Source organism: Oryctolagus cuniculus, chromosome 9 (assembly GCF_964237555.1).
Source record: "Oryctolagus cuniculus chromosome 9, mOryCun1.1, whole genome shotgun sequence".
In the NCBI taxonomy this organism is placed as follows: Eukaryota; Metazoa; Chordata; class Mammalia; order Lagomorpha; family Leporidae; genus Oryctolagus; species Oryctolagus cuniculus.
Genome location: NC_091440.1, coordinates 104505867 through 104566814, shown reverse-complemented (window position 1 = coordinate 104566814; position 60948 = coordinate 104505867). Strand labels below are relative to the sequence as shown.

General features: G+C 46.9%; 1 protein-coding gene and 1 long non-coding RNA gene across 4 annotated transcripts; one reads left to right on the top strand and one right to left on the bottom strand.

Moving 5' to 3' along the window:
- Nucleotides 1-363: 363 nt before the first annotated feature.
- Nucleotides 364-21241, bottom strand: LOC138843861 (uncharacterized). The gene is made up of 3 exons (XR_011378984.1): nucleotides 20877-21241; nucleotides 12244-12387; nucleotides 364-10823 (listed from the first exon to the last, which is right to left on the bottom strand). It is a non-coding gene; the product is annotated as an uncharacterized lncRNA (long non-coding RNA).
- Nucleotides 21242-21385: 144 nt separating this feature from the next.
- Nucleotides 21386-48009, top strand: KCNA1 (potassium voltage-gated channel subfamily A member 1). 3 transcript variants are annotated; one of them, XM_070048308.1, is made up of 3 exons: nucleotides 21386-21661; nucleotides 22227-22785; nucleotides 23182-48009. In XM_070048308.1, the coding sequence occupies exon 3, from the start codon at nucleotides 23798-23800 to the stop codon at nucleotides 25283-25285; it is 1488 nt and encodes a 495-aa protein (XP_069904409.1). In that variant the 5' UTR covers nucleotides 21386-21661; nucleotides 22227-22785; nucleotides 23182-23797; the 3' UTR covers nucleotides 25286-48009. The 3 variants fall into 3 exon arrangements, with proteins under 3 accessions (XP_069904409.1, XP_017198736.1, NP_001185911.1); XM_017343247.3 differs by lacking the exon at nucleotides 21386-21661 and having other exon boundaries at nucleotides 21764-22785; NM_001198982.1 differs by lacking the exons at nucleotides 21386-21661; nucleotides 22227-22785 and having other exon boundaries at nucleotides 23798-25285.
- Nucleotides 48010-60948: the final 12939 nt, after the last annotated feature.

Here is a 60948-nt window from a genome sequence, read left to right as displayed (position 1 = left end):
CAGAGAGCTGGCCTGGAAGAGGAGCAACCGGGACAGAATCCGGCGCCCCGACCGGGACTAGAACCCAGTGTGCCGGCGCCGCAAGGTGGGGGATTAGCCTATTGAGCCACGGCGCCGGCAATTTTTTTATTTTTTTATTTTTTTTATTTTTAACTTTTATTTAATGAATATAAATGTCCAAAGTACAGCTTATGGATTACAGTGGCTTCCCCCCCATAACGCCCCTCCCACCTGCAACTATCCCCTTTCCCACTCCCTCTCCCCTTCCATTCACATCAAGATTCATTTTCGATTCTCATTATATACAGAAGATCAGTTTAGCATACATTAAGTAAAGATTTCAACAGTTTTCTCCCACACAGAAACATAAAGTGAAAAATACTGTTTGAGTACTAGTTATAGCATTAAATTTCAATGTACAGCACACTAAGGACAGAGATCCTACATGAGGAGTAAGTGCACAGTGACTCCTGTTGTTGACTTAACAAATTGACACTCTTGTTTATGGCATCAGTAATCATCCGAGGCTCTTGTCATGAGCTGCCAAGGCTATGGAAGCCCCCTGAGTTCACCGACTCTGATCATATTTAGACAAGGCCATGGTCAAAGTGGAAGTTCTCTCCTCCCTTCAGAGAAAGGTACCTCCTTCTTTGATGACCCGTTCTTTCCACTGGGATCTCACTTGCAGAGATCTAATAAAGTACAATTTTATAAACTCTAGTCCTCAGGTTGTATGTTAGCCCTCTAGACCTGCTAATCTTACATCTTTTTTTTTTTTTTTAATCATGGCATGTTGTTCAATTTTCTTTTTCTTTTTTTAAGATTTATTTTATTTTATTTTATTTGAAAGACAGAGTTACAGAGAGAGGTAGAGTAGAGAGAAAGGTCTTCCATCTGCTGGCTCACTCCCCAGATGGCTGCAATGGCTGGAGTGGTGCCAATCTGAAGCCAGGAGCCATGAGCTTCTTCCATGTCTCCCACATGGGTGCAGGGGCCCAAGGACTTGGGCCATCTCCTACTGCTTTCCCAGGCCACAGCAGAGAGTTGGGTGGGAAGAGGAGCAGCCAGGACTAGAACCGGTGCCCATATGGAATGCCGGCACTTCAGGCCAGGGCTTTAACCTGCTGTGCCATAGTGCCAGCTCCACATCTGTTGTTTTGTAGCCTTTGATACATTTTCCGTTTGCTCCCCCCACCTCAACCTTCATCCACCACTGCTTTATTTTCCATCCTGAGATATTCTTAATCCAGAAAAAGATTTGCTCAGAACTCCTTTGGAAACATGAACCTGACTGTGGTAAGCTGACTAGGAGGCAGGGACACCTGCACAGATGTTAAGATCCTAAAGGAGGTCTCAAGGTCTTTGGATGAACATGAATTTCAAGGTGCATTAAAAATGTCTCCTGCCATAGATCTTTGAAGCCTATTTGGAGCATAGAATTATAATGTACTGATAGTAAAGTGTTCATGCCTACAGAGAAGATGCATTCTACATGTCCAAAAACACCTTGACCAATCATGGCCCCTTTACAGAAGGAACTCATTGATCAAAGCCAAAATCCTTTCCACCAGCAACTGCAGACAGGAGCAGTGATGGATGAAGAAGGTATTGCCAAAAGAATATGCCAGCAAAAATATGCAAAGGAGACACTGTGTATTATACTAAATTAACCCAAAGACCCAAGGAGATCTGAGAATCTCAGATAGGCATAGATTTTAATATTCTTGAAGTGTCATTTTGGAGAGCAGCTTTAGGGATGATGAAATTTAAGTTGATGATGATGTCAGGAGTTCATTCTGTTTTCCATGGCTATTAAAACAATGTCATGGCTGGTGCCATGGCTCACTAGGCTAATCCTCTGCCTGCGGCGCTGGAACTCCAGGTTCTAGTCCCGGTTGGGGCGCTGGTTCTGTCCCAGTTGCTCCTCTTCCAGTCCAGCTCTCTGCTGTGGCCTGGGAAGGCAGTGGAGGATGGCCAAAGTCCTTGGGCCCTGCACCCATGTAGGAGACCAGGAGAAGCACCTGGCTCCTGGCTTTGGATTGGTGCTGTGCGCTGGCTGTAGTGGCCATTTGGGGGGTGAACCAACAGAAGGAAGACCTTTATCTATGTCTCTCTCTCTCACTGTCTAACTCTGCCTGTCAAAAACAAAACAAAACAAAACAAAACAAAACAAAACAAAACAAAACAAAAAAACAATTTCACGACCTCTTAGGAAGATTCCCTCTTGACTCAAATTAAGACCTAAGCATTAGAACCATTAGGCTGGAATGAAACACTAGGGGTGCCTTGTCTATTTTCAGTCTTGCTGCAGAACACTGAGAAGGAGAGAGAGAGGGAGAGAGGGAGAGAGAGAGGGAAGAGAGAGAGGAAGAACACAGAATCATGGAAAAGTTTAAATGTTGTATGTGAAGGAGATTCCACCAAATGTTTTGGTTTCCTTTCTTCATTGGTTTCTTTTGTTTTTCTTTCATTCCTTCTTCCTTTGTCCCCTGTCATTGACACCTGTCAATCACAGATTTTTTTTAAGTACTTTCTGTCTTAGTAACTTCTTACTTGGTGCTTTTTGATTTTTTTAAAAGATTTATTAATTTATTTGAAAGGCAGAGACAGAGAGAGAGAGAGAAAAAGAGAGAGAGGTCTTCCATCTGCTGGTTCACTCTCCGGATGGGCGCAACAGCTGGAGCTGCACCTATCTGAAGCCAGGGGCCAGGATTTTCTTCTGGGTCTCCCACGCAGGTGTAGCGGCCCAAGGACTTGGGCCATCTTCTACTGCTTTCCCAGGCCATAGCAGAGAGCTTGGTGGGAAGTGGAGCAGCCAGGACTTGAACTAGTGTCCATTAGGGATGCCAGCACTGCAGGCAGCGGCTTTACTCGCTATGCAACAGTGCCAGCCCCAGTCATATGGGTATTAATAAGGACAAGTTCAAAATCAGAGATTTTCTAACCTAGCTCTTTTTACTTTTCCTAATTCCTCTTTTAAGACATTTATTTTCTCTTGTATTCTCTAGAATCAATTTTTAGAGCAATAATCTTTCTGAAGGGACATCTAAGAAATCTGTCAATTCTGTTCTTTGAGCATGGTGAGAAAAGACATGGAAGTTAAATGCAATATTTATGGCATGCTAGATTATGTGAATTGTGCTTCCTTTATATACAATGAAAAATTTGGCTATAATTTAAAAAAGTGTTCTGAAAGTCCATAATTTCTGACATGATAGTAATAAGCATCAGGAAACAATCTAAGGGAAAGAGAAATAGATAAGCAGAGTTCCAAAGTTGCCTTGAGTGTTCTTGGTCCTAGGCAATTGGACTTCACTTTTGGCTTCCATGAGGGGGAAAGGGGATGGAAGTCTAGGCTTGGTGTCTCTCAAGGTGGAAAGTCTACCAGGAAGCCCTCCCTTCCTTGAGCCAGGACCTAAAATGATTCACCATTGGAAGAGGAAGACTGAGAAGCCAACCTAGCCCCAAGTTCAAATTCCAGGGAGAGTTGTGCTGATGCTGAAGAAGGCAGAGGAAAAAAGGCAGGAGAAATGCCCATTCTTAGGAGGTTTTGGACATTGATCACCCTATCAGAAATCTGCCTGTATGACTGATATTATCTATGTGGTCCAAGGAACCTGCTTGAAATTGATCTAAAAGGATAGTGCTTCTGCGGCCCAGGAAATAACACATAAAAATGCTTTCTGGATGAAGATAACTTTTATCCAAGGCTTCAAAGAACCCTCCATAAACAGAGTGGTAAGCAGCACACGGTAGAACACAAGAGTAAAAAAGGAATCTCCACAAGATGATTGGAAAAGTTATATGTGAATTATTAGACACAATATTATAGATATGGGAATTATCAGACACAAGTTATAAGGAACTATGGATCAACATATAAAACATATATGTGGATCAACATATAAAAGCATGAAATTGTCTATAAGAAATGAAAATTTTAAAAACTGATGTATCAGATTGAAAAGGACTATTTCTAGAATTAAAAACCACAACAACTAGAAATGAAATGGAATGGATAGGGGATTTGTGAGTCAGAGAATAGATGAAAAGAAGTTATCTAAAACATAACACAGTGGAACAAACATATGGAAACGTTAGAAGAGAACTAAAGAAATGTGAATGTTGTAGTTCCAGAATAGGCAGGGAGAGAGGGAGGCAGAGACAACATCTGGAGAGAAAAGTCCAATTAAGGACATCAGCCTGATATTCAAAATTCCCAAAGCCTTCTGCAGGATGAGTCACCTAATTAAACCACACCTTGATTCATCAGAGGAAATCTGCAAAGAACTAAGGACAACTACAGAATTTGAAATGCATCAAAAGAAAAAAAAAAGACAAATTACCTTTAAATGAGCAATAATAAAACTAACATTAGATTTTCCAATAGGCAGAATGGAAGCCAAAAGAAAAATAACTGCTTACCTAGAATTTTATACAACACCAGAACACATTCAAGAACAGGAGGTATGGGTAGGTGTTGTAGCACAAGGGTTTAAACCAGCACCTGGAATGCCCCTGCATTCCATACTGAAGTGGCTGGGATTGAGCCCCACCTCTGCTTCTGATCCATATTTCTGCTAATGTGCATCAGTAGATGAGAGCTCAGGGACCTGGGCCTCTGCCATCCATGTGGGAGACCTGGATGGAGCTCCTAGATCTGGGCTTTGGCTTGTCCCAGTCCTGGCTGTTGTGAGCATTTGAGGATTGAACCAGCAGATGGAAGATCTCTGTCTCTCCATCTCTCTGTGTCACTCTGCCTTTCAAATAAATCATAAAAAAGGACAAAGGTAATGATAGTTTCAAAAAGGATAAAGAGTAATATTTTCAAACAAAAATATTAAGTTCAATTCCAGAAGATCTGTTCTAAATACTGGTTTTAGAAAGAAGGAAAAATGACTTCTACTGGAAAGTAGAATATTCAAGAAGGAATGGAGGGCAAAAATAAACAAAATAAAAAGAATCTACATAGTGAACTGGTTTAACAAATACAAAACCTATTCTCTGAAAAGTCTGACAAAATTGCTGATCTGATGGACAACCAAGAAGTGAAGGTGCAGATAAACAGCATTTGGAAGTAAAAGAAGGGGATTATAATTACAATTGCTACCTGGGGCATAGAGGTTAAAAGCCACTGCCTGCAGTGCCAGCATCCCTTATGGGTGCAGGGTTGAGTTCTGGCTGCTCCACTTCCCATCCAGCTCTCTGCTATGGCCTGGGAAAGCAGTAGAAGATGGCCCAAGTCCTTGGGCCCCTGCACCCAGGTGGGAGACCCAGAAGAAGCTCCTGACTCCTGGCTTCATAACGGCACAGCTCTGGCTGTTGCGGCCAATTGGATAGTGAACCGGTGGATGGAAGACCTCTCTCTCTGTGTAACTCTGACTTTAGAATAAATAAATAAACCTTTAAAAGAATTACAGTTGCTATAGGGTTAAAAAGATAAAACCATTAGCAACTCTAATTCAAGAAATTGGAAATCTAGACTTCTTAGGGAATCCATAGCATTCCACTTCTATTCAAAAAAGAAATAGATAACTTTCATTAAGCACACTGCTTTTAGCTAATAGTCAAACTGATAGTTAACAATCTTCCAATTAAGAAACCATCAGGGAGATGGGCATTTAGCCTGGAGGGCAAGCTGTCAGTTAGCATGCCTGCCTTCCGAGTCAGCCGAATGGGTTTTGACTTCCGATTGTGGCATTTGATCCAGCTTCCTGCTATTGCAAACCCTCCTCTACATGATTCCAGAATATTTTGTATCATAATTAACTTAATTAAATTTTTTCACTAATGCTTTGAAGCCCCAACCCTTTTAAAAATTTATTTATTTGAGAGACAGAGTTATGGACAGAGAGAGGGAGAGACAGTGAGAGAAAGGTCTTCCACTTGCTTGTTCACTCCCCAAATGGCAACAATAGCTGGAGCTGCACCGATCCGAAGGCAGGAGCCAGGAGCTCCTTTCAGGTCTCTCACATGGGTGCAGGGGCCCAAGGACTTGGGCCATCTTCTACCGCTTTCCCAAGCCATAGCAGAGAGCTAGATCAGAAGTGGAGCAGCCAGGTCTTGAACTGGCGCCCATATGGGATGCTGGTACTGGAGGCAGAGGCTTAACATGCTACACCGCCATGCTGGCCCCAGAAGTTTATTTGTATGTATTTGAGAAGAAGAGAGAGAAAGAGGAAATCCCTGTCTTTGGTTCACTCCCCAGTTTTCCACAACAACTAGGTATGGGTCAGGTCAAAGCTGGGAGCCAGGAATTCCATCTGTATCTCCCACAAGCATGGCAGGAATCCAACTACTTGAGCACTTGCTGCTGCCTCCCAGGGTCTGCATTGTTGGAAAAGTGGATTCAGGAGCCAGAGCCTGGATTTGAACCGAGACACTCGGGTATGCAACACGTGTGTCTTAACTGCAAGGCTAAGCCCCTGCTCCAAGGTGGTCAGTATTACCTTCCTGGTTATTCCTGAGGTCTGAGATATTTCTGCCCTCTGAGATCTGAAAGCACCATGGGTCAAAGGCTGCAGGGAGGGATGAAAGCGAGCTGGGTAGGGTAAGTGTTGGCATTGGTCGAGGAAGTGTTGATGAGGGGACCCTTAGGAATTGGGTCATGGTCTAAAGTGCCATTGCTCTGGGTTGGGGAGGCAGCTGGCCGTCCATTGCTCAGACAGTAAAGGCAGGAAAGAGCCTCAGCAGCTTGGAAGGAACAAACACATATGGCTCAATAAGTTAATTACTGAACAAGATGAGTTGCATAATCTATCAGGCAGCCAAGAGAAAAGCTTTATTCCTAAGAACAATAGGTAAGACTGTTCCCAACAGTGCTGAGAAGGTGCGAAGATTTTGGAGAATTACAGCGGTTACTTGGGAATCAATCAAATGTTTATGCCCCACACATAAGCTTCTCCGCAGTGGCTTTGGAGATAGAATTCATTTGTCCAAGAAAAAGTATTTAATTCTGCTGTGCTGCAGTCTATAAAATATTTACATTGCTATTCTACATATACACAATTGCTTACATGCACACGCATTCTTCTCTGATGCACTTCAAATAAGATTTGGACTCCTGACAGTGCCATCCAAGTCAACACTCAGGGCAATGAATCACGGAATCCCTGCAGCTCACAGAACCCCTGAGACATCAGTTCATCTAGTCCGTTGTCTCCAGGCAGGGAGAACCCAAACCAGCCCAATCAGAGTGGTCTGTCTCCAAGGATGCGAGATCCAGGAAGGCAGAACGGGCAATCTTTCTCAATTTCCACGTGTCCCCCTCAAAATCAGAAAACTGTGAAGAATCCACTTTCCTGCTCTTGTAATTTATGTGGTTGTTAAAATGCGATATTCCAAGAGAAAATCCCCATGTCACCCACACTGGACTCTGAGTTCTACATGTGTGAAAATGAGGTGGGGCCATTGCCCCGGCTCAATAGGCTAATCCTCCACCTGCGGCGCCAGCACCCCCGGTTCTAGTCCCATTTGGGGCGCTGCATTCTGTCCTGGTTGCTCCTCTTCCAGGCCAGCTCTCTGCTGTGGCCCGGGAGTGCAGTGGAGGGTGGCCCAAGTCGTTGGGCCCTGCACCCGCATGGGAGACCAGGAAAAACACCTGACTCCTGGCTTCGGATCAGCAAGGTGCGCCGGCTGCAGCGTGCCACTGGAGCGGCCATTGGAGGGTGAACCAACGGCAAAGGAAGACCTTTCTCTCTGTCTCTCTCTCTCACTGTCCACTCTGCCTGTCAAAAAAGAAAGGAAGGAAGGAAGGAAGGAAGGAAGGAAGGAAGGAAGGAAGGAAGGAAGGAAGGAAGGAAGAAAGAAAGAAAGAAAGAAAGAAAGAAAGAAAGAAAGAAAGAGGAAAGGAAAGGAAAGGAAAGGAAAGGAAAGGAAAGGAAAGGAAAGGAAAGGAAAGGAAAGGAAAGGAAAGGAAAGGAAAGGAAAGGATGTGGAGCAACTCAAAGCTGTGTGCTGCAAAGGGGTAAAAACATTGAATGAGGGAGAAGTCAGGGTGTGTGGTCGCTGCCTGGCTCCACCACTGTCTGTGTGAATCTGGGTGAGCGAAGGACTTGTCAATCTTAACAAATGCCTGCAGCATTTGAGGGCGATAAATGCTTGTTTCCCTTACATCCAGGGGTTTATCCGAAGATTAAACCGTTATACATAGGGGTTTTTGAAAAGTACAAAATGTGGCGCATCAGTCAAGCCTTAACAGCTCATTCCCATGTGTTGGGTGGTGACTGCCGTCAGGAGCTTGCCTTATTTTACTTCATCACTGGAAACTGACTACAAATTGGCTCTTACTTTTCCATCTGGTATCCTATGGGTAATGCTTCCCTGCTCAAGGATGGATTCCTGAATGTGAAGGGTTTCACAGTTCCTCCCTCCATCTCCCATCTCCCTCCCACCTGGTTCTGTCATTTCACTGCTCATTAGCAGCTCCACTTGAGTGCACTTGCACAGAACACTGACCTGCTCCCTGCCCCCTGGAAGATCTGGCGATCTCCGTGTCTGCAACATTGCTCCCCTTTGCCTTTGCTCCCTTGTGAACTGTCTGCCCTTCTCTGCCCCTCTGCAGGTCCTCGGAAGATCCTGACTCCTGCAAAGCTGCCCCTGCAGGGCCATCCTGGGGCAACACCTGCCCTTCCCTGTCCCCATTGTCTACTGGGACAGGATAGAGTGCATCACTGCTCATTGCTCTGCCTTTGCTGGCCACTATTTTAGGCTCATATGGGTCCTGGTTCCTCAATAAAGACTCAAAATTTATTAAGGAAATGGGCAATGATTTTTCTTTATCTTTTCCACAATAAAAATGCAGTTGCCTTCTAAATACTAAGACATTTAAAGAGTATAAAGGAAGAAAAAATTAAGACATTAATTTTGTGAAAGAATGACCAATATTGGTTTAGAAATTATTTTTTTAAAGATTTGCTTATTTATTTGAAAGGAATTGTTACACGTGTGTGCGCCCCCCCCCCCACAGGATGGGGGGAGGAGGTAAAGAGGGGGGGAAGAAGAGAGAGAGAGAGAGAGAGTTTCCATCTGCTGGTTCATGCTCCAAATGGCCACACTGGACAGAGCTGTGCCTGGCTGAAGCCAGGAGCCCAGAACTCCATTTGGATCACCCATGTGGGTGGCAGGAGCCAAAGTACTTGGGCCGTCTTCCGCTGCTTTCTCAGCTGCATTTCACAGCAGGCTGCTGGATTGGACGTGGAACAGCTGGGACTTCAACGGGCATTCGTATGGGATAACTGTTGCAGGCAATGGCTTAACCCAGTGAACCACAATGCTGGCTCCCAGAAATTCTATGAACTGAATTCTATTTAATTTTTCTGTGATATCTCTTGCTAATCCTGTTGGATGATGAAGCATAGTATTTATTTGTCACTTAATACATTGTGTGAGTAAAACGTGTGTTGAGAAGTCAGAGAAGTAGCATTTTGCTTCTCAAAGGCTGAGATTAAAGATAACTATGATATTAATATAGGCATATTGCAACCACCCCAGTGTAGGTCAGACCTTGCTCCAAACATGCAATGATTCTATTTATTTATATTTTGCTTTTATGTCAGGAAGGATTTCTGAAGTTTAAAAATTTACCTCTGAAAACACTTGGGTCTGCTGCAACACAGAAAATATCAGGCAATAAAACCCTCAAAACTCAATGTCATTGGGTTGATGGGCTCCCAAGGGGTGTATTTTTAGCTACAAATTACAATCTTTGTTCTGGTGCTCCAGTCTATTTTGAATCTTATAGACATACATGTCTTTTTACCAACTTTTAAAAACCAGTACTGTCAATCTCATTTTCTATTTAACATCTGAGGTGCTGAAATTTTTTGGAGGAAAAAAATCACACAAATATGCAAACTACATTTCTTCAAATCTCAGGTTTCTGATCTGAATTATGCCTTCAACATTTTCTTGTGATCCTCCTGTGTGTGCCCTTTGCTGCCCTTCATTCTCCCCAGCATGACTTCTGATGGAGAGAGAACCTTTCTCAGAATCACACATTTGGTTGCTACAGTGAGAGGCAATCAACATCAGCAAGAATGAAGTGGGCTTTTCTTCCAGGGGTCCTTTCCAAGGGTCCTATCATTGCCCGACTGGGACAATCACAATAATCCTGTCCTCCAGGATCAGACATAGCAACAATGAAGGGGTTCTCCAGTCCGCTGTAGGGAAGGGCAGGATAGAGGTGGGACCATGAAAGGAGGGCAGAGGAGTGGACCACAAATAATAGGGATGACCAGGGAAGAAAACGCTACTGAGCTTCCACCTGGGGTTGTCTGAGTGGGTGGGAAGGTCATCTAATGGACAACAGTCAAGAAGTACATAGTGCTAGACATTGGACTTTGATTAACATGAGATTGAGTATGAGTAGGAAGAGTAGGTCTTCATGGTAATAGACTACATGCCTTCTACATGATGCAGGGCAAGATGGCAAGCTTTCGTGTTCCTAATCCCCTTTCTCTGCTGTTCTTCCTAGGGACTATCTCACCTTTCGTGGTCCCCTTTCATTTGAACATCTGCAGATAACATCCACCTCACTGAGAAACTAGAAGCCATCTGTGAACTCTCCCTGTTTCTTGAATTCACTTTCCCATTGCAGATGCAGTAATATGTTCCCACCAGTCCTTGCTTCTTTCCATTCCATCACAGGGACAAAAGGACCGTGTTCTTCTGCAGGCTTAATTATTTAGCTTGATTTCTCTACTCATTATTCCTAGTAAACTTGCTCCATTATATATCCTCCATCTCTCTTACACCTTCAGCCTTGTTCTTCCTCATGTTCTCCCACTTATCCTCTTCAGCAGGTGGGCATGCTCCAATGTCTCCTACTCAAAAAAGAAAAATATCCCCTTGATATTATAGACCTCTTTAAATATTACCTCTGTCTCTCTCCTGCCTCTGGCCCTGAGTTTGTTCAAAGGATGCTAACTTGCCCTAACACCACTTGCTTTCCCCAGTCATTGCTTTACCTTTGTGATCTGGCGTCTGTTCCCACTGCTTCAGTGAAATCATTGTTTCCAAGCAAGACAACCAAATGACTACTTGGGAGCTGCATCTCATATTTTTCATACCTTAACTGATCACCTTCTCTCTATGCATTTTTCCTTGATCCACTTCAGCCAGAGATCTGGGAGCCATTTTTTTTTTTTTGACAGGCAGAGTGGACAGTGAGAAAGAGAGACAGAGAGAAAGGTCTTCCTTTGCCGTTGGTTCACCCTCCAATGGCCGCCACGGCAGGTGCGCTGTGGCTGGCGCACCACGCTGATCCAATGGCACGAGCCAGGTACTTATCCTGGTCTCCCATGGGGTGCAGGGCCCAAGCACTTGGGCCATCCTCCACTGCACTCCCTGGCCACAGCAGAGAGCTGGCCTGGAAGAGGGGGAACCGGGACAGAATCCGGTGCTCCGACCGGGACTAGAACACGGTGTGCAGGTGCCGCAAGGCGGAGGATTAGCCTAGTGAGCCATGGCGCCGGCCTGGGAGCCATTCTTAACCCTCGCTCTATCACCTGCTGTTCTAGACACAGGCACTTGCATAAATAATTTCTTCTAGTATTATCCATTACAATATTTCACAAGTCTGTGTAAATTTTTTAGTGAGAGGTTCTTTAAGGAAATTTAATGAGCAAGCTCAACTCTAACTTAACAGTGAGGAAATCTACTGAATTTCCCAACAGGAAGTTCCATGGCAAGAAGGTTTCAGCAGCTCAATGATGTCATCAGATTCTAGGTTTTCTTTCCCTCTCTCCAGTGACTTCTTTGGAATTGGCTTAATCATTTGGGTTGGTAACAGGATGGATACAGCAATGACTCATCCAGCTGTGACATCTAGGGAATGATCAGAAAATGCATTTTCTGTGGCTTTCTTCCGTCAATGAGGAAAGCTCTCCAGCAGATGTCCCCTTACTCTCTTTGGCTAGAATTAGCTCAGGGCTCAGAGCCTTGAGCAGTGGGATTTTCTCCAGGCACTTAGCTATGTAGAAGGGAGTTCTGTTAGGAAGCCTGAGAGGAAGCCAGTGGTGTCTGCTACTGTGACCAGCAGGGGGCTTCATGACCTAGCTCCTGTCAACTCCAGTCTTCTTTTATCACTCACCTTCTGGTACTCAACCCTCCAGCTCTGCTGACCTAAGTTCTGCTTCTTCTGAGCATGCTGCACACTCAACTGCACATCTAGTTCCTTAAAGGGCACTTCCACCTTTGTTCTCCATGCCCATTCTGTCCATGCACTTTTAGGGTTCACCTTACCTGTCACCTTGTTAATTCCCTTGAGACCATAGGCCACTTGTTTGGGTTCCTTGCACATCTCCATGGATCTGTGTCATTAAAGCATCCATCATGTTGCACTGTAACTTCCTGTTTGCTGCTTGGCTTCCACAACTGGAAAATGACCTTGAGGGAAGGAATTTCTGTCTTGGTCTCTGGTATTACACAATGATCAAGGCAGAGTAGTGCTCAGTAATCATGTTTTTAGTAAATTTCTAAATGTTACCCTTCTCCAAGCTCTGAGCCTTCCCAAATAGTCCTAGTAAGGTAGACCGTTCCTCCAGGTTTTCATATATTCATATAACTGTATTAATACTACATGTACTAATCAGCCTTTAGTTACTACAACCAAATCCTGGAGGTAATACACTTTATACAGAAAGAAGGTACATTTCAGCTCACAGCTTTAGAAGGTCACAGTCCAGCTGTGTCACATTGGTTCAGCCACTGGTAATGGTGTTCTTCCTGGAAGAGCCCCTGGACAGCACAGGACAGCACTGGGAAGGAGGGAGTGTGCCTGTCCTGTCCATGTCTATTTGGTCCCTTATAAAGTCAGTAGGATTCAATGGGGTGGGTGTTCCACCCTAATAACCCCATCTAGTCCAATCACCTCCCAAAGCTCTACCTCCAAGCACAATAATTGGATCAATTTCCACATCCTTAGTCCCATTAACACAACACTTTGGGGAACAAATCTTGAACACATGAACTGGGTGGGGGGAGGGTGGGAATCCAACATCCAAATGGATATCCAAACCATAGTAGGACATCGATTCTTCCTTCCAAGGTCAACTAAGAGCAATTCCTTTAGGAAAACTGCACAGGTTAAACTCTGAAAAATACTCAAGTTTCTAAACTTCTTTTGTCAGCTCAAGGTGTTCTTTTTGACAAGGTAATTTTTAAAATAAGTTTTATTTAGGTGAAAATTACATGCAATGAAATGTACCCATTTAAAATTCACCATTCTGGTGCTTCAGCTAAATTAGACAGCCATGGAACCATCACCACCATCAAGACACAGAACCTTCACAATCCCCTCAGGCCCCTTGGCGGTCAACCTCCCTATCCCTGGCACCAGTAAGCCACTGGTCTATGTTGGCTTATTTTAGAATTTCATATGAATGGAATCACATAGTTTACATTCATTTGTGAAATGCTTATCCAAATCTTTGGGCCATTTTAAATTTCATTGTTGGGGCCAGCTCCATGGCACAGTAGGTTAATCCTCCTCCTGCGGCACTGGCATCCCATTTGGGCACAGGTTCTAACCCTGGCTGCCCTTCTTCCAATCCAGCTCTTTGCTATGGCTTGGGAAAGCAGTGCAAGATGGCCCAAGTGCTTGGGCCCCTGCACCTGCATGGGAGACTGGGAAGAAGCACCTGGCTCCTGGCTTCGGATCGGCGCAGCTCTGGCCATTGTGGCCATCTGGGGAGTGAATCAGTGGAGGGAAGACCTCTCTCTCTGTCTCTCCCTCTCACTGTCTGTAACTCTACCTCTCAAATAAATAAAGAAAATCTTTAAAAAAAAAACAAATAAATTGTATTGTTTTTCTTATTACTGAATTGCAAGATTGTTTTATGTGTATGAATATGAGCCCTTTCTAACACTGTGAACATTTCCTCCCAGTGTATAGCTTGCCTCTTCATTTCCTTTTTAAAAAACAATAATTTATGTATTTAATTTCATTTTTTTTGAAAGAGAAAGAGAGAAAGACAAGGACAGAGGTACATTTTCCATCCACTTGTCCACTCCCTAAACGACCACAACAGCTAGGGATAGGCCAGGCTGAGGCCAGGAGTCCAGAACTCCAGAGGGGTGTCCCTGATGAGTGGTGGGGACCCAAGTACTGGGGCCATCATCTGCTGCCTCCTAGTGTGCCCATTAGCAAGAATCTGCATCAGAAGTGGAGTACTTGCTCCAAATCAGGCACTGCAGTGTGGGATGCATTTTAACTGCTGCATCACTCACACTCCTCTCATTTTCTGAACAGTGTCTTTTGAAGAGCAGAAATTTCAAATTTTTAGGATGTTCAATGTCTCAACTTTTTCTTTTATGGTTTGTGTTCTATGAGATACACATTTTGTTCTGTGTTATCTTCTAGAAGGCACATAGCTTTAGATTTTAGATCTAGGTCTCTGGTACATGCTGAGTACTTTTTGTGCATGGTGTGAGATAAATGTTTATGGACATCCAGTTGCAGGTCCAGTTGTCAAGATTGTTTTTTATCCATTGGATTATTTGGGCACCTTTGTGAAAAATCAACTGCCCATATATGTGTGTGTCTATTTCTGGACTCTCTAGTCTGATTTATGCATCTGTATGCCTCTCCTTGTACTGATATCACACGGTCTTGATTATGGTAGCTTTACAGTAAGAATTAAAATGGGGATGAGTAAGTCCTACAACTTAGCTCTTTTTAAAACTTCTTTCAGTTTGAGTCCTTCGTGTTTTCGTAAGTTTTTCAAAAAAGATTTATTTATATATTTATTTGAAAGGCAGAGTTACAGAGACAGAGAGAGGGAGGGGGGAGAGAGAGAAAGGGAGAGGGAGTAAGAGGGGGAAAGAGGGGAGAGAGAGATAGAGAGAGAGAGAGAGATCCATCTTTCATCTTCTGGTTCACTCCCCAAATGGCTACAATAGTCAAGTCTGGGCCAGGCTGAAGTTGGAAGCCTGGAATTCCATGTTGGAGGGTGGCAGGAGCCCAAGCACTCAGGCCATCTTCCACTGCTAGCCTAGGTGCATTAGCAGGGAGCTGGATAGGAAGTAGAGCAGCTAAGACACCAACTGGCTCTCCCATATTAGGGTTGATGGTGTCACAGCTGGCTGCCTAACCCACTGTGCCACAATGCTGGCCCCATTATGTAAGTTTTAGAATTGGCTTGATTTGAAAATTGATTCCTATAAAATAAACACTGCTGGTGTTTTGATTGAGGTGATATTGAAGTTTTAGATCAGTTTAGGTAGAATTGATATTCCAGTGATATTATCTTCCAATGCATAATTATAGTGTAACTTTCCATTTGTTTAGATCTTCTCTAATTTTTTCAGCAGTGTTCTGTGGGTTTCCATGTATAGATCTTATGGTTTTTTACCTTAATCTAACTATTTTGCTTGTTAATGGTATTGTAAATGGCCTTCAGTCCTGTAGATCTCACTTGATCTATATAATAGCTTTCTTGTATATTTTTAGGGGTTTCCACATACACAATCGTGTTATGAATAAGGACAGTTTTACGGCTTCCTTTCCAATCCTTGTGCATCTTATTTTTTGTTATTGCTTTATTGCACTGTCTAGAGCCTCTGGTGCCATGCCAAATGGAAGTGATAAGAGTGCACTTCCTTGCCATGTTCCGGATCCTGGGAGGGAAGTGTTCAGCCTTCTCACACTAGGGGCAAAGGATTCCCTGTGATGTTTGCTGTAGGGCTTTTTGTAGCTTCATTAATCACATTGAAGCAGTTTCTTCTATTCCTAGCGTGCTGAAAGGTTCGTTGTGTTTCCATGATGAATGGGGTATTGAGTTTTGTCCAACAGCTTTTCTGAATCTACTGAGAATCCCCCATGATTCTCTATTCTAATAGAGTGAATTGTATGGACTGATTTTTGCATTATCAAACCAACTGAGCCTCACAGAGTTTGAGCTACCCACGTGCAGTTTCGTGTTCAACAACAAACTCAAGGGGCCCCTGTGAGGATTTCTCATGGCTTTTGTATGCGTGGCTCCTTCCCCTCCAGTGTTTTGCCTCATGTCTTCCAGTTATCTCAGCACCACCTGACTGCCAATTCCCGGCCCAGGAGGTCTCTGGACTCTGCTCAGGCTGCTCCTCACTGCAGATCTTCTGAGAAGTACTTCCAAGCAAAAAGCCAGGGTGACCATGAGGCCCACTTCCCTCATTCCCGTCTTGAGGAAGGTCATTTTTCTAATCTGCTTCTGTGCAGGTGCTGCCTCAGGTATCCACTCCTGTCTTAGATGGCAGTGGAAAGGTTCAATACCAATTATTCTGATGTGGTTGAATGCTGACGCTACCGGTCAAGATTCTGGATGACAGGGATGGCATTTATTCTTTTCTTTGAATCTTGAGCTTCTAGCAACTCTTTTGTCTCAGTGTATGTTTATTAAATATCTGTCTATAATGGAATGGATCCTGATTTTATTTTTGAAGCTAATACTTTATTGAAGATTAATTCCATGCCAGTATTTGATTTGTGTTATAGTCTCTAAGCAGCCTATTATACAAGTAATACATTTTATACATGCAAAGTTTCATCTCCTTATTCCTGAATGAATATGTAAAGTGAGGAGGGAACCTATCTAAGATCTGAGTGATTGAATTACAATTCATCTCTGAAGTAAGAGCTTAGGATTTTAGCTCCTCCACAATAATCTCCCTTTAAGATTTTATTCATATCACTTAGGGATCCTGTTCTCAGAAATGGTATAATAGGGTTGGTGCTGTGGCATAGCAGGTTAAGCCAATGCCTGCAACAATCTTATATGGGCACCAGTTGGATTCCTGGCTGTTCTGCTTCCAATCCAGATCCCTCCTAATGTGCCTGGGAAAGAAGTGGAAGATGGCCCAAGAACTTGGGCCCCTGTACCTACATGGGAGACCTGGAAGAAGTTCTTGGTTCCTGGCTTCTCTCTGTCCTGCTCCAGCTGTTGTGGCTGTTTGGGGAGTAAACCAGTGGATTAAAGATTTCTCTCTCTCTCTCTCTCTCTCTCTCTCTCTCTCTCTCTCTCTTTCCCTCTCACTCTGTCTTTCTAATAAAATAAATACTTTTCTAAAAAGGAAGAAAAGGAAATAGCATAATAGGTACGTAAAAACAAAAATGTGCATAGGAGTGAGCATTTAGCCTAGCAGCTGAGACGCTCTGTCTCACATCAGAGTGCCTGCATTTGAGTCGCAGCTCCAGCTCCTGACTCAAGCTTTCTACTAATGCAGACCCTGGCAGGTAACAGTGATGGGTCAAGTAATTAACTTCTTGCCATCCACACAGGGCATCTGGGTTGTGTTCCTGGCTTCTGGCTCTGGCCCCATCCACCCCCGGCCATTGAAGGCAGTTGGGAAATGAACCAGTGGATGGGAACTCTTCCTGTCTGTGTCTTTCTCTCTGCCTCTCAAATAAATTTTAAAAGTACAAAATACTCACTACAAAGTATATGTATAATTTTACAAGGTCTACAGACCCCTAGAGTCCTTCCATGGATGAACCCAATCACACAAGCCAGCAAGAGGGACCCTGATTAACACAATCATCCATTCTACTCACTGTCATCTTAAATCCCTGGTAACTTCTGTGCTTTCCTTCTTAACTCCTAGTGCTTCTGTGTTACCTGTTGCAATAATACCTCAAGCCTTGTAAGCCTTGCATTCCCCTTTTGTGATACAGCTATGAGCAGGCTCAGAGGTGAGTCCACATCCCTGCCTGCATGTATCCCATGCATCTCTTGCCTTTCAACTACATAACACTTAAGAGACCGATCCCAAGAAAAATGCTATATTTAGAACTAGTTACACATATTTCCATAAAAGATCATCAGGGCTAATTCCATTATGACTCACTTCCAAGCGTATCTCAAACAACCAGGGCCTGACTGCTCAAATGCGTGATCCTTACCACTGGTGAGTCCTTGGTGCTACCAGGCAACTCTGCTCTACTCTCTCATCCACTCACTTTCCTATTCTACTTTCCAGGTTTCCACTGCAATGTTCATGCCTTTCTTCCCCATTCCATCTTTCAGTTGATGACTTTGCTTCCATTTTTATTGAGAAAATTTCTTCTTATTGCATTAGTGAATGTCCACACAAATTCCCCACAACCACTTCTACTCAACTAGCGTCTGAGCTCTCTTCCCCTCTCTTTTCTTCCTCTCCTTCTCCTCTCTCCCTCTTTTTAGAGATTAACTGTCCTTTTTCAAGGCCAATACATTTTTCTTTTGCCTTCTCAAGAACACTGCTCTAATTTTTCTTTCTCCTGCATCAACAATTTTCCCTTTCTACTGAATCATCCCCATTAGCATACAAAGATATTGTAATAGCTTTCATCTTTTCAAAGAAAGAAATCCCATCACCCTTCATCTTCCTGAAGCTACTACTCCATTCTTCAATTCCACTTGACCCTGAAATTCCAAGAGTTTTGTTAGCCAGCACCATCAGTTCTCCCCCAATCTCTTCTCAGCTCAGTTGTTGCAAATCTGATGGTTGGTCCTGAATTCCTCCTTCTATGCAGCCAATGAGCACCATTCAGCAAAGCTGTGCTTTTCTTCCTTTCTGAAACACTGTTTCCAGAGGTATCATAGACCTACACTCTCTTGGTTTGCTTGGATCACCAATCTTTCTTCCCCTGTTCCTTTCGCTGGCCCTTTCTTCTTTTACTAGCCTCTAAACATTAGACTGTCTTGAAACAATCTCTGACTGTTTCCTCTTTTCTACCATCATGTTTAAGAGCTCTAATCCAGTACCCTGGCTTTAACCACCATCTATACCAGTGCTTCTCAGCTGAGGGTGACTCTAATAATGTCTGGAGACATTTTTGGTTGTCATAATGGGAAAAGTAAGGGGCAGGTGCTACTGGCCTCACCAGGGATGCTGGTGAATACCCTACAATATCCAGGACAGCCCACTACAACAAAAAGCATCCAGCTCAATTGTCAACAGGGTTGAGGTGGAGAAACCTTGATGTACCCAGACTTCAGTTCTGAGCCCTAGGTATATATGTCCAACTTCCTATGCACATAGTTATTTGGATGCATAATAGGTATCTCAAACTTCACATGTTGAAGCTTCGATCGCCTCTGCTCCAGCTCGGGTTCTACCTGAGGCAGGACTCATGTGCTAGTGCTTTCATGCAGGGTGGAAACCTAGGGCAGTGACAGTAAGAGGAAAGGGGAGGCATACAGCAAAGGCCTGGGTGCAGATACAAGGAGATATGCTATACAACTGGCCACTTCTCCATGAGCCACACACAGACACAGCCCCATCACCAGACCACGTGATTGCTTGACCATGAGAAGAACACAGATAGTAGAGATTAATCTATGAGTGCTATTCTAGCTTCTGTCTCCCACTGCATGCGTGCCTCTCAGTCTATTGAGCCAACAAGCACCTCCTTATAGCATTGCAGCTTAAGGAATCCAGTTTCCACTCATTGTGGTGCGGTCAATCTCAGGAGGCAGAACTCTGCTGCCCACACAGAGTTGGTTTTTCCAGCAGCATAAGTGGTAGGGCAATGCAGGGCAAGTGACCACAGGGCAAGAAGAGTGGAAAGAACCTGGGGAGAGGCCTACAGTGCCCAACAACAGGCATGACTGAGACACCCAAGGTTCCAGAATTCATTCTGGCAGGAGAGAAGCTGTATTCCTCCAGCAAATAAAGCCACCATCCATCTAGTGTCTAAGGTCACAAGCCTAGGACCTGTCCTTGAAACTTCTTTTTTTTTTTTTTTTTCATATCCCGAACCCTGCCATCTCTTCAATGGAATGCAATTCTATTCCACCACTCTTCACAAGCTTACCAGTATCTCCCTAGTCAAAGCATCTTTCTTACCTGTGCTACTCAATGACCTCCAAATCCATGGTTTGTTTCTAGCATCCAGAGGCATCTCTGCAATGTGCAAGTGATGTTACCTAAATATTGGTGCAAGTCTTCCAGTATCTCCCCATCACACTCAGAATTAAACAAATCGTCTCCCTGTGGCTCAAGAGGCCCCCGCATGATCTGGCTCCTGCCTGCCTTTCTGACCCTCCTCTGGGGACATCCCTCCTTGGTCACTACACTGGCCCTCTTTTGTCTCTGAGGATGCTGCTAAGCGTGTCCTTGCTGTAGGTCCTGGACATTTGCTCTCACAGCTAGCAGACTTCTGGTCTACCGGAAGAGGCTATCTCCTCTTGAAGTGCTGGAATCAAATGTGACCTCTGCAGACAGGCCCCCCTGTTGGCAAATCTGCATTTGTTATACCCCAACCCCCCTTTTTTCTTCACCTAACATCATAGCACATGGCTTATTTGCTACTGTCTCCAATTCCCACTGGAATGTGAGCTGCACTAGGGCTGCGATGTTGTATCTGGTGCTAGAATGGTTGAGTACATAGTTGTTGAATGGATAAGTATCTTCAGACCCCTCCCAACCCAGTCCTGTTCCAAACACCTGTTTTAGGGACTTGATGACACCTCTTACACCTCCTAAAGAAACTCTGAGTTCCAGAACTTAGAATCCCATGGAGCCTGTGAATCTTTTAGCAAGGCAAATGCTGAATCTGAGCAGGTGCAAGCACATGAAGCCAGGACGATGACACTCTTAGGAGTATCTAAAGGAAGTACAGAGGTCATAGGAAAAGAGAGGCTCAGGAGCAGGGAAACTAGGGGAGCCCAGCATTGCTAGGACGTGCTCGGAAGACGTTGATTCAGTCTCGCAGGGTTATCTCCGACAGGACTTTGATAGCGGCGGCGGCGGCGGCAGCAACGAAATCCAAGGGAGTCGCCAGTAGTGCAGCACAATTTCACAGTCGTGAACGGGAGGGAGCCAGAGCGAGCTGTTACAGCAAAGCAGCAGTGCCAGAAGGGAGTTGCTGGGACTGCAGGACAGGCGAGTGGAGAGGGGGAAAGGACAGAGCTTACCCTGGGAAGGAGGAGTGTTAGAGGACCGTCTGTTCACAGGAGAGAGGCCGGGGTTTGGATCCGGAGGAGGAGAGGGAACACTTTGATTTGTCGGAAAGGAACGCCAGGGACTGAGTCTGGAGGAGGGACTTAACCAGCTCCATACCCAGGCTTGCTGCTGCGCCTGGGCAGCCCCGCAGAGGCCCCCGCCTTTCACTAGCCACAATAGAGCCGGGAGGGTGCAATCATTGGCTTTGATTAAAGAGGTGGGTGGTGTAGGCGGGAGGCAACGCAAGCCGCGGTGGCGCGAAGGGGCGGGCCCAAGGTCGCTGCGGAGCCAATCAGCGGCGACTCCGGGCTCTTGCAGCCTCCTCCGAGACTCCACCGCAGCTCAAGTGCGGGAGCTGCCGGCCGCCTGCTCGCGAGCTGCAGGCGCCAGCGCGCAGAGCCCCCCCCCCCCACTCCCCCCCGGCGGGGGGCCGCAGCCCAAGCAGCACTCGTGGGGGCGCCGCGCACGCCCCCTTCCAATCCCCCGGCTCGAGCAGCCACGCGTCTTGCTGGGGGACCTTGTCCGTATAAGTGACAAGCCGTATAAGTGGCCCGGCGGAGGCACGGGGCCGGGGAAGGATGCTGCGGGAGGAGGGGCAGAGAGTGGGAGGCGAGTAGGCGACTTGCTTCTCAGATGCGTCCCAATTAGCACCAAGTTGGCAGACAACCCCACAAACCCACGAAACCTTCCGTCCCCCACAAGTCACACTCCCCGCATTTCAGAGCAATCTGCTCGCGAGGAAACTTCAACTCCCGCGGTAAGTCAAAGGGAGGGACAGGCTCTCAGCACCGCCACATAGACCCCAGCCTAGCGACCCTCGGCCGCAGGGCTGCACCCAAAGCCTGCGTGTCTGCCGCTGGCTGCGCTCCGCAGGGCGCCCCCCCCCCCCCTTCTCCCTGCCGGAGTAGGGGCGGGTTGGCGCGCAGAGCACTGTGTTCCAAGGGGATCCTTGCGGGACTGCACAAACGCAACCCTGTGCGCGGAGTTCTGCCAGGAACATCACAGCCTGCATTGCGTCGGACCTGACTCTTCCCAATGTGAAATTCGCGGGGAAGGTCGCGCGCGGTCAGGGCCCGGGCGTGGGCTGGGCTGTGGGCTACGAGGGAAGTTGGGTTGGTGGTCGGCGTTTCTGGCACGAGAGGAAAAAGCCGTGCTGGCAAGGGTGGGAACCGAACGCCAACCCCCGCCTGCCAAACCACCCCCTGCTATTTTCCATCTACCTCCTCGAGGCTGCCCTCCCCCGCCCTCCCAACCCACGCCCGGGTGGGCCAATCGCTGCTCCGCATCCCAGGCGCTTTCTCATGTTTCTGCTGATCTTGCAGCGCCCAGAAATGGACCGAGCGGACCCGCTGCCGCACGCGCCCTGCCCCACTCCGCGCTGCTGAAGGCTCCCGGCGCGCGGCGCAGCCTCGGGCCAGCTCCACGCTGGGAGTGCGCAGAGCCATGTAGACCCCAGCCGCAGCCCGCCCGCCTCCTCGGGACCGAGTCAAGGGCTCCCACGGGGTTGGGAGGCGGCGAGAGTGTTGGCGATCGTCTTTTGCCTCCCAGCTTCGGGAGAGGGTGGCATTTGGCATTTCCGCCCCGCATCCTCCGGAGCTCCCTGCACTGGCGAGAGAACGGCGTCTCCAGGTTGCCGGCGCCCGGGGAGCATGGGGGCAGGGAGCCGAGGTCTCCGCCGCAGCTGCTCGCTGAAGCGATAGTCCGACTGAGAGCCGCACAGGACGAGCGGACGGACCAGGACGGCTGGGGTGCCGGGTGCCTCTCGGCTGCTGCGGCGGCGGCGCGGAGACTCGCGTCCGGCTGCAGCTAAGACGACCTGCCGCACCCCGACCCGGGCTCCCGGCAGACTCCGCACCGCCCTGCGCCAAGCCAGCAGTCCAGGTAGGGGGCTCCGCAGCCCGGGGCTGCGGGACCCGGGTGTTGGGGTGACGGGGTGGGGACGGCGGGTGTGTGTACGTTGGGGGGAGGGTTGCAGAGACGCTGCTCGGGATCCGGAGCTCCCCCTCCTGGGGTCTCTTGGCGCTTTAGCGATCTCCAGTGTAGCGGAGTTGTAAACAGCTCGGCCGTTGGGCACCGGGGAAAGTGGGACGGAAGAGCCCCAAACTTGGATTTCGGGGTGTCTGCGTGTGTGTCTGTCTGCGTGTGTGTGCTGTCCTTGGTCCGAGTCCAGTGCGTTCCCCACAAGCTGCACGTCCGTGCTCTTCGGTGTCTGTCGGTCCGTCCCATCGGAACGCTTCTGATTCTCTGCCCCCCGTATCACTTTCTATTTCTCTGCAGCGTGCATCGATCGCCCTTGGTGGGAGCTTAGAAGGCGGCAGGCGAAGAGGGCTAGGAGGGGGGCGAGCCGAGGAGCAGCGGAGGGGGTGGCAGGCGTGGGGCTCCGCTGAGCTGGCAGCGCCCCGCGGTCCAGGGAGGGCTGGCGGCGGGGCGGGGAGGCCGGGGCGCGCCCCGAAGCCATGGCCCGATCCACTGGAGCGGCTCTGCGTTAAGGCACCGCGGGGCAGGAAGGAATACAAAATAAAAGAAAAAGAAAAAAATAAACAACTTTTAGAACAAAACAAAACGAAACAAGCACATCCTCCAAACTCGGCCGTCGGCACAAAATCCTGGTCCGCGCCGACGAGGGGGATTCCCATTCCAGAAACAGACAAGGTGCAGGGCCAGGCAACCGGGAGCCAAATCGCAGGTCCGCTCACCTGCTCGCTCGGAAGCCCAGCCCCCTGAGCGCTGGGGAGACCCGCACGCGGGTGGCGGTGGTGGTGGCTGCGGCGGCGCGGTGGCTGCGCCTGGGTCCCCCCAGCCCCTCCGCGCTCACGCTTCCCCAGCCCCAGGCTCCTCGCCACCCTCACCCCCACCCCAGGCCTCCCACCCTTAAGCCCGGCCGGCTTCCATCATGACGGTGGTGTCAGGGGAGAACGTGGACGAGGCCTCGGCCGCCCCGGGCCACCCCCAGGAGGGCGGCTACCCGCGGCCGGCCGAGCACGACGAGCACGAGTGCTGTGAGCGCGTGGTGATCAACATCTCAGGGCTGCGCTTCGAGACGCAGCTCAAGACCCTGGCGCAGTTCCCCAACACGCTGCTGGGCAACCCGAAGAAGCGCATGCGCTACTTCGACCCGCTGAGGAACGAGTACTTCTTCGACCGCAACCGGCCAAGCTTCGACGCCATCCTGTACTACTACCAGTCCGGGGGCCGCCTGCGCCGGCCGGTCAACGTGCCCCTGGACATGTTCTCCGAGGAAATTAAGTTCTACGAGCTGGGTGAGGAGGCCATGGAGAAGTTCCGGGAGGACGAGGGCTTCATCAAGGAGGAGGAGCGCCCCCTGCCCGAGAAGGAGTACCAGCGCCAGGTGTGGCTGCTCTTCGAGTACCCCGAGAGCTCGGGCCCTGCGCGCGTCATCGCCATTGTCTCGGTCATGGTCATCCTCATCTCCATCGTCATCTTCTGCCTGGAGACCCTGCCCGAGCTGAAAGACGACAAGGACCTGGCGGGCACCTTCCGCCGCGTCGACAACACCACCGTGGTCTACAGCGCCAACATCTTCACGGACCCCTTCTTCATCGTGGAGACGCTGTGTATCATCTGGTTCTCCTTCGAGCTGGTGGTGCGCTTCTTCGCCTGCCCCAGCAAGACAGACTTCTTCAAGAACATCATGAACTTCATCGACATCGTGGCCATCATCCCCTACTTCATCACGTTGGGCACGGAGATAGCGGAGCAGGAGGGCAACCAGAAAGGCGAGCAGGCCACCTCGCTGGCCATCCTGCGGGTCATCCGCCTGGTCAGGGTGTTTAGGATCTTCAAACTCTCCCGCCACTCCAAGGGCCTGCAGATTCTGGGCCAGACCCTCAAGGCTAGCATGAGAGAGCTAGGGCTGCTCATCTTCTTCCTCTTCATCGGCGTCATCCTGTTTTCTAGCGCAGTGTACTTTGCCGAGGCGGAGGAAGCTGAGTCGCACTTCTCCAGTATCCCCGATGCTTTCTGGTGGGCGGTGGTGTCCATGACCACCGTGGGATACGGTGACATGTACCCTGTGACAATTGGAGGCAAGATCGTGGGCTCCTTGTGTGCCATCGCTGGTGTGCTGACAATTGCCCTGCCCGTACCTGTCATTGTGTCCAATTTCAACTATTTCTACCACCGAGAAACTGAGGGGGAGGAGCAAGCTCAGCTGCTCCACGTTAGCGCCCCGAATTTAGCCTCTGACAGTGACCTCAGCCGCCGCAGTTCCTCCACTGTGAGCAAGTCTGAGTACATGGAGATCGAGGAGGAAATGAGTAACAGCATAGCCCATTATAGACAGGCCAACCTCAGAACTGGGAACTGCACCACCGCTAACCAAAACTGCGTTAATAAGAGCAAGCTCCTGACCGATGTTTAGAGAAAGGTGCAGGTGCACGCAAAGCCGCCCCCCCGCTTACCAGACGCAGAAAACAGAGCGCACACTTTGTAGATACTTTCCTAGATAATCTCTGAACGCTCTGTTTCACCGTCAATGCATTGTTGCATTGTGGATTCTGGAGGTGGCCTACCAGACACTTTTTGAGATTCCTGAAAAAAGAGACTATTTTCATTTTATTGAAAAATAAAGTTGGGAAGAGAAAGGGTATTTTCTAAAACTGGCTTTAAAAAATGCAGTCCATGAACTAGTCTAGGTGAAATATGATTTAGATGCCACCCCCATTCTGAAACATTTTTAACCCTTTGGCTTGTTTAACATTTTTTTAAAAAACTTAAACTAAAAGCCAAACGATCACTTAAAAAACTAGCATTTGCATGGGACTCCGATGTAAAACCTTTGCAAAGTGCACAATAAGACTGTGCATTAACTGTGTTGCAGTTAACACGATACCCCAGCCCCCGGGACAGTGAACAAATGCTTCTATTTGGATCAACTGAACTGCATATGACTAGGTGAAAAAAAAAAAAAGAAAAACAAAACAAAACAAAACACAAACCTCCAACATAACTTAGGACTGGTTCACACAGCACCTTACAGATCAGATACTGGTCCTGACCCATGAGGGATTTCCCTCTGCTCCATCCTTCCAATCTGGATCATTCTCTAAGAGAAAGATGAGCGAATTAAGCTAACTGAATCATCTGCGGTGCTGCTAAGTTTTCTCAACTGCAGGTGAGCCCAATGCAGGTCTTTTCTCACCAGTCCTGCACCCTGATCCCTGGCCTTCAGAACTGGATGTTAAAACCCAAGCCTCCTTATTGCAAGAGAGCACAAATGGAGTTAAATGCAAGCATGTTTGAACCTGATAACATTTACTTTATAATCGCATGCCAAGAACATCAACCCAGACAATAGGGGATAAGCTTACGTTGAAATCAACTCTTCTAAAAATAGATTTTTTTTCATTTGCATTCACCAAAAGTGCACTCCTTCATTTATCAACTCCTTTATTAGTAAATACAGTACTGTATTTAAGTGCATATGTTAGTCAGATGGGAACAATTACATTTTGGAGCTCAAAGCATGTTCTCTTACTCAGCATTATGACCTATTTGACTAAGATGTACCTTGAATTAATTAATGCATGATTTCAGTAATAAAAAAATTTTACATAATAAAAATTACAAGTCTGCGGGATGAGAGGCCCAAAAGAAATAACGGGGGGTGGGGGTGGGGTGGGGGACACTCAGTCAATTTTCCTGCCTTTGCTCAGGGAAATGTCAGGTTTCTGCAGAGAAAGGACCAATACGCTCATCCCTTAAAGGGAAATTCATGGAAAACTAGATAAGTCATCAAAGTATATAGAAAAACACCTAAGAACAAGTATTCTTTCTAGCTGAAGATAAAACACAAGCAAAACAAACAAACAAAAAAAGGTGCAATATTGCATGTTTTTTGGTGCATTCTTAGGATGTAAATGAAAATGTTTATCTCTTGTATGCATCCAAAGCAGAGCTGACTTCTTTTTTGCAGTCATGATTTGAAGTCTGTAGAGACTTCGACCCTCCCCTCGAGGCTCCCTGAAGAAACTCAACCAATTGATTTAATAGTTGCTTAGTGCCTTTATCCTGTACCCACAGTGAAATGCAGAAAGTGCCTCCGTGACATGGCTGAGGAGTTATGTAAAGGAAGGGAGGGAGGGTTGGGCACAGATCCTTTGCTTTTTCATTTGCCATTCATGCTTTCTCACTTCACCAGTGTGAGGAGACCATACCACCCTAGATGCTGGAGAGGGAAAAGGAGAGGGAGAAGAAGAAGGAGAGGGGAAGGGAGAGGGAGAGAGATAGGGAGAGGGAGAGGGAGAGGTGCAGGAAGGTGCTGGCTCTGGGTGTGAACTGAGACCCAATCTCTGAAACTGGACTTGAACCATGAACTTGTCTATTCCTCTTCTGCACCAGAAGCTAAGATAAACTTTTTGGGCAGTTATTTCCTACGGAGGGCCACTCTGGACATGCAAAGCTTCCTCAGGTCCGCCACAGGGTTCCTGGCACATTTCCTTCTGATCTCTCTGTTGGCGACAGCACTTTGCAAATCCCTGTCTGAACTTCTCAGGCAGCCTTGTGGAGATGGGAACACTCAGCTCACCCTCCCTCCTGGCCCACCCCCTTCAGAGATTTCCCAGGATGCTCCTGTGATCTTCCCACCTGGCAGTCACTTGACAGGCTGAACCTCTGACTTCTGCCATCCTGGTCACTCAGCCCAGAGAGAGTGGTGGGGACCCTGTGCCCAGCCTACCACAGGCCTCTGATGTCCAGCAGCTGTCCACCCATGGAGAGGCACTCGCAGCCTTTGGAGGACGCCGTGGTGGGGACAGCAGTGAGGCAACCGATCAAGCAACTTGAGTTACACCCAGGCTGGCTGACTGACAGAGAACTTGGATCTTTGCCTTTTCTGTGGGACATCTGTGACTCTGTAGGATGAATACCACACACCTCATGGGAAGACAAGGGGCCGGTAACTGCACAGCCTCTGGCTACAGGGCATTAAACCCTTCTGGGTGCTGTGTCCTTGACGTTGGAACCTGTTCTCCTCCTGGCTACTCCTCTCCTACTTGCTTAACTGTTCCCAGTTAGGCAAACATGTCTATGGCCCTCCCTCACCCCCGCCAGGGATCTTGTGAGCTTTTCTATCCACTTTGTGGTCTAGGACACACAGAACTTAAACTGCTGCCCTCTGTCAACAGCAATAATCCACTTTGTACTGTGGGCTGGATGGGATAGAGAAATCAGGACCAAGACTGATGAGACCGGCTGATGGCTACACGGCATGTTTCTTGTTAGCTGTCCCCTGGACTGGTGGATTCTTCTGCATGTGTTACAGGAAAAAGTGCTGCATGTGGTGAACCTGTAGGCCTGGGCCTGGGGGATGAAGTGCTAAGGATTTGGGGTGATATGGGGAAAACGAAAATGGCTTATCCACCTGTAGCTCGCTGCAGTGAGTTCAGGCAGGACGGAGTACAGGGATTAGCTGTGTAGCATAGGCATGCAACCTTTAACAAAGCTCTTACCCCTTGCACTGTCATGTGCTGAAATGTCTTTGTAGACCTGAAGGTGCACTTAACAAAACTGCCTATTAAGGAGTGACTGTCTTTTGGCTTACTTAGTTATATTGGCTTTATCAGGCTTTGTAAAAGCCTTTCCAGCCCCTTCCTAGGAATTGACCTCCCATGGCTCGTGTTTTCTCCAGGAGGAGAAGACTTCTGATTTGCTGATAGCCATAGCTCAGTTCTTCCAGGATATGGGGACCCTAGTTCAATAGGGTGGCCATGGAAGGGCTGGGTCATACCAGGGCTGTTAGCCATCCCAGAATCTCTGAAGTGAATAACTCACCTCTAGTGATCTAACTCAGAGAGACCAAAGATGTTAATTTCCTTTGTCCTCAGATGTGTAGGAGATGGACCGTGGCCAGGAGAGCTTTTGTTTCTGCATCCCCTCCGTATCTGTGCGCAGCCCCTCCCTCGGGCTCCCTTTGAGTCTAGAGTTTTGATGATCAGTTAAAGCTGTTCGTTGAGAGTGTGTTAGCGGGTTAGCCTAACAAAATAAGATAAACCAGTAGCAAGTTGTTCTCTTGGGTTATGGGTGATGGACAGTCATTTTTCTAAATTGGAGCTGTACGATAGGTTTAGAGTCTATGACCATGGAACTCAAGCACAGAGTGACATCACAACCTGGATTCCCTTGAGAATTGCCAAGTTACATGTAGATGGTACGTGAGCAATACGTTTCTTTAAGAAGAAGTTTGGATCAGTTAGTAAAGGGTCTTATTCATGTTGTGCCTAGTTGCAATTTATTCAGATTAGCTGATATGTTACAAAGTCAGTAAAAGTGATTTCCCTAACCCTCCTGTTAATATAAGGAGACCTCACAACACATGCTTTGTAACCATTTTAAATTTGAATCCCTTGTTTGGTAGGTTGGATTGAGCAGAAAGGAGAAAGAGAGCAGTGGCAGAAGGCAGCTTCCCATTTTCTTCCTGGAGTGCTTTACTCCTGGGAGTGCCGAGAGTTGGTGGGTGGTAGCCACCCAATGTGTGACATTGTTAGAAAGGTCAACTGCCAAACAGCCATTTTATCTTCCAGCTTTTCCAAGCAAGAATGAAGCCTTCTGACGTTCATGTTCATTTTAAGGAGGAAAACAGACTATGACGTTACGACCAGACACAGCCTAAGTGGAATTGCCATCTCAGGAGGTGTCTTCTCATCCGTCCTGCGGTGTATTGGTACTTGTATTTATACTATGGGATTTCAGGGTATATTCGAACACATGTAGCATGACTCAGGTACATCTTAAAAGAATGTACATTACCTAACATTTTTTGTAAAGGAGCAGACAGGAGCTGAATTATCAACCAAAACTTTCCATTGCCTAGGGTTACTGTGCAAACTTATTCAGGGTGTAGGCATAAGGGTTAGAAGCCTAGGGGTTCAAATGCCAGTCTCTTTGCGCAGTTGAAATGACCATGCACTTTCTTGGAAGTCCAGGGTGCATATTAACAGGGAGGCCCTGCTGACCTCAGGACTATTAGCTTTAAGGAGATTAACCCTAGTCCTGGTGATTTTTATGTAGGAACTTACAAAGAGAGTACTTTGGTAAGTCAAGCCTTCCAAGAGTGTGGAAAAGTCTTGTTCTGAAGTTAGAGAGAAGAGGAAATGGTGTCAGGAAGGAAAAGAGAATGAGAAATCTCCCTTGCAGAATATTCCAGGTCACAAGTTGTCTCTGCTCCCGAACCTGCAGAAGCACCTAGTTCCTCTTCAGGGCACTGTTTTGAGACCAGTTTAGGAAATAGGTGTTCAACCACATGGGCTCTATGTGACATACCTCTAGTATTGAAGTATCGCTGAGGTTGTTATAAAAATTGAGTAGTATTAATTTAAAGTGCACCATCAGGACAACAAACCATTTAAGCTGCAAAGCTCTATTTCATTTCTCGAGTTTGCCAGTTGCTTACACCTTGAGTTACAGATGTGTCTCATTTTCACCTCCTGTGCATTTCCCCTGCCCTGTCTAAAACAGCAGGTAGAGGACGCTGAATGTTATGAATTGAGAACCTAACCGATGCGCATAGTTTTCATCTATGCAATCTTACTCGCTTCTGTCACTTTATGATCTGTTCATATTTGGCATTAATTAAAGATAATTTTTAAGGATCTTATCATGGAATTTCTTGGTTACTTTATTTGTCTCTCGTCTAATTGGTCTTTGGGGGCCCTTTCCTCACACCATATGCTATGGAGTTTTTCTACATGACATCATGAAGCCAAGATCAAATCACAAACAGCTTTTTTTTTTTTTTTTCCTTTGGAGCTTGTTTTGAATTTTGATGATAAACTCACAGTTTGATGTCAGGTAAGATCCCAAAAGGAACCCATTGGAATTTGGCCTGTGAAAGTTAGTGGGAGGTCAAACTTTGAAAACAAGAATAAGAAGTGAGACTTGAAGGAATGAAGTCATTGGTTTTATGCACTTAAATTGTTTCTGATTGGAAACTGTTTTTCATCCACAGTCTGAGAAGTTCCCCAGGAAGGAGTGAATGTGTGTGTGTGTGTGTGTGTGTGTGTGTGGTGTTTGGGTATGTGTGTGCAGTGGTGCTATGATCTGGCATGAGATGACGTCATAGTTACAGCACAGTGCGGAAATGACTTTGATGTGGAAAACCAAATCAATTCCTGGTTGTTCTTTGTATGGAATTTTTACACATGCACGATAAACGTTGCTTTCTTGTTTTGTTTTGATTTGAGTTGTTGGGAATGATTCGGAACCACTCAGGTTGTTCTTCCTGGTCTTCCATTTGTTCCTTGAGACTATCACATTTTATACCGCTCTTTGAGACCAGCGAAAACAGGTTGTATGCTTCATGGCAGGCCTCTGGTTTGGGTCCTAAATGCACGAGTGGCTGGTGCATCATCGTAGTGTTGTCATGCATTGTGATAGGCTCATGTTGAAAGATTCAGACACGAATTTTTTACTATGGGATTTGCCACTGCAAGTCATCTGAGGCTTTTCTTGTTGCTTGTACTTTTGTTGTTTTCAGAAAACTGGCCAAACTAAGTTCTAATGGAGAAGGTGAGACAGAGAAATTTATCAGTGGCAGTGGGCACTTGAGCCAAGGCGTACGCAGCACTGAATGTGTTTTTTAAAGCTCAGCTTTAGAAGGGTCTCAAAGCAGAGCAGTCAGACTCGATAGCCACCAATGGTAGGGCTACAGCCGGAAGCCTTATTGTTTATAGAGCTTTAAAAAAGAAGTCAAGCCAGTGTTAAAGGAAACCAACCAGAATATTCAAGAATAGACTGTGGATGAGACCTGATCCCAGTCGCTCCACCCTGGCAAGGAGAGCTGCCTGCTACGGTCAGTCCAGATTTCTGGAGCCGGACCAGGTTTGAACGTGCAGGGAGAACTAGCCGTGGTGTGGAGCAGAGGTGCCTGGTTGCAAAGTCTGATGCAGATGAGACGCAGCATGGTCAGCCTGCCCAAGTGGAAAGCAGCCCTTTGAAGTAGCCTAGAAACAGAGAATTCAAAATTTCCCATATAATTAATTGAGTCAAAGATACCATAACTTGTAAGATGTGCTGCTGTTTGACATATTTGTAAGAAAGAGAGAACAGGGACAGTTATGACTCACGGTTGCATTGATTCATCGTCTTCATTTAGAGACAGAAAATATGTTTTTAAAAAAATCCTAGAACTGATGAACCATAGTGATAAAAAGTTTGAATTCTGAATGCTTCAAATTTGGCAATTTCCTTCAACCCTGAACCTGCTAGATCCTTTAGGTCTTCTTTTAAACTCTATTTTTACTTTATGGTATTTTGGCAAGCCCTGCCCCTGACTAAGGCTTTGGGATGCATTAAAGCCATGTGCCCTAGAGATTCTTGATGCAGTGGGGGCCTTAGACTTAATTGTGATGGACGAAGTGAAGTGAAGTTGGGCTCCCCGTCCTTCCCTCCTTTGCCTCCTGATAGCACCCGCTCCCTTCTCAGACCTCCAGCACCCCTACCCATCACTGCATTTAAATACAAGGCAATCCCACAGGTGCTCATGCACAGTCAGGTGCTACTCACAACACTTCTGCTTTGGGTAGCTCTTTGCAGTTTTCAGATCACTTCTCCATTAATTACATTGCTTTGTTCTACTTGATGGGCCGGGTAAGGTTGATATCAGTACCCTTATTTTGTTGGTGAAGGAACCCATGCTTGCTTTTTGGGTGGAGGCTGCACCCCTGTGTTTATTGCTGATTCCATGACCCAGGTGTCTGGTGCGAGGTAGAGACTCTGCACATTTGCTGAGCTGAGTGCTGCAAAGTGCCATGTCACATGGCAAGGGATGACTGATAGATGCAGTGCAGGGCACTTGGCTTCTTTGAGTCTTTCAGTCATTCATTTCTAAGACAGGAATATAACGGTTCAAAGTCTGTGTAGAGATGAGATACTATAGGTCCACTTGTTGGTCAATTCTAGTATGTTGTATAGATGGAAGATACTAATAGGTATGTTATTAATTATGATGATGAAGGGACAAGCAAGAGGAGGAGGCCACTGGGTCATTTCTTCCAGTGGGAGGAGATGTGTTGTCAAGGAGGTCTCTGGGGAGAGCAGATGTTTAATTCCAAGGACTGACTGCATGGTGGAGGACTCTCAAGACTTGGGGGCAGAGATGCCACATGAGACCAGGCGTTCAGCACCCACATGCGATGCTGAGCCATTATTGCTAGTCTTGTTCCTTGCTTATGGTGATACATGAATCCTATTTTGCATCTTCAGACCCTAAATATCAAGGGTAAATCCTGCCGCAATATGTTGAGGAGCCAGAAGGTATCTTCCAGGATTCTATCACTTCTGATCGCCTCATTTCCCCCATGTGCAAAATATTGTCTGATTTGATTTTCCTCTGCACCTGTGAATACTGAGAAATAAAGCAAGATGTTGTTTGGGAAGCTTTCTCATATGCTTGTCTGAGCAATGTCTTATAAATAAATATATCAAAGAAACTATTCATAACTGTCCTTGTGGGAATTAAGATGACTTTCACAAGCATAGGAGAGTCAATATAAGTCTTTTCTTGAATATCATGTGCTATACATATGGTTATAAAATTTTATAAATTATATTTCTTTTTTAAAAAAGATTTATTTATTTATTTGAAAGGCAGAGTTATAGAGAGGCAGAGAGAGAGAGAGAGAGAGGTCTTCAATCCACTGGTGCACTCCCTAAATGGCTGCAATGGCTGGAGCTGTGCTGATCCAAAGCCAGAAGCAAGGAGCTTCTTCCAGGTTCCCCACGTGGGTGCAGGGACCCAAGGACTTGGGCCATCTTCTACTGCTTTTCTAGGCCACAACAGAGAGATGAATCGCTAGTGGAGCAGCCAGAACTCAAATGGGTGCCCATATGGGATGCCAGCACTATAGGCAGCAGCTTTACCTGCTAAATTACTGCACCAGACCCTAAAATGTATTTTTTCAGAATTGAAAGTAGAAGCCAGCATTGTGGAGCAGTGAGTTTATCTGCTGCCTGTGATACCAGCATCCCATATCTGAGTACCAGTTCAAGTCCTGGATGTGCTGCTTCCAATCTAGCTTCCTGCTAATGTGCCTGGGAGGACAGGCAATGATGACCAAGTGCTTGGACATCTGCCACCCACGCGGGAGCACAGGATGGAGTTTCTGGCTGCTGGCTTCAACCTTGCCCAGTCCCGGCCACTGCAGCCTTTTGGGGAGTAAAACCAGCAGATGGAACATACAACTCTTTCTCTCCATCTCTCTTTCTCTCTCAACCTGCCTTTCAATAAATAAAACAAATATTTGTTAAAAAAGAGTTAAAATCAGAGGATGATCAATGCAGAGCTTAAGATAAATTACATTTTGAGCTCAGTCCAAATCCAACTTTTATCAAAAATCCTTATTCTTTAATGAAGTGAGTTAAGAGTATTTGGAAATCCACGCTACTTTAATTATGTCTATAGTGATGAGTACTTTTTTTTTCATTCTGTGCAATAACATTATTTCACTGCTTCAGAAAGGAAATGATTGTGCTTTATATGGATTTCAAAGGGAACCTTTCTGAGTCTAAGATTCACCGTACCGTACAGTATGTTCTCCCTTCATTAACAGGCAAAGCATTTTTTAATCTTAGAGAAAGTTGTGCATATGTCAGCTCTGGAAGATGAGATGCCCAACGCAGTTTTTGAAAGGCTGCAGGATTTTAGTTTATTGTTAAAGGGTATTTCTAGGGAAGATGGAATAGCTGCCTTTTCAGTTCCACAGGATGAAGTTCATACTTGCTAGCATTTAAAAAAAAATAATGTTCTCTCTTCATAGACAAAAATGAGTACCATAAACATCCTTTAATCGCAGTGTTGATAATTTAGAAAACAAAGTGGTGTCGTTTTAGTATCTATGTAGTGATTTGTGTGCTAAAAGAAGATGTGTGTTCATTGTGAGAATTTCCAGGAAGTGCATTACAGCAGAACCTGGTAAGGCAAAAATACCCTTTGGACATATGGCAAAGGCCAAAAGGAGGTTGCTTAGTATGTAAAAGTCAAATAGATGAATTTTATTTTAATTCACAAGAGTTTGCAGCAAGGTGACAGGTCATAAGGCTTACCGGCCTGAAGGTGCAAGTTTGGCCAAGACGACTTTCAAGTCTTCAGTTTTAGGATGGTTGATTAGGAAATGGGCTGGGGTTGACCAGGGAGTGCTTGAGATCCTGGCTCACCTGTGAGAAATGAGCAATGTGGCAAGTCATTCATTCATTACCCATGCTTATTATGGTGACTAAAGTAATGACTCATTAGTCAATGCTACTTGTTGTTAAGTAATGGACCATTAGGCTGTTTTTTAAAATAAATCATATAAATCATCTTATGGGTCAATTTAGTATGCTCAATGGTCAGCCAAACTGTGATGGAAATGGTTATTGGACTTTGGACTGAATTCTATAGGCAATTTGATGGCATTCAGTAAGACAGAACCTCAGTTATCACAGATTATGTAGACACAGTCTTGTGGAGAGGAACAGGAATACATTAGAGGGCTTTCAGAAATGATCTTGGGAAGCATCAAAATTCTTGTCTCCTTTCTTCCCTCCCTCTCTTTCCTCCTCCCTTCTTTCTTTCTCTTCCTTTTAGAGACTGTATCCATGTATTTCCTTATTATTTATGATCCTGTCTATATCCAGAAAGGACACAAGGTGACTTGCTACACAGAGTCTGGTGAAACCCATGGGGAAATTCACTGTAGGAGGCAGGGAGAGGAGCAGCTACAGAGAAGAAGGGGCAGGAGGACCTCGGGCACAGAAGCGCGGGTGTCTGTCAGAGCCTTGCCATGGACCCAGCCTCCTCTGGGTCCTTCAGGCTCCTCACAGTCTAGAATTCTAGTTTTGAAGCCTGAAGAGTACCATTGCCTTAGGACCCAAACCAACATAGCAGTCCAAAGGGAACATGATTAAAGGCAATTTTTATTTTTAAAAGATTGATTTATCTGTTTTTTTGAAAGGCAGAATGATAGAGAGATGGAGAGACAGACAGACAGACAGACACACACACACACACACAGGCAGAGAGAGAGAGAGAGAGAGAGAGAGAGAGAAAGTTTCCATCTGCTAATTCACTTCCCAAATGACCACAACAGCCAGGAGCCTGAAATTTCATTTGGATCTCCCACATGAATGCCAGGCTCCCAAGCACTTGGGCCATCATCCACTGCTTCCCAGGTGCATTAGCAGGGAGCTGGAGTGGAAGAAGAGCAGATGGAATCAAACAGGTGCTCATATGGGATGCCAACATTGCAGGAGTTGGCTTAACTCACTGCGTCACAATGATGACCCTCTAAAGATGATTTTTAAAAGGCGCCAGTTTGACTTTTGGCTGCTCCACTTCTGATCCAGCTCTCTGCTAATGCACCTGAGAAAGCAGCAGAGGGCCCCTGCACCCTTGTGGGAGACTAAGAAGAAGCTCCAGGCTCCTGGCTTCAGCTAGGGCTGACCATTGTGGACATTTACCGAGTAAACTAGTAGAAGACCTTGCTCTGTCTCTCCCAGTTGCTCTCCCTGTAACTCTGCCATTCAAATTAAAAAAAAAAATTCTTAAAAAATAAAAGACTTTTGTAAAGGCTATCAAAGTGAGAATAAATGTGTTTTGTTTAATTGTATTTCTTTTGTATATATTTATAATATGTTACATGTTAATTTCACATAATTAATATAACAATATATAATAATAAATATTATTTGAGAGGCAGAGAGACAGAGAGGTATCCCATCTGTTTGCTTACTCCTCAAATGCCCACAAGAGCTGAGACTGGACCAGACCAAAGCTGGGAGTTGGGAAATCAGTGGAGATCTCCCCCAGGGGTGGTGGGGACCCTGTCACTGCCACACAGGGTGCACGTGAGCAGAATGGTGGAAGTGGCAGTGGAACTGGGCGTGTGATCAAGGCACTGCGGCACAGGATGCCGGCATCCCAGCGGATGGCTTAACTGCTAGGCCAAGTGCCCATTCTGTACATTCCCTTTATTCCTGGTGATATATTAGATGCAATCTCCACCATTCACATGAAAATAAACGATTACACTGTGAATGAATATTGTGAGTTTCTCAGCCTGTTGAAGCGATACCTAACTTCTCAGCTGGAATTGAACCTTCATGGTACTGGTTCAATTCCTCAGCTCAGAAAAGTAGTAAATAGTTCAGATTGCCAATGAAAACTGTGCTGTGTGTTCTCTTCACAGAGGAAGTTTCACTGGGATTCACTTTGAGGGGGTTGTGATATTCATGAACATAGTTCATTAGCAACTGAGTCCCCTTCACAAGCTTTGTTGCCTGGACATTTCCAGAGAGACAACGAGATGTATCTGTGCCCATTCTGCCTAGGACTGGAGGGGGCGTTTTCCACACCATCCCTGCTTCTTTCTGAGGTCAGAGGCTGGCAGTTAATGTTGCTAGAAAATGGTTGCTTTTATTGTTAGGTCGTGTAGGCTGTGCTCTGTTAGAGCATTACTTTTTGGATTGCTGGTTGTAGGTATTCTATTCTTTCTTAAGTCTTAAAAATTGATATACTGGTGCGTTAAAGCTGGAACAGGGGACTGAGCAGTTAACTTGAAGTTGGAGAAACAGGACTCTACTGAGAAAATGCTGGTGGAGAAGTCTCTAGAATGGGGGATTATATCCCATATGTGTTTCATCCCTGACTTGTGCTACTAAATGCCCATATATCTCTTATTTCGGGGCCCTGACACCTGTATCTACAGGAAAATGCTTATTCCTGACCCTAGTTCCATGTATACATTTGTATATTCACAAATACACATGTGTTCATGGACACACACACACACACACACCTGTATGCTCTGACCTCTCCTCATCCACCTGGCCATGAACCTGTGGGTGTCAATTGTGCGACATAGAGCAGGTGTATGTTAGCCCCTCTCAGTTGATACTAAAGATTTGTTACTGCTTCCTCTTTGTTAAAAATATCAGAAAGATGTCATGATGCAATTTTCCATCTTGCAATTAGAGAAGCTGTCATTCAAATGAAAGCAACAGCAACAACAGCAAACAGCAGTAGTTGAGGATGCTGGGGTGTTTTCCCTTGGGCCCTGGGTACACTACAGTTAACGTGGTAAGGTTCACCTGGCCTCTTTCCTGCCTGGGTTTGTGCTCCCTCTGCTCCGTAGTGACAGACAGTGAGCCTGGGGCTTCCTATGGATGAGGGTGCTTCAGAATGCTCTTGGAAATGATGGGTTTATTTTGGTGCAGAAAATTCTTGAAATCCATGTGTATGAGAAGCCAATGAAAAAAATGCATGTTATGAGAAAACTATGGATGGTTTTTAAAATTTTTCACCACAAAATAAAATGATCTTTTTAATTTTTTTTAGAAGGGCTTTATTTATTTTCCAAGTCAGGGAGATAAGGGAAAGACAGAGGGAGAAAGACAGATAGAGATCTTCTATGTGCTAGCTCACTCCCCAAATGCTCTCAAAACAGCCAGGGCTGGCCTAGGCAAAAGCCAGGGGCCCAAAACTCAATCTGAGTCTCCCACATGGGTGGCAGGGACCCAAGTCCTTGAACCGTCTGTGCTGCATGAGCAGGATTCTGGAATCTGGAGTGCAGCCAGAGCAAACCCAGGACTTCCAGTGTAGAATGCAGGTGGTCCAAGCTGCTACCCCAAGCACTCACAAACTTCTGGAAGTTCCTTCATCTGTGGAACTCTGGCAAAGCTGGCGACAGGGCCATCTCTGAACATCGCTCTATGTCTGGGTCATTTCCTTCTCCTTCATTAAGTTCAAAAAGTGAGCGTTTTCTGTTCTTTTCTGCTGAAGGAGTGGCATTCCGAAGTGAACCCTGACTGGCTGCAGCTGTAAATTCTTGCCTGAAAGCTGCAAATTCAGGCTGGTTTTATGTCTCTGTACTGCACCAAGATGCTGTCTGTTGCTTTACAAACGCAGAAGATAAGGAGGACATCTGTGTCAGTAGGCCTCTTTAACTAGCTTTCTAGTGCTGGGCTATTTTGATACTTTTTGAAAGAAAGTGCTTTACCCCTCACCAACCACGGCAACACTTCTCAAATTTAGACAATGGAAGACTTGTCTTAAATGGATGAAAATCCTTGCACAGGAATATTCTGAAACATTGTTTAAATTCATGCCTCTAAGCTTGGGCTTGTTGAAACTCTAGATTTGCAGACAGCAGGGAAGGTGTACTTTGATCTGCCTCAGGAATACCGCATGATTTAATGGTGGCTTAGTTGAAGGGGAAGTGTCTTAAGTGCTTCTTTAACATCTTTCACATTTACAAAGAACTTTCACAGATATTATCTTTTTTTCTGAAGTTTATTTATTTATTTAAAGATTTATTTATTTATTTGGAAGTTAGAGTTACAGAGAAAAGGAGAGAGAGGTTTTCACCAGCTGGTTCACTCCCCAAATGACTGCAGTGGCTGGGGCTGTGTTGATTTGAAGCCAGGAGCCAGGAGCTTCTTCTGGGTCTCCCATGTGGGTGCAGAGGCCCAAGCACTTGGACCCTTCTCCACTATTTTCCCAGGTGCATTAGCAGAGAGCTGAATTGGGATGTGGAGCAGCCGGGACTCGAACTGGTACCCATATGGGATGCCGGCACTGCAGGTGGTGGCTTTACCCTCTGTAGTACAGTGCCGGCTCCCTGAAGTTTATTTTTATTTAAAAGACAGAGCAGCACAGAGAGGGAAAGAAAGAGAGATCTTCCCTCTGCTGGGTTTACTCCCCTGTAGCCAGGGCAGGTTCAGGCCAAAGCTGGGAGCCAGGGACTCTGTCTGGGTCTCCCATGTGGGTGGCAGGGACACCCATACTTGAGCCATCGCCTGCTGCCTCCCAGGCACACTTGCAGGGAGTTTTATTGGAAGCAGAGATGGGACTTGATCCAAGCAATTCTGATATGGCATGTCAGCATCCCAAGCAGTGGCTTAATCCACTGCACCAAAAGCCTGTCCTCACAAACATTACCTTATCTTATTTAACTCTCACATTAGCCTCTTTTAGTGGCAGGTAAGGTGTACACGCCACCCCCCCCCCACCCCCCGCCCCGTGCATGCTGAGTTCCTTGGGAATCAGACTGAAGATGGGAGTTATGGCAGGTGGGTTCGTAGGGCGTGTTCTTGGTGCGGCACCTAGGGAGAGAAAGGGTGCCTTGTGTTGCAACAGAGGCCCTGCCCTATCAGGTCCCAAGTCAGGACATGGTGGCCAAGCCTGTCGATTTTCTCCATGACGCCTCTTTGCATTCAACTGCTCCAGGAAGGAACATGACCTTGGATAGGAAGGTCACTCTCTTACCGTAGGCAGTTCCACAGACAACTGATAGCTGAGGGCACTTCCAGAAGCTGGGGTGGTGGTGGTGGTGGTGGGGACTACGTTCTCCAGGGGTGAAGGACTCCTGTGGCGTGCATCAGAGCACCCACCATGGAGGGGTAACAAGCTTGCATGCGACCAGAGGGAGCCTTGGACAGGAGGAAAGATGAACGAGAAAGCAGGAGGACGGTTTGGAAGCGGGATCATCAGTTTTGAATAAGCGCGAGTTGACTGTCGTTTATAGATTGACTTGTTAAATGGACAAAGTGTGCGGAGGCTCCTTCCTAATGCACACTAGAAGGCAACCTCCAGACCAGCCCGAGTCTCCTGTATGGATCGAGTTCAATTATTCATCAGAAGTGGTGGGCGATGCTGGCTAATGCTGCCTAATGGCACGGGCTGGGTCATTTTGTTGCTTGGGGATGCATGTTCAGAGTACAGGCCCAGGCAGATCGACATGGACTGCTCCTCCCTGTGTCTGGACCCCTTTGTGGGGTAGCACTCTGGGGTCCCAGTGCAAGGCTCCAAACCCCTTGTGTGACTTAATGCATCTGCAGAGCATTAGCGCTTCCTCTTAACGTGTCACAGGAATGATAAAGAAGTGCCTGGAGAAGAGCTGGTGGGAAAGGTGCTTTCATTTAAAAGCAAACTCTCAGAGCTTGCGGCTCTAGCACTGTGCCCCTAAGTGGTTTTGTGGCCAATTTAGAGGTACTCAGCATGGAATCCATACATTTGCATTCTTTGTGAAGAGAATTTGCTTGGCATTTGGTCCAGAAATGACAGAATTATTTAAATTTTTTTTCAACTGAAAAGAGACCTCAGGGAAACTAATTTTGGGGCAGCTTTGTACTTGGATCTGAACCCCCCAACCAAGCACACACACACACACACACAAAGCTACGTGATTAACAGTGACTCCTGTTACTTTGTCAGCAAGCAACCTGTTAGCAGGAAATTTGCATTTTGCAAAAAAGTCCAGCTTGTTGCACCAGAAACAAATCTGGTCGTGAGTAGATGTGAAGCCATTCAGAGAAAAAGTATGATTATATGATTCTCAAAATTCTGCCATTGTGCAGGATTGAATCACAGTTGTGTTGGAAATCTACATTTTATAGTTCAAATCCTGACTATAAGAATTCTCATAATTAAAGTTTAGAAAAAAAATGCCAGCTTGCCTTGGCTTATGGAGTCATCACTTAACGTTTACAGGTCCCTGAAGTTTAAAAAGTCATCTTTTTTAAAAAGATGACTTATTTGAAAGGCAGAGTGAGAGAAAGAGAAAGAGAGAGAATCTTCCATCTGTTAGCTTACTCCCCTAATGGTCACACCAGCTAGGATGGGCCAGGCTGAAGCTAGGAGCCTGGAACTCCATCTGGGTCCCGCACGTGGGTGCAGGAGCCCAAGGACTTGGGCCATCTTCTGCTGCTGTCTCAGGTGCATGAGCAGGGGTGGGAAGTACAGCAGCTGGGACACCCTTATGGGATGCCCATTAGGGACACCTGTTAGGGACACCCATTAGGAGTGTCAGTTTGCAGCTCAGCCTGCTATGCCACAACGCTGGCCCCAGAAAGTCATCTTTTACATAATTAATTTCCTTCCCTATATTTGAAGCAAGCCAGTTTCAGAGGTGTCCAAGACACTATGATATTTAACCATAGCCTGAATCACTGAGCTATGTGATTGCTGGAAACCAGTGGGGCTCTGCCAGCAAGCAGGGAGAAGACAGGGACAGCTGGCCCCTCAGTAGGATGGACTCTGGCACCTCCATGCAGGAAGTGCTGTCTGTGGATGCACACGTTTCTCTTTGTAGTGCCCTGGCCTTTACTTTCTTCTTTTTGGTTAAGTTTTTCTGCCTACCAGTACAAAAAAGTAACCAATGATGACCTCATTTCGGACTCAGAGTCTCCTAGAAGAGTGATCCCCTGGGGAAAGCTGAGTTGGAACAGAAGCGTCCCTTTCTTTCCAGCACTCTGGAGAACTCGCAGCTGCTAGCTCATGCTTCCTAGGAAAATGAGCCACGCTCACAGGTGAGGCTTCTGCTCCCCTCAGGGCCAGACAGCAAGGCCTGCAAGAGAGGGCGTTCGTGAAAAGGCATCTTGTGGTGCAGGAGGTGAGGGAGGAGGTCACTTCTAGGAAGTAAGCTGGAGACGTACGGAGTCGAGGGGATCCACTAGATCTTCCAGAGAGGATTATTCGGTAGACTCTCGGACATGTGCAGCGATGTGAGGCGCTGAGTCTCCGGTCCTCTTGCTGAATCCTCTTGTGTCCAAAGTCACGCATGTGTGTGTGCCTGTGTGAGCATGCATGAAGAGGGGGCATTAGGAGCATAGTCCATGATCACTTTTACTTCGTGCAAAGTGGACAAATTACTTCCAGGAGCAAAACTCAGCCAAGACTTCTTCATCATTATCCAGCCTTGCTTCGGCTGTAGACAGAATTTCGCTTCATCCACAGTTCAGGATGGAGCATTAGAAGGCTAGTATAATTTTTTTTCCTTTCAGAATGCAACAAAGTCTGAAATCTTGAATACGAGCTACCAAGTGATATTGTATGCATTATATAGTATCTAAGTATATGGCACTTGGGATAAGAAGCAGTATGTAATAGTACAAATTAAAACTAATATTTAGGCCAGCACCGCGGCTCAATAGGCTGATCCTCCGCCTGCGGTGCCGGCACACTGGGTTCTAGTCCCAGTCGGGGCGCCGGATTTTGTCCTGGTCGCTCCTCTTCCCGTCCAGCTCTCTGCTGTGGCCCGGGAGTGCAGTGGAGGATGGCTCAAGTCCTTGGGCCCTGCGCCCGCATGGGAGACCAGGAGAGGCACCTGGCTCCTGCCTTCGGATCAGTGCGGTGCGCCGGCCACAGCGGCCATTGGAGGGGGGAACCAACAGAAAAGGAAGACCTTTCTCTCTGTCTCTCTCTCTCACTGTCCACTCTGCCTGTAAAAAACAACAACAACAACAACAACAAAACCCCAAGAAAACTAATAGTTAGTACTATATTGATTGGAACAGTTTTTTTTTTTTTTTGAAAGATTTTATTTATTTGACAGGTAGAGTTACAGACAGTGAGAGAGAGAGATAGAGAGAGAGGTCTTCCATCCGCTGGTTCACTCCCCAATTGGCTGCAACGGCCGGAGCTGCACTGATCCGAAGCCAGGAGCCAGGTGCCTCCCCCCGGGTCTCCCATGTGGGTGCAGGGCCCAAGGACTTGGGCCATCCTCTTCTGCTTTCCAGGCCATAGCAGAGAGCTGGATTGGAAGTAGAGCAGGCAGGACTAGAACCGGCACCCATACAGGACACTAGCATGGCAGGCGGAGGATTAACCTACTTCGCCATGGAGCCAGCCCTGATCAGAACAGAGATGTAACAGACCAAAAAAAAAAAAAAAAAATTCTAGAAGCATCCAAGACCTGGACTATTTCTAGTTACTATGGTACTACTGGTTCCTCTGGGTGCTTCCTGAGTGCTGGCCGTCGAGGAGAGGAGATGAGCATGGCCTTACTGCGGGAGCTTACTCTCTGGGTCTCTAGAGCCTCCGGTCAGTGGCAGCCCTGGGTCGATCAGAGTGTCTTGGGCAACGTTTCAATGAAAACATTCCTAACCCAGAAGCCTCATAGAGATGCAGGTGCTGTCAGAAGATTTTTGGGGTGGGGTTAGGGTTATAATATATTTTTCCTTTTTAAAAAATTATTTCAAGTGGTTGGCATTGTGGCGTAGCATGTTAAGCTACCACCTGCAATGCCGGCATCCCATATGGGGACTAGTTCAGGTCCCTGCGGCTGCCCTTATAATTCAGCCCCCTGCTAATGTGTTTGGAAAAGCAGTGGAAGGTGACTCAAGTGCTTGGGCCCCTGCCATCCACGGGGGAGACCCAGATGGAGCTCCTGGTCCCTGGCTTTGGCTTGGCCAAGGCCTGACTATTGCAGTCATTTAGGGAGTGAAGAAGCAGATGGAAGATCTCTCTCTCTGTCTCCTCTCTCTGTAACTCTGCCTTTCAAATAAATAAAGAAACTTTTAAAAAATTGTTTTGAGAATCAGGGAAAGAGAGAGAGAGAGAGAGAGAGAGAGAGAAACTCACACCCATTGGTTCACTGCTCAAATGCCTGTGATGGCTGCGGCTGGGGCTGGGCTGGGCTGACCCAGAAAGCTGTAGACAAATTCTATCTCCAACGTGGGTGGCAGGGACCCAATCGCTTGGACCATCACCACTGCTTCTTGGAGTCTGCGTTAGCAGGAAGTTGGGGTCAGGAGTCGTAGCTGGGACTAAAATGCAGGCATCCCAGCTATGTGACCCAGCATGGTAGCCAGCAAGCCTGACACCTCCCCGTGGGCGTTCTTGTGTATGAAGGGTTACAAGCACGAGCTCTTTGGATGAATGGCAGCTGAGATTGTTACATGCCTCTTGCCTGTAAGCCGTGCCAGTCAGCTCTGACACTCAGTGCCTGGGACACCCACCATGGAATTTCAGTCTCAGAATTGACTTGGGCCTTCAAAGCCATCTCTTTCTATCTCCTGTTCTGTATTTGAATTGTCTTAACAGCATCTTCCACAGGTCCTCCTCTCTTCTGGGCTGTGTTAGATCAGCCCAGCAATTCATTATTTGTAAATCTGGGTGTTTGGTATTATACTAATGTATTGTAAATTTAATTTTGCTGACAAGGAAGGGAAGCGCAATGGACTGCTCAAGTGAGACTGCTAGGCGGAAGAAGACATGAAGTCAGGAATTCTGATTCGCCCACCGGCATGAAGCTCACAGGGTCTCATGCTGCAGACATGAAGATGAGGGGTCTAATGCAAGTGTAGAAAGATGATGAAAATAGTGATTCTGGTATTTTATTGTTTTTACAAATTTTAATGAATTTCTTTGAGAGGCAGACAGAGAGAGAGAGAGCTCCCATCTGCTGGTTCACTCTCCAAATATCCGCAATGGCCAGGGCTGGACCTGGGAGCCAGAAATTCAGTCCAGGTCTCCCATGGGAGTGGCACAAACCCAGCTACTTGAACCACAGACTGCATTATCAGGAAGCTGGATGCAGCCGCTGGGGCTGGGAGTCAAACCCAAGGACTCCACCAGGCTGCTCGTGCTGGGCGAAGTCAGCTGACCCAGACACACTGGCTGCCCAGTGTCCAGTAAGAAACATCGATTTAGGGGCCGGCACTGTGGTGCAGTAGGCTAATCTTCCCCCTGCGGCACTGGCACCCCATATGGGCACTGGTTCTAGTCCCGGCTGCTCCACTTCCGATCCAGCTCTCTGCTATGGCCTGGGAAAAAAGTAGAACATGGCTCAAGTCCTTGGGCCCCTGCACCCATGTGAGAGACCAGAGGAAGCTCCTGGCTCCTGGTTTCGAATCGGCACAGCTCGGGCTGTTGCGGCCAATTTGGGAGTGAACCAGGGGAAGGAAGACCTTTCTCTCTGTCTCTCCCTCTCACTGTCTGTAACTCTACCTCTCAGAAAAAAAAAAAAAAAAAAAGACTCATATCTAGCTCTATGCTCTATGGACAGTGGGCAAGGGAGCTAGAAGAAAGTCTTAAAAAATTGATTTAAGCCAAATTCAGAATGCATTTGCTTTTACAAATGGACATGTTTGTAATCTGTTCAAACTCATCTTAAATGCCTCTGTTCAGGTCTCCTACTACAAGATCGTACATGACTGCATATTTTACGGTGCTGTCTATTGTAGTGTTAAAAGAGTTTTTTTTTTTAGCCTAACAAACATTATTTTATCAACCCAAGCATTTAAGCCTGAATTCAGTAAAAGCAGGCTTTGGCTGACTAAGAATTTTTACCACCTAGAAAGACAAATAACACATTTTCTCTTATTCATGGATGTTAATGTATAAAGACTATAAAAGCTGTGTGGATGTCATATCTTTTGGTATATAGTTATAAATATTGCCTCATTGAATTACATCATGTACATGACACTATGCCTTCCTTTCCTCATGTTATGATCATTGTCATGATCTCCACATTTGTAATATTAATATCCTTGATTTCGAGAAAAAGTAGCATACATGTGTATGTACATATATAAAATTCATACAATATCTACATATGAAGTGAATGCAGGAAGATGTTCAAAATTGTTAAACCTTAAAAGTAAAAAATAAATGTATAAAAACAGAATTTTTAGCAGAAACTGAAGAATGATCACTGTTTTTTGATATCATTATTCTCTGCTTTAAGAATATGAATGCTTTCCTTTATGTAGAGGGCAAAGCTCAAACTCGTTGGCATGGGAAAGAAGGACTCTAAAAATCCAACCTTCCTTTCTTCTCCCCTAAGTAGCTGGCACCGAAGACGTTTTCATTTCACAATGTCATCTTCTGTTACTCGGCTTTGTGCGCCCTGTATTCATTGCAGCTTCATGGCACTGCTCGCTGTTTTAAGCAATTCTACTAATGGTACACAAGGGTGCTTTAAAAAGTTTGTGGAACATGGAATTAAAAGGTAAGTTCATGTTGTGCAAAAAAGCTTGAGATCTATGCACATGAGAAATCCTCAAAAAGTTCATGCAAAAGGTGTATCACAAAGAATTATGCACGGGTTTCAAAATGTTTTGCACCAAAATAAAATATTTTATGTTTTTTCTTTGAAGATGTATTTTACTTATTTGAAAGAGTGATGAGAGAGAGAGAGAGAGAGAGAGAGAGAGAACTTTATCTGCTGATTCACTCCCCAAATGGCTGTAACAGCTGGTGCTGGGCCAGGCTGAAGCTAGGAACCAGGAATTCCATATGGATCTCCCACATGGTGACAGAGGCTCAAGTACTTGAGCCATCTTATGCTGCTTCTCCAGTGTCATTAACAGGGAGCTGGATTGGAAACGGAGCAGCTGGAGCTAAAACAGGCATTCTGATATGGGATGCCAACATTGCAAGCAGCAACTTAATACACCGTGCCACAACAATGGCCCCCAAAATAAAATCTCTTAATTCCATATTCCATGAACATTTTGAAGCACTCTCATATGATTGCCCTTGTATCTTTGCTTGCTTTGGCCTTTGTGTGCTAGGACCTTGTCTTCCCGCCCACTTTGATTTGCGCTAGACAGTTACTGGATCCGCAAAGACTCAGACGCCACCATCACCACTCTTTGAGAAGTGTATTTAAACTCATCCTGATTTGTATCTGTCACCTCCATTACACTGAGTTTCTCTAGGCTTGGGATCACGTTTGACACACAGAAGGTATTCAGTAAGCACTGATTGATTGAAAAAAGAGATACTGTTTTGTGATAGTGGACGCTGTAGAGAGGACTCAAAATTTTGCAAGCAGGTAAGAATTTAAGTGCTTATAAATGTATTATTTATACAGCAGCTTTCTTCACAGCGCTTAATGTTCTCAAGTCGTCAGCCTCATTTCATCCTTCCAGATTGACCGTTCGACTTTTGGAAATAGGGTAAATAGTTCTCCATCTGGTATTGCTGTGGGTAGGAAACAGACTTCTCTTCTGTGCACAACCTGTGGATGTCTTCCTTAGCAATTCTGTGCTTTGACACCGTAAATTGAAAACCACACCATGGGGCCAATGCCCACCGTCCCCTCAGCATCCCTGGGAGAGAGGAAGGAGACAGGGAGACCTTCAGGATGAGGTAACGAAACAAGCCCAGAAAAGGCAGAGAACTTGGGACAATGACATGAAATTAATGGCAGACCGAGGGCCAGAAACCAGCAGGCCCCACGGGCTTGAAATATTCTCCCGCCCACAAGTCAGACTCTGACTATTCATAGTGCGCTGGGGACTGTTTTTTGCCTTTCGGCTCTCGCTCCAGTCCCAGAGTGGGGTGAGGTTTTCCAGTTAGGTCTTTTGGTTTTCAGGGCTCCTGGAAACACATTAACTCTCTGAATGCTTCCGGGATGAACCCAGCCCAAGGTGAGTGGGGGGAGGGGCACACTGTATCATCCTACTATAGCAGTAGTAGAGTTTTTGAGAACAGGACTCTGGGCGAAAGCAGTGTCGTGTTTTCCCGGTTGAGGATCAGGGCTCTCCAGGTCCCTGTGCTCCGTGGAGTCCCATGATGCTCCTCTCTGCCGAGGCTGCCTCCACCATCCCCATCTCGGGCTGCTGCTTTGTCCTTTGCGATGTTTGCAACACCTCCCGATTTAGCATCCTCCTGCCTTTAATGAATGTGCTGTGCGTGTTTCCCCTCCTACTTCATCATTAATAAAGATGTTAAGGGAAGCTGGGCCCATCACCAATCCGTGGAACACCCCACTAAACACCTCCCACCCACTTGCACATAACCATTTATCATTACCCTTTGTTTACAATCCTTTCAACTGTTTCTAATCTGTGTGGCAATGCTTATATCCCAGCTAACTTGCAGTTGTTTTACCGGAGAGACAGAAGATCCCGTACTTTCCAGCCACATTATAATCAGTGGCGGGGGTAGGGGTAGAGGAAGAGCGGGAGCTGCTTTTGGGTGGAAGAGTTATTAGGTGAGCAGTAAAGAATTTGATGAAGAGAGAATACACACTGCTTGAGGTCTGATTGTCCGTGTGCATGTGTGTGTGTGTGTGTGTGTGTGTGTGTGTAATTGTTTCTAGGGAAGAAACAGACCATTCTCTGAGAGCTGACATAGGAGCCAAATGCCAAGAATATGGCAAATGTAGCCTGTGCTTTGCCAACAGCTTTGGCCAGCTCTAGAATGTATGTAGAGACTTGATGGAGGACACACACATATATACACACTTAATGTTCTTTTTAAAAAAGTTTATTTTATTTGAAAGACAGAACAACAGAGAGAGAGGGGAGGGAGGGGAGGAAGAGAAACAGAGAGAGATATTTTCCATCCTCTGGTTCACTGCCCAAATGCCCCCATAGCCGGGGCTGGGCTGGGCCAAAGACAGGAGTCAGGAACTGCATCCACACGTAGGTGGCAGGGAGCTAAGTGCTTGAGCCATCCGCTGCTGCTTCCCCAGGGTGCACATTAGCAGGCAACTGGATCAGAAGTGCAGGCAGGAGGTGACCCCAGGCACTGAGAAATGGACTGTGGGTGTCCCAGGTGGCAGCTTATCCATGGCACCACAGCACTGCCCCACACTCATTTTCCTGTGGCTTAAAAATAGGCTCAAAGGTACCCGGGGCTCCTAAATGTCGGATGGGGAGCAGATTCCCTTGAGCCTTTCTTGGGACTGGACTGTGTCTGACCCTGACATACTAGATGCTGGGGAGGGTGAGAGGAACAAGGTGTGTTTGCTGTCCACAGGCGCCTGGTGAAGGAAGATGAGCAGAATCCTTGACAATGCAACGGAGCGGGAACACCAGGCACAGGGAGCCCAAAACAGGAAACCACTGGCTCTGGAGGGAGCCTCTGGAGGAGCTCTGAGAGGGAGGACACTAAGCTAGGGCTGGAAACAGCAGATGTTGATTTCCTCACGATTCTGTAGGGTGAAACAGTGAAATCAGGGTGTCGGCAAGGCTGTGGGCTCTCTGAGAGCCTGGAGCGGCAGTGGCGGCGACTCATCCCTGCACCTGCTGGCCTCTGCGGTTGCTGGCACTCCTTGGAGTTTCTCAGCTCGTCGCCGCATCCCTCCCAGCTCGGCCTCTATCTTCCTGGGTTTGTCTTCTCTCTGGGTGTCAGTGTCTAAAAGGAGACCCCCTGTTGGGTGAGCACCCACCCTAACTTAGCAAGCACCGCAACATTTTGTTATTAGACATGATTTTCTTTCTAGCTGTTCTCGTTGGCCACCGTGGTGTGTCTGTCCATTTACAGTCAACAGAACTGCTTCTTGGCGTTCAGGCATGCGTGTCCTCCAGAAAGTAGAGAAGTCTTTTCTTTGTTGTAATGCATGCGTGGTTGAAGTAAATCTTTTTTTTTTTTTTTAACAGAGTGGACAGTGAGAGAGAGAGTCAGAGAGAAAGGTCTTCCTTTTCTGTTGGTTCACTCCCCAATGGCCTCTGTGGCTGGTGAGCTGCGGTCAGCGCACCGTGCTAATCCGAAGCCAGGAGTCAGGTGCTTCTCCTGGTCTCCCACACAGGCGCAGGGCCCAAGGACTTGGGCTATCCTCCACTGCACTCCCGGGCCACAGCAGAGAGCTGGCCTGGAAGAGGAGCAACCGGGACAGAATCCGGTGCCCCGACCGGGACTAGAACCCGGTGTGCCGGCGCCGCAAGGCGGAGGATTAGCCTAGTGAGCCACGGCACCGGCCGGTTGAAGTAAATCTTAAAGCTCATTCCAGCCAAGTACCTTTTCCCTAGTCTCTGAACTCCCTGAGCACTAATTTTTTTAAGATTTATTTATTTATTTGCAAGTCAGAGTTACACAGAAAGGCAGAGAAAGAAAGAGAGAGAGAGAGAGAGAGAGAGGTCTTCCATCCACTGGTTCACTCCCCAAGTGGCAGCAATGTCTGGAGCTGAGCCTATCTGAAGCTAGGAGCCAGGAGCTTCTTCCTGGTCTCCCACGTGGGTGCAGGGGCCCAAGGACTTGGGCCATCCTCTGCTACTTTCCCAGTCCAGAGCAGAGAGATCTAAGTATCAAGGAAACTTTATCTTCTTGCAGTCTTTCTCTCCCCCTTTTCTACTTTAAAATCACAGCAAATTCAACTCCAGTATAACGTGGGTTTAGAGGAATAGGCAATTTGACTTGAAAAAAATCAGTGTGTTTTATCCTCCTGGCTCTGCCTTTTCTGTTTATCTGACCTGCCCACACTTCCTGTGTATCAGCCTCAGCACTCTGGTGGTCTGCCAGGGATTGCTGGGTTCCAATGGAAATTTGGTGTCTGTGTACTTTTTCCTATAGATGTATACAATGCTTAAACCACTCATCTAAAACTTGAAAGGACATTGTTAACATGCATATAATTTTTAATCTTTTTCAAATCCCTCTGCCCTCTAATTCTCACTCCTTCCTCAGTCCTTTTTCCGTCTTAGCACATTCACATCACTTATATCCTGAGTGATATGAGTACATCTGTTCCAAACCCAGCTGGCTCTCCTAAACCGATGGTTCACCCGGGTATGACCAGGTCTATGATTCTAGTTTGAGATGAAAACACAAAGGAAAGGTAGACAACTGAGTGCATAGGTGTGACATTTGTGGAGCAAGTGCAGTAGAAGCAAGCTGGATGAGACATTACACATCTGGCTGTCTTTGCAACCCTGATAGGAGGTAGAATCCTGGGCAAGCCAGGTCCTCTCTCTGGACCCCAGTTTCACTCTCAGTCCTGATCTCCAGGCATCCTTCCAGCTGTGTGGATGCCATTCAGTGTACGACAAAGAGAGCAAGTTAATTCTTGTGAAGAATTCCGCATTTCTCAGCACAGTGCTGCAATTTCAAAGCATGGTCAACCTGTGTTATCAAGCACCAGTGCTTCATGTAGACTTCCCATATCTTCTAAATGGGGAGAGAGACTCAAATGCTACTTCCAGGCCCTTTTTGTACCATTCGGGGGAGGGAAGATTGAAACTAGTTTCTTAACCAAGCCAGATTAATTCTTTGTGGATTTGATTTTAAGGTTTTATACTCATTTCCCATTCATCTGAAGATGTGGAAATCTTTCAGCAATGACGATAAGGACTTTTCGTGACGCTTAATAGAATGATTTTGCTGGCACTTAGATGTGGTGATGATGCAGTAGCAAACTAAGCCAAACCTACTGAGCCACACTGACTCACTTGTTCATTATTCATCCTCAGACTTCTTCCAAAGGTGGTGTAGAGGGGTATACAATAGAAACAGTTTCAATAGGACCCTAAAGGAAAAGTTCAAAAAGCCACGGAATAATGGAAGCAGGGATAATTGTTCAAGAAAACCAGAGTGCAAGGTCCTCCCTTCAGCTGACCACATGCTTTCCCTCTGGGATTCCTGAGAGCCAAGGAGACAAGGGAAAGATAATGAACTGCACGGCTCTTACCATCTGGCGAATAAGCATGCTATAAGCTGGGGTGAGACCGTCTAATATTATTATGCTAATAGATATTATTTTCATACCCAAGAGGGTTTTTCCAAACAGGTGTAGAATTTTTATTTCATAAAACTATTTTATTATGACTTTTAAATGAATCTGGAGGTATACTAAATTATAATTATGAACAAATTTCTACTTGGGTGTAATAGCCCAATTATACCTGCATTTGTTTTGTGATTTGGGTAGTTTATTTTTAAATTTTTCTATTTTAAGTGTTTTTTTTTTTTTTTTTGTAAAAGTTGTTCTTGATACAATTACAGAGCTTAGAAAATCGGGAGATTGAACTGTTATCATGTTCCTTATTTATCTCAAAGATTTATGGTTCCTGCTAGTTTTCAGCAGAATCTGAACAGTTTGCTAACAGTGCCAAGCATGTTCAAGTGCAGCTGTTCATGGAGAAGGTACCCAAATACTTACTCTACAGGGCAGGTTGGCAGCAAGGTCAACATTTTGCTGTGAACTGAAAAAATTCCTGTTGTGTGGTGAGCAACTCGGACTAGACTAAGTTACTGGAATTAAGACTTATTCTATGCATCTGCTCTCCCACAATATGGCGCTGAGAAGGGAGTATCAACTTCTACGCAGCTGCCTCTCGCCAACTTGGGTGATGACCTGCGGGAGCGGATCCTGCCCCTGATTGGAGGAGAGCAGCGTACTCGGCGTGTGGGTAGCAGAGTTGGGATTGGTGGAAGAGGACTATAAAGGAGGAGAGAGACAACATGCACGAGGAACATCTATCTGAAGGAACACCTGTGCAGCCCCTGAGAGAGCCGGCTGGCAGTGTGCCGCTCCCCCGCGGAAGTGGGGAAAGTGGCAGGGGGAACCGCCTTTCCACGGAGGTGGAAGGACGGTAGCCCACCCGGGAAGAACCAGCAGCAAACCTGTGGAGGGCCGAGCAGACAAAGAACAGCACAGGGTTTAGTGTCGTTCCTCCGCGAAGAGGGGGAGCGACATAATGGTGCCGTGACTCGGATAGGAAACCTAGGAGGGAAGAAGCGGGAAGAAGTGGGAAGAAGTGGGAAAATACCGGAGAGAGAGACTAGCAAAGAGCCTAGGGAAAAGCCGGACGGAAAAGGTGCCGGAAGAAGCTATTGAAAGCTTAGGCATAGACTCGGATATGGACTGTGGGAAAGAAGTTAGGATTGAAAGCTAGGATTGAAAGTGAAAGTGAAAGTAAGAAGAAACTTAGACTCGGATGCGGACTGTGGGGAGAAGCCAGGAGAAATGAGAGGGGAATATTGTTGGAAGAAAAGTTAGGAAACATACCGGGTAGAGAAAAATGTTAGGGAAAATGAAGCTGCGGGGGCAGGCTGAGGCAGAGACGTAAGCTAGCTTGGGATTCGTCAAGTCAGCCCGGGGAGCAAAAGGCGAAAAGCTCAAACCAGAGGCGGAGACGCATAAACTAGGTTGGAATCCATCAGATTAGCCCGAGGAGCAAAAGACGGGAAGCCAAACCGAAGCGGAGACGTGAGCTAGGTTGAATTCGCCAGGTTAGCCCAGGGAACTTAGACTGAATACCGGTGGCGGAAATGTGAGCTAGGCTGTGTGACTCGCGGAAGCCGCCACGCGCAGAGAGAGTGCGCGGGGCACAAGCGGGGAAAGCGCACGGGGCGCAAGTAGATAGGGAACACGGGGCTGGCGCGGGGCCGTGGTGTGGGCGCGAAGGGGCGCGAGACCGCGGAGCGCGTGAAGCCGGGAAGCCGCGCAGAGCCGGGAAGCCGCCGCGGGGCGAGGCGCCGAGAAGCAGCCTCGGGGCGGGCGCCGGGAAGCCGCGGGGATAAGAGAAACAGAAGTTTAGAAGTAAAATGAGAGAAATAGGAATGCTGGCAGATAGAAGTAAAATAGGAGAAATAGGAATGCCCGGAGATAGAGAAATAGAGAAAAATAAGGCCTCCCCACAACACGGCAATGAGAGGGCTTGGATTCGGTCTGCCTGATTAGGGAGGTGGTGAGCACCTGTGGGTGGCTAGCAGCTTACCTGCTGCAGGTCACCGAAGACAGGCACGTTATCAACACCAATAAGTCTCCCCACAATACGGCAATGAGAAGGCTTGGATTCGGTTTGCCTGATTGCTAGGGCTTGTAAGCACCTGCAGGCAGTTCTAGCCGAGCAGAGCACGCGCTGCAGGGCACCGAACACAGGCACGCATCAGCGCCTAAAAACCTCCTCACAACATGGCGAAGAGAGGACCCGGATTCGGTTTGCCTGATTGGTAGGGCTTGTAAGCACCTGTGGGCAACTCCAGCAAGCAGCGCAGAGTGTGTGCCGCGGGGCACCGAAGACAGGCACGTATCAACGCCAAAAAATAAAAAGAAAGGGGGAACTGTGGGGAGCAATTCGGACTAGACTAAGTTACTGGAATTAAGACTTATTCTATGCATCTGCTCTCCCACAATATGGCGCTGAGAAGAGAGTAACAACTTCTACGCAGCTGCCTCTCGCCAACTTGGGTGATGACCTGCGGGAGCGGATCCTGCCCCTGATTGGAGGAGAGCAGCGTGCTCGGCGTGTGGGCAGCTGAGGTGGGATTGGTGGAAGAGGACTATAAAGGAGGAGAGAGACAACATGCACGAGGAACATCTATCTGAAGGAACACCTGTGCAGCCCCCAAGAGAGCTGGCTGGCAGTGTGCCGCTCCCCCGCGGAAGTGGGGAAAGTGGCAGGGGGAACCGCCTTTCCACGGAGGTGGAAGGACGGTAGCCAACCTGGGAGGAACCAGCAGCAAACCCGGGGAGGGCCGAGCAGACAAAGAACAGCGCAGGGTTTAGTGTTGTTCCTCTGCGAAGAGGGGGAGCAACGCTATTGTTTGCCGACCCTTTAGAAATCCACTCTGTGTGAGTGAAGTGGGCCACAAAGATTTCAGGTGGGGGCTAGGTTTGGACAGTTAAAGGACAACCATTTAGGCGTCTAAATGGCATAGCTTTTTCACATGGGATACAACTCTGAGTACAAAAATTGATTTTTAAAGTCCGCAGATGTGACTATGATGTAGTGTATTACAAATTCATTGAGCGATGAGACTCTTTTTTACTTACAATCTATTAGTAGACTTCCAGTAGGAACTTACGAAGTATAGAGATGATGAAAAATGTGCTATCACAGATGAATTAATCATTGTAAGAAATGATCAAAACTTGATTCATATGTTTAATGTACAATAAACATTGACTAATGTAAAGATATGTTAACACAAGAAGACATGACACATAACATAGACTGGCAGTCTTCAAAGATCTGAGCTTCTATTTGATGCTAGTTTGCAATTGTTAGGGCTTAGGTTTGAGTTTGTAGAGCCCTCTGCTTCTCTAGGTGCTTTGAGTAGGGAAGGTAAGGCCAGAAAGCGCTGAGCCTGGTAGGGATCACAATGTTAGCTTATTATCCAAGTTCCTGCTAAATCGTATAATAGGACACGATTTCAGTCTGAAATCCAAGTGAGGCTTCCTCCTTCTCATCTCCGCAAGCTGAACCTGCCCGCCCAGGCACAGGCTAGGAAGCAGAAAGGCCAGGAACTGCCCCTCAGCTTCACCACACGGACTTCACCTGGCATAGCTGTGCTGAGCCTACCACCGTTAGCCTGAGAGAGGTGGTTGTTGGGTTTTCAGGAACTTTGCAAGCCTATTGTAAAACACAGTCACCATAAAACAGCACGTTTGACAAATATGGAATGAAGGAAGCTGTGCTAAAAACAAGGTGATATTAACAAGCCAGCACTTCTGATTCACTATTACTTTTTTTTTAAAAAGATTTATTTTATTTATTTGAAAGACAGAGTTACAGAGAGATGTAGAGACAGAGAGAGAGGTCTTCCATCTGCTGGTTCACTCCCCAGATGGCTGCAACAGCAGAAGCTGCATTGATCCAAAGCCAGGAGCCAGGAGCTTCTTCCGGGTCTCCCACGAGGATTCAGGGGCCCAAGGACCGGGGCCATCTTCTACTGCTATCCCAGGTCAAAGCAGAGAGCTGGATGGGAAGAGGAGCAGCCGGGGCTAGAACCGGAACACATATGGGATGCTGGTGCTTCAGGCCAGAGCATTAACCCGCTGTGCCACAGCACCAGCCCCTCACTATTACATTTTGCTGTTTCCTGTACTGGCCTGTTGTGTCTGTATGGTGGAAAAGCAGCCTGCTCAGTGATGTGGAGTTGCTGGCTAGAAGCTGGCCACGGGGAGTATTTACACCACCCATAGATTATGACTAACAGAGACATTGCTTAACACAGGCTCTTTTTTTTTAATTTTTGGAAGAGCTAGTTGTTGAATACTTACCAGCAGTACTGTGCCCACCCCCACACTTGATGCAATTATTACTTCTACTCTGTTAAGAGGAGAGTGAAGCAAAGAAAACATAACTAATTGACCCGAGGTAACTTAGCTCGTTAGCCTGGTGCATCGTTCCAGATCTCCCATTTTGGTGCTTTGTTCTATTGTCCTTTCATGTGGTGATCCTACTCATGAGACACCTGCCCCGTGTGCAGATACCTCAGGCAGTGTTAGGCTATTGTGACTGACTAATGGGGGCACGAAAATAATGAACTAATTTGCTAAGCACCTCTGAAACCTCCACTGTGGTAGACCCTGAGTTCGAAGTGCCTTGCTCCTGAGGAGATTGTATACGGAAGACAAGTAATCGCTTATTGCATGATTGCATGCTAAGTGCTTGATAGGATAAATACAAGGTCTTCTGACAGTATACAATGGAGGCATCTAGAGTACACTCAGGATCTGGAACTTCTACCTGGAAGAAGAGACATCTAAGCTGAGATCCGAAGGCAAAGGAAAGCTTAGCCAGGCAAAGATCAACGAAGAGGACATGGAGAGACAGAGTGCTGAGTTCAGGCACCCGGGAGGGCCAGTGCAGGTAGAATGCAGAGGCCGGCAAAGGGAGACAGGAAGCAGGCAGTGGTGGATTGTGGCAAGCTTTGCCGGCCAAGTCTCCGTGTTGTAGCTGATCCCCAAGACAATGAAGGAAGATTGTAAAGAGGGGAGTGATAGGGTCAGCGTCACAGTTTACAGTGTGTTGGAAAGCTATTGGGAAACAAAGTGGAGATGGCCAAGGCTAAGGATGGAGGTGCCATACAGGCGCTGGACTGTGAAAGTCCCAGAAAAGCCATAGTTGGTAAGATAAACTTACTTTCTCTCATGGGTTTTGTCACCAGAGAGGTTGACAGTGACAGTGTTGAGAGCAGGATGGGTGGAATGGTCGGGAGGCCTGAGAGCAGTGGCTTGAGGGTTCCGGAGGAGGCCCTGGTGCATAGACAATGTCCTGAAGAGTCTCAGTGGGGGGATGTGGACAGAGAACGGTGCCGTCCACGCATGGGTGGGGGGAGAGTCCGCTCTCCTCACCCACCCGGAAGTGCCTTTGTCCTTTTCTTTCTTGCTTGTGATGTTCCTTACGGGCACCTGCACTGAGACATGTGGATTACCTGGCTCAGCCAACTGCAGTCTTCTCCCCGCAAGCCAGACCTGCACGCTGAGAAAGGTCTCCTCCCTCTGGCTTCCTTTGACAAAATGCTGATTTTCTCAGCTCTCAGTTTTATTCACATTTGCTCTTTGAGAATAGGGTCAACATTGTATTCATCAGCGTCTGACTACCTCTGAGGTCTGGTTCATAGTAGATGCTTACTAAACCTTTCGGGAATGATTAGTCATTGATTGAGTTACACTTGGGTGAAAATGACCTTCAGTGGCCAGCTCTGTGGTGTGGTGGCTTAAACCGCTGCCCGAAGTGCTGGCATCCCATCTGGGTGCTGGTTGGAGTCCTGGCTGCTCCACTTCTGATTCAGCTCCCTGATAATGTGCCTGGAAGGCAGCAGAGAATGGCCCAAGTGCTTGGGCCCTGGCACCCACATGAGAGACCAGAGGAAGCTCCTAGCTCCTGGCTCCGGCCCTGCCCTGCCCTGGCTATTGTAGTTATTTGGGGAGTGAACCAGCAAATGGAAGATATCTCTCTGTTTCTCTTCTCTCTATAACTCTGCCTCTCAAATAAATAAAATAAACATTTTATTTTTAAAAAAGAAACTACAACAAAATGACCTTCAATGTTTAAGTTCCTAGAGTGCTTTTTTTTAAGCTGAAGGAAGCATTTAATTAACTCGAATCAATCTCTCGCTTTTGAATGGGAGAGGTATTTGGAGAGTGGAAGTATTCACGATTTCCTTGTATCCAACTCTAGGGACACTGGAGGTGGGAAGAAGACATTTTTATGTGTCTATCTATCTGTCCCAAGTCTCTGTTTGAAAACAGAGGAGCCAGAGTGTAACTCATTATCTTGCCGCCTGCTTGCTCTTCCTCCGTTTCTCAGATGACCCAAAGGGAACCCTCACTGTGGCCCTCAGCACCTCTCTTGGTTCTACAGCTCTGAGTCCTTGGCACTCGGAGCTTCTTGCACTATTCAGACAGAGCCTCCGCTGAAGGCCATCTCCTTACACTCCCTGGGCCTCCGCTCAGGACCCTCTCCTTTGCCTGGACAACCTTTGTCAAGACCCTCCCTGTCAAACATCACTTCCTTGATGAAAACTTTCAGACCCAGTTAGGCAGACTTTGCTGTTCTGAGTATTTCTGCAACAATCCATACCATGTGGTCGTGTCATCTACCTGCTTCCAAGTCCGTCCTCTCTTTTAAGTGATGAGCTATTTTTATCTAGACTCCCCACGGTATGGTACATAAAGGAGGTTAAACAGCATGCATAGGAGGAATGAATGAACCCAAGAATGAGGAGGGCCACTTCCTGGTGGGTGTCTGGGGAATGTTTCTGTTTCTTAGAAGGGCGTCCTGTCCGTGCCCCTCTAGCTGAAGTGTTCCATTACCTCCTCAGTTCAGTTGAATGGTGCCCGGTAGAAAATCGACCATCTCTCTCGAAGAGCCTGCACTATCCCGTGTGCCACCTGCCATATACATTTAAATAGCTCTCAGGAGTGCACGTGGATGTGATTGCAACATGAAGCTCCTTTGTTACACCCGCCTATAATTAGATTCTCTATATAATGGGACTTGCTAAATTGGGAGCAGCCAGAGCCTGTTGTGGGGGCAGTAAATATGACTGATAGATTATATTCGGCTCAAACTTTCAATCACTCGTGAGATCCGCCGCAGACAGGGCAGATGGTAAAATATTCTAAAAGGGCTCACAGATAGAATCCACAGAATGCTCTGGAACCAAGGCAAACACAGTCAAACATGACGTGCTTTGCCCGGGGAATGCATTCATTCATTCCACCAACATTCATTTAACTCTGTGGCTATTCAGAACATTGGGAACACTACAATGAGTGATACAGGAAAGAATTCTCTTCCCCCCAGGGAGGCAGACAATTAACAGGAAATGAGTAAAATGTATAGAATTTTGGACAGTGCTAACTGTTACGGAGAACAGTAAGAAAGAGAAGGACACAAGGGAGTATCAGGGATGGTGATTTTAAATAGAGAGACTGGGAGAAGCAACAGTGAGATGGTGTTATGTAGATGAAAGCTGACAATGGGGAAGCAGTGAGCCGGGCAGAGACCTGGAGGGTATGCATTCCAGCTAGGGATTTCCTGGATGAAGACAAGACTAAGCCAAATGTCACAATGTCATAGTGCAGAACCTGTGTTACTTCTAGTCTCCAGCTGTGCCAGGCCTTCCTCCTTTTCACTCAATAAACCTTCATTAAAAGCTTTTTTTTGTTCTGGCCCCTAAGAGGATGCCATCCTCATTTTTTTTTTTTTTTTTTTTGACAGGCAGAGAGGACAGTGAGAGAGAGACAGAGAGAAAGGTCTTCCTTTGCCGTTGGTTCACCCTCCAGTGGCCGCCGCGGCTGGCACGCTGCTGCCGGCGCACCGCGCTGATCCGAAGGCAGGAGCCAGGTACTTCTCCTGGTCTCCCATGGGGTGCAGGGCCCAAGCACTTGGGCCATCCTCCACCTGCACTCCCGGGCCACAGCAGAGAGCTGGCCTGGAAGGGGCAACTGGGACAGAATCTGGCGCCCCGACCGGGACTAGAACCCGGTGTGCCGGCGCCGCTAGGCGGAGGATTAGCCTATTGAGCCGTGGCGCCGGCCTGCCATCCTCATTTTTATAGAGTTTGCGCTATAATGGGGAAGACCGATGTGAGATAAATCGACGGAAGGCCGTTGTGCGACACAGAGGAGGACGCGCCAGGAGCTTGTTACAGCGCATCTCTCTCCTCGCCTCTGAGCACAGAGACACCTTCCTAGAGGAAGGAGCGTCCATGCTGAAGTCTGATGGCTGAGAGGGGCAGGCAGGGCAGGAGAGGCAGGAGAACATTTCAGGCTGAAGAGTCTGCCTGTGTGAAGAGTCTGAGGCTGGAGCAAGCGTGCACCTTCTCAGCCCTGGGCATGTGAGCAGCCAGGGTGGCCAGGGTGAAGGGAACACAGGACATGGTGGGGGGATGGACGCAGAGCCATGAACTGAAGCTGGACAGGTAGGGGAGGTCAAATCAAGAAGCGTCCTGCAGGGATTGATTATAAGGGCGTCAGGAAGTCGCCAGCTGCCACGATAAGGCTCACAGTTTGAGTAGATCCTTCATTGTGTCATTTTGACCACAGACAACAGGAGGATGGGCAGCTTTGGTGAGAAGCAGGAGCCGACTCTCGACAGTTGGGAAGCGTCTGCAAGACTCGTGGTGCAAGCAAGCAATTGGGCACATGTGTACTGAGGCAAAGGGGCTGTGCTGTGTACCAGAGATAGGTATCTGGAAGTCCCGGCACGTAGACCACACCAGATGCCTTGGATCTGAAGGTGGGGGAAGAGGGCTGAGACAGGGTTCCAGGGTCACCCTAGGTAATGGCCACACTGTTGCTGATGCTCAGAGCAGTCCTTGGAAAGCCAGGACAGTGTAGTGTCTTTGAAATCTAG

Excerpts from the sequence above, each read along its gene's own strand:
- KCNA1 (XM_070048308.1), top strand. The coding sequence starts at position 23,798 with ATGACGGTGGTGTCAGGGGAGAACGTGGACGAGGCCTCGGCCGCCCCG.